Raw genomic sequence first — 71,940 nt, 5'->3', positions numbered from 1 at the left:
GACCCATCAGTGACCACAGCAGTTCATTGTTGCACTTTGCCTGTCCTGTAGGAAGCACATCAGACTGATCCAGCCACCCAGCCACCTTCCAGCAGCCCTGGCCTGACTTTGGAACAGCACTTGGTAGGACATGGAAGATACTACTCCTGGCCCTGAGGCAACTAAAAGCAATTAAGTAGGATTAAACAGGGACAAAACAGGAATGGGAGAACTGTTTCTGTTGCTTTTACCAGCAGTGGAGTGGAATCTGATTGTAATTGTGTCCTGTTTACTGTCCTGATCAGATCAGAGATGAATGTCCAGATAAAATAAAGACACTTTTAATAAACTGTTTCTGATTAAAAATAGCAGTGGGGGATGGAGGAGCAAGGCCTGAGTGCAGCACTGTGTGTAACTTGCTGATGAGTGCCTGGGCTTGCTCTGCAGAGTGTCCAGCCTTAGCTCAGTGGCAGTGCCCTCATCCTCAGCCATGCAGGTACAGAGCAGCTGAGAACGGGTCCTCTGTGCCACCTCAACAGCTCACACAGAGTAGTAAAGAACATAATCACCCCTCCCTAAATTTCTCCTTAAATTTGTTTTCCACACTTGGTATGCCCCTGCTCATGGCAGGAGGATAAAAACTAGATGATCTTTAAGGTCTCTTCCAACCCAAACCATTCTGTGATTCTGTGATCCTATGATTCCATGATTTTGCAAAACCACCCCAATACTTAAATAATTTCTGAGAACACTCACCAGGACCATATGACTGGTCTCTTTCTGAAATTACATTTTCTCTGCAGTACATTTAAAGAACAGGACCTTGGTGGTGGAGAAAAATCAGGAGACTTTCATGAGAGAGTTTTCAAAAAGCAACATAAAAATGGCATCTCCTTGTTAACCAGGAGACTCAGAGGGAGCATCAGTCAGACTGCAAGGTACAGGTAAAGAAATAACCCTCAGAGATATTTTCTTCAATATGAAGAAAATCCAGGATAAGGACAATAAATATGAAATGCAGTAACAAATGCATAGCATTACTGAAGCCTCAGCGCAGAATTTTAATAAAGAAAACTATTCTGCATTCATATTCAAACATAAGTCAGTTATTGTAACACACTATGATACTACCCTATGGGATGTTTGCCCAGATTTCATATCTGAAAGAGGAAAATGATTTAAACTTACTGTAGGGTTCAAAATGCTGCAAAATTCTCGACACCATTCTGGAAAGCCAGAGGTCAAAATTACACTGAACCAGAAAGTGGTTGCCACTTCAGCAGCAATCATTCAGAATAGTATCAGTACAGAGATGAAGAGAAGTCTAATTTCATTGCAATGTATTGTAGGACACAATAATTCTCCATACTGAGCATTCACAATATTCTTACAAGATAAGCTGCTCTGGGACTGTAATACTGGAGGAGTTAAAGGAATGACCTCATTATTTCTGTTTAAAATCAATAATTATTTAAGTGGTTGGTATGCTTGGAATAATCCAACAAAAATGGAGTAAATATATCAACAACAGCAAAGCTAATGACTGCAGGAGTCAGCAGAAGCAGAGAAGCCAAATGAGAGGGAAAACTGAAAATCCAATATTTGAGAAAAGTGACCAAGAAGGTGACATGGTCATCATCAAGGCTCTGGGCTGACAAAGTCTGCTGAAACCAGGAGTCTGTAATTGCTCTGCCAACAAACTGCAGCCTCAGCAGTGATGGTGCCAGAAGGAAAACCTCTGGCACAATGGGTACAGCGTTTCTGTAAATGATGGAAATAACCCAAACAAACTGAGACTGGTTCTAGCTATAAAATTACAGTTAAATTTAAGGAAACACACTCATTCTACTAGACTCTGGGCAGCTGGCATGTTACAGTGACTCCTGGAGCACTCTGATTTCTACAAGAACATGGACCAAAAATCCTAGTGTTTCAACTGAAGCAAGAGTGCTTTCAAAGACATTGACCTAACACTGAAGCTGCTAAAATGGCAATAAAAGTTCAACAGTATAAACAAACTAAGTATGTACAGAGCTTGATTAGGAACATCACCTTGAAACATCAAATATCTTTTCTCCTTTTTCCTGAATCCTTCCTAGGAATGAAGAAAAATCTGGCAAAAACAGCTGAGAAAAAGGGTGGTGCACATTCTGTTTTACATATATACCCAGACTACATTCTTCAGTAAAAAGGGAAGTTTTCTTCTAATCAAACCAAGTATGTCATTGGAAATGCCTCAGTCATAAAGTGAAAATAATCATGTTTTATAGATATGTAAAATCACAGCTGCTCACATTTTGCTATGAAATATCCGAAGATAATCTAGAACTTCTAAAGACTCATGAAATCTCACCAAAAAATAAGAGTGATCTGGACTTAGAAGCACTCCAGAAAAGATTAAACTAAGTCTTTGTTCATTTAGCAGATGAGCTGCATTTCAGTTAGAAACAAAACATAATTAAACAACTGAGAATGTCCTAATGTTATGCTTCAGCTGTATTAACTGGCAGAAATTGTACCTCCATTTCCAGTAAGCTATGTGAGTGCTGAAAGAATATTTTCAGAACTCAGATTTATCCCTTCACCACAGAGGTTCAATATTACAGAGCAAATATCAGAAAATGTTACTTCAGTTTCTAAAATAAATTTTAGGAGAAGCATATTTGTTTGACATTTGAGCATTAGCATACATTCTTCAAAATTACCATGCACAAATGAATGAACAAAAAGAGATTAAAATATCAAGCTCTTATTTATATTTCTATTAGGATTAAATCCAACCTGTTAGTACAAATTAATCCTAAGTTTTTATTTTGTTTTTCATACCAAAGCAAGAAAAGAAAACCAAAGGAAAGGCAGAATGAAATAAAACCTTGATGATTTCTGGATATATGGCCTCCCCAGACTTCCCAAATCCTGCAGTCCTGCACAGGGAGACCACAGACCTTTGCTGCATCTGTGATCATGATTCCCCACACTGGGAGGTTCCTGCAGACCAGCAGGGCTGAAGTTCACCTTTGCATGGATGAACCTGCTCACAAGCCAGGCAGAGCAGCTAGAAAGGCCCTCTCTTACACTCCATCTGGAAAAATAAGGTCTACAGTTCATCTCAGTAATTCTTTTAGTACTCAACACAATTACATTACACTAGAAAGCATCCAGAGAAGGAATGATAAACTAATAAGGATATTCTTTAGCTGGGAACCACTTCACAGTAATTAATTCCTGGTCTGTGTTTGACCAGTGTTACTTTGTGCATAGACTGAAAGTTAAAAGAGTATTTGCATCAAAGCACACAGGTCCCTTAGCACGCAGACCCCACTAAGCTCATTTCCTATCCAAGTGCAGTGCTCAGTTTAAAGTTAATTCCTCCCCTACAGAGCTTATGGGCTACAGCAATATTCCCTCCTTTAACGAGGGGGAATACTGCTGTGCTGGGAATATTTCCATGGCCAAATTAAGTTCTGGAAGTACTTACCCCCAGCCCAGAGCCCAGTTCTGCGACCTTTCCTTACCCCTCTTTATGGCCTGACCTCACCACAGCAGAGTGGAGCCCATGGCTGAGAACAAAGCCTGGGGCCCAGTGCTGCCCTCAGAGGTGCTTAAACAAATCTGCCTTCTTGAGCAGCCTGCTCAGGTACTGCTGAAGGTGTAGCTGGACCTCATTCTTTGCAGTCTACCAAAGGACACTAAAAATTATGTATGTTAAGGGAGTCTTTTACCTCAGAGTCTCTCTTTCTTTTTTTAACCTTCCAAGCCCTCAAGGAAGCCTTTTCAGAGTAACATAAAAAAATTAAATTAAAGGGAGAAGACAGAAAACCTTAGACATTTTTACTTGGATTGAATAAGTTTGACTATCCCTTCATGCTCATGATAAAATACTAAAAACTGATGATAAAAGAAAGTAAGGCTTTCTTAGCTGAGAGAAAGAATGCCAGTATATTTAGGAGAAGCAAGGGGTTCTATAAACAGATTAAATGATGTGCACTTTGAGAGCTTTCAACACAGTACACAAATTAAATATTTCCAGAAATTCTGTTGGGCCTATGTAACAGAGAAGTATTGTGGGCTCTTAAAATGACCTTTCAAATTTAGAAAAACAAAAAGGTCTGTATACATAATGGAAAATGTGCCTTGATAAACATAAGGTACTTTGTTGACTGTGGTTGAAAACTGACTATTGAAGGAATCTCACAGGGACACAAAATGCAGCCTTGTTTTACTTTTTTTTTTTTTTTTCTTATTTTTTACTTCTCTTGCAAGGTCATGGGTTTACAGACATCTGATGTGGAAAATGGAAACTTGTACCTCATCACACGGGCAGCGGATGCAGCACAGCTCTCGGGCACACTCACTCATGGATGCATCTGCAGAGCAATGAGCATTCTCTTCCAAAGGCTTCATTCACAGCATTACAGGGTTTTGGACCCACCTCATGGAGACTCTGCAAAGAAGATGCAGCCCAGTCCACCTTCAGTTCTTGCAGCTCTTGGGCAGCCCAGTCCATCAGCCTACCTTGTCCAAGCCCCGGCATTCATCCCAGATAGGCTAAAGAAATGCTCAGATTTTTCACTGTTCCAGCTTCTCCTGATAGAGGCAGAGACAGATTTCTGTATGCACAAAATATCCACTTCAGGGGACAGGTCTGGCCCTTAGCCACTTGAAAAGAGAGTAAGTCAGGAGTCACATAGATAGAGAAGGACACCTTGCATGACACCCCTAGTGCTGATCCATCCCCTCACTTTGAGACCCTTTTCATTTAGTCCTTGGCCTGCAAGGTAAATGTTTATCTTTCTCCACACAGCTCAGGGATGCTTCCTGATGGTTTCTCTGCTCAACCTTATGTTTTCCAAAACGCACTACATTTTAACTCATATTTCTTTCCTTGACTACAGTAGCCTTCCCCCTGCTCCTCTATGGCCCCAGTGTGCTGATGCCACTTTGACAAAAGAAGTGTAAGCGCAGCTCCACCACCTTGTTCTGCTGTAACCCCACAATCATTGGCTCTGACTCACTGTCACACTCAGGTTATGTCTTCTCCCAAAGCACAGGAGAAACCCTCTTGGTCCACAGTACCTTGTAGTGCAGGGCCTTGTATAAGTTGGAAACACAATGAGTGCTTTATGAGTAGCTTGCCTTGTTGTGTCTCCATGTCACTGTCTTTGAATGACCACTTTCATAAAACATATTGATGTCTGCCCACAAAAAGGATTCCAGGTAAGGGAGGAAGAACCACTGTCAACTTTCCTGCAGTTCTGGGAGGAGCAAGGAGCTATCTGAAGTGGGTTTATATTCCAAGGTGGGGGTTGGTTTCCCTCTGTGGCAGCAAAAATGCATATTCAACAAGATCAACCGTCCAACTCATGGTTTTATTATTAAATTACAGACCCTGAAGTACTCAATATAAAAACTGATTAGATCAAAAACTACTTGCTTTGTACATCACCATGGCAATTCCACTTTCTCCATCTAGTTATTTATGACGATGATGGCCTCTGCAATAAACCTTGAAATAGATACAAAGATATAACTGAGTCAAAATAAATTACAGAAAATGGACTTGCTGTCTTAACTGGCAGCAAGTCCATCATCCTCTGCCCCAGAATACCATCTAGGCTCCAAGAAGATAAAAGGTATGGCCTTGAGAACTAGCACATAAGCAGAATTCAAATGCATTCATAAATGCAATCTGCCAAATCCCCAGCCACTTGCTGTGTGGATACATAAGGATATTTTTGCTTTAAAGTTCTCCAGATACCCGAAGTCCACCCTAAATCATCAATGTTGGGAGCCAAAAAATCCCCAGGATCTGATCCCAGAGGTGTTGCAAAGCAGTGCTACTCTAGGTAGTCTCTCTCCATGAGCAGCTCTTACATGTACACCTTCCTTTGCAGAATTGTCCCTGGGTGACCACACCAGAGCTCCAGTCCACATTGAGTGGCAAGGTTTCCTGACCCAGTTCTCTTCTCTCTCTGATTCTCAGCCCCTGGCCAAGAGCAGCAGCCAGCCAAACATGGATGCTGACCTGCCTGACAAAGCACAAGCATCCTGGAAGGCAGCCTCCCACTATTTCAGCTCAGTGGGGAGCAAGACTGCTATCCTTGTTTCAGATGAGCTCCAATGGTAAATATCTCTCTATGTCTCCCTTTTTTCAATGACTTTTAATGTTGGCATCTCAGCTTTACCCAGGGATGTAGGTGCTAGGAAAGATCCATCCAAACAGACATCATTGTGTGTGCAAAAAGGAAGCAAGTAGAACAAAGCCTTGAATTTTAGAACAAGCAATGTTATTTGGCACTGTAAACATGAGATCTGCTAGATCCCATCCAGAATATATATATATGGCAGGTTCTATGCCCTGAAACACCTCTTCCCCATGCTGTGCTCCATCACATTCCCAGAGCTTTCCCCAAAGCCCAGATTTCTGTGTATTTGTACAGATGTACCCAGTTCCAGGCAGGGCTGCTCTTGGGACACATGCCCACATAGGCAGGCAAACAAGGATCTTCACTCTCAAAGAAAAGCATTCACAGTTTGTCTGCCTTTATTTCACTGTTTATAAATACCCAGTTAGGAATTAGGGGAAGACCACTGTGTGGTTTAAGTAGCCAGTCTCCTACCACAAAAGATGAATAGTGAATAGCTGAAGCAAATGATTCCCAGAAAACTCATAGTCTGAAAATGGTTTGACTGTGTACTTCAGCAAATGCTTACAAATAAGGAACAAGAAGTAAGGACATGACCAGAGGCTAGATTAAACTAAACAGGATTTTTTCACATTTAAATATTTATCGTGTACTATATATAAAAAATACATATGCATATTGAGGGGAATTTACACACCTCACACTCTTGTACAAGCATGCAGAAGCCAGAGCACTGACAGCAGTGTATCATCCATCAGATGGTCATGAGCAAAGCTGATGGAGGTGCAGGAAATGACTGTCCATGGCTGCTGGAGTGCAACGCTCCTATGTCAACATTTTACTTTCTTGTTTCATCTTTCCCATATGCTACAAGCAGGTTATGAGCCTGACCAGTACTCATGCTGGAAACTTGATGGGTATGCATCAGCAAGGCACACAGGTGTGAAAATGGGCAAACCCTGACAAACTTCTTCACAGTGTTCCTTGTGATACTGATGGTAACAGAATGGTATCAGGTGAGAGCTGAGACAGAGTCATTTTATGAGCACTGCCACTGAAATTTCCTGGCCAGAGACTGTCAGAGATGTTATCTACAAGGAATTCTGCCTCTCATCTTACAGATATTCTCCTCCTGATGCTGTGATTTATCAGCCCTCAAAGGCAATCTAGCAGGCATGGTCACCTGCGTAACATATGACAACAAATTGTCATAACAATTTCTTCAGAGGTACCATGCAAATTACAGGACCCCTGTTTGCAAAACCCTTTTTAACAGCCCTTGGTGAGAAACCATCACAGGGCCAAACACAAATAATACAAAAATATTTCTTTTATTAAGAAATAATAAAAGAATTAAGACATGTTTACTAGGTCACCAAACTCTGGCATAACTGGGTGAAAAGTAGCTTTTTTCTAACTGCTAACCAGAAAGAAGAATGTGGGGCTGATTTTTTTTTATTTTTAAATATAGATTGGTTTCAAAACAAAAACATATCAATATGCTTTCTAGACAGTCCCACCATTTTTAATCAAAATATCTTATCAAGTTTGACATTATTTGATTAAATTATTCTAATACTGCTGTGAATTTACATATTAACTAAATATATTTTCTGCTCAGCTCCATCCAAAACATGTATAACACTTGTAAGAACTGGTGGGGGAAACTGTGACTAGGATACAGAAATATTTGAACATCAAATAAAGTGTAAATGTAATGGACTCACTATTACAGAAATATCTTGGCATGCTTCCACCTGGAGCCAGCAAGATGATTAACTGGCCATATGCACTAATTATTTGAGGTTGATGTTTGCATCAGTGCTGTGTAAATTGGATGCTGTTCTGCTCACAAAATAACCCCAAACCAACCCACACAGCTGAGGCCAGGAGGCTGGATCTTCTGTGCCTGATGAAGCTTGAGATAGGTACAACAACAAGAGCCTCTGGGATTTCCAAGCACAGGTTTGGGCAAGCCTAAGTAGCCAACAGCTCAGTAAGGGAAAGCCCTCGCTGTGCTGGCTCCAACAGCACCCAGGGAGCTTCTCTGGAGCAGGAATCACTTGCACACAGACTCCCACCATTCCTGTTCTCCTGGAAATGCCTCTAACAATCTCCTCACCAAATTCTGCTCCAGAACTGAGTGCCTAAAACGTCTACTAAAGCAACTTCGGCTTCAAGACCTCCAATTCCTGGCCCTGCAACATAACCTAACCTTTGGTTAGAGCCCTGTGCCATGAGGAGTACTGCTAAGCAAACAAGGACAGTTCTCTCCTACATATTCTTTTCTATGTATGCCTTCAGACAGAATCTGAATTTGAATCCCCCCTCAGATGATAAAAAAAACCATGTTTGTTCTTTGCCCATACCTGGAGTAGTCTGAGCAGGATCAGGGCTGAGATTTTGCTGAAAGGTGCTTGTTGGCCTGGTTCTTCCATGTATACAGAGCAAAAATGGTGTTAAAGCTTAGTTGAAAGTTCATTTGTCTTCAGTGCAACCTATGAACCCAGTTCCAGCTACAGGAGCACTCGGAGGCCCCAGGTACTCTCGCTGCTCACAGCATCTTTTCATATATTCCTGTCAGCTGTGGCCAAGCTTTGTCTGTTCTCTGTTTAGGATTTGTGCATTTTAAAACAAAGGCGGAAACAACCACCAAGAAAATCCTGACACATTTTTGGAGTGTGACAGCCATGTTATAAATAATAGAAAATCAATGGGGTATTTTTTATTATTTTAGTTTGGGTTTGGAGGTTTGGAGGATTGTGGGGTGGTTTGGGGTGGAGGGGTCTTGTTTATTTTTAATATCTATTTAGAGCTGGCTTTCTCACGTTTTTCAGGCAGCAAAATTAGACCAGGAGCAGCTTTATCAAACTTTTCTTTTTCCTTACAACATATTCACTTTCTTTCAGAGTCTGTCAAGTTCCTGTGAAGGGCTGAGATGTTCTGGTGGTCCTCAGCAGCACTGTGCCTGCAAGGAGGTTCGTGTATCTGCGCATCACTTTGCGAAACGATGCCGGTAACGATGAATGGGGAAAAAGCACAGAGATCAAATGCAGATTTTCATCGCTGTTTGTTTAAAAAAAGGGGAGAGCATTCTGCTGAGCTGGCCTGGGGCCTGGCTGCCCACGAGATGGTGCTAGAAAGCTGCGGATGTGGGATGTGCCCGGAGCGCCCCTCTGCGCTCTGGGGACAGCAGGACCCGTCGGGGAAGGCACCCTGCAGGTTGAGGACATCAAGCACTTCAATGATCTCTCTCGTATTTTAATAAAAACACTTCAGGTTCATTTTCACTTGAAAAGTTTGATCATTGTGAAGGCATGCACTTAATACACAACAATTCTCACTTACATATAGTTAAAACCCAGGGCACTGCTTTCTCATGGGTACACAAGGAGATGAGCTCCCATTTCTAAATGTTACTTACTTATTTCCAGCTTTCTTTTAAAGTTGTTTTTTCCCTTGCACTGTTTTCAATTGTTTGCAGAAATTAGTCACTCTTGCTATTGGACATAACATGCTGGATTCAGATCTAGATAATCCAGAATCTAGATTCAGATAATCCAGAAGTACTTTTTCTAATGAAAGAGACCTTCCCTGACAGTACATGATTGACAGTGAGATCAACTTTTGTCTCTGTTTTTTTCACAGTCACAGGAAAATTACAAGACAAACAGACAAGACATGCTATAAAGTGAGGAATCCAGCCCCTAAAGCTGCAATCTTGTCTAGCCTGCAGAAGCTTTCTGGGTAGAAAGCACCACCACAGGTCAGATAAATTTTTGTAGCAATCACACAAAGGCCAGCTGAGGTCAGGTCATCCATAATAAGCAGATATTTCCATGCTGGAGCACTGGGCCCTGACACAGTTCTGTTCCAAACACAGCCAATATTTGCTATTACAGATAATTTATTAAATCTTGGCCAATCATAATAGGAAATTTTATGCATGTGAAAAGCTCTATATTTTGCCAAATGTAGTTCATGCATGAAAAATATTACATAAACTTTCTGAACATATATCAAAATAAATATTACAAACTACAGGAAATATGCTAATATGACTCCCATTGAAATTTCAGGATTTGTTTAGGATTACTCTGATGGTTATAAAAGTGTCTCCTCTCATATCCTTCAGCTGAAGGAACAGCTTTGCCTTGGTCATTTTCTCCTCTTAAAAGCATGCCAGATTATTCTTACATCCAGCAGAACTCCTAAAGGCACAGCACAAAGTCTAGACACCTGCACATGTCCAGACCAAGTACACTGCTGAGCTGGATCCCCCCAGGTCAGAAAAACCTTCTGAGCCAATTTTCCAGTGCTGATTGATGCTGCTCCTGCATAACTATGCATAGCTGAGCCTTCCAGCCACCATCTGCAGCGGGGTCACCATGTGTCTGCAAGTCGTGCCAGCCCTTTAGAGGCAGGTGTCAACACTCTTCACTGAGCACGATGACAGCAGGGCTTGAACTTCCACTGTATGTGGCAAAGAGGGATGAAGTCACATATTTGCTTCCCTTGATGTCTGTCAAGCTGGCCTTGCTCTGTTTCTGACTGTACTCATTTCACAGCATGATAGTGACTCCAGTATCATGGCATGCTCACAGGGTTTATGGTCCTTCAAGGGTTGGAACCTGACAGAATGTTCTTTGACTTCAAGGGGTTTGGGATTTTGCCCCAAGATGGATGAAAATGTCATGATATCACAGATAGAAACATCATCTACTACAAATAGTCATGGTTCACTCAAAATCAACAAGAAAGTGTTTGAAAATGTTCTGAGTCTTAAGTTTACCCTGGCAAGAAAATTTGCACAGCTCCATCAATCTTTCACAAAAAGTGATACAGAGATAGTGAGAGCTGAAAGATGGGAAATGAAAATTATGACAGAGGTAAAAAAAAGAGCAATGGGCACCTCTGGAACTGCATAACTCAATGAAACAGAAAAGTTACACATTTAAGAATTTTGTTAAAATGAACAAAAGGGTTTTTGTAACACCTTATCTCTGGCATTTAATGCCTCATTATTGCATTGAAGCCCAGTATACATCAGCTTTCCAAGAGGGCTTAGATATGGATAAACAAGATCCATATTAAGGCACAGATCATTAGAATGAGGGGAGAATATTTTTTTTTTAATAATAAATTCTTACATGATTCAAAGTATTCTATAACTGTGTGTTGTTGGACTTCCTGCACTTCCTATAAACTACTAATTATTTGGCATGGAAACACTTTCCTGTTGCCCCCATGGCCATTTTCTTGGAAAGAGGGCAGGAGAAGTAAGAAGTGAAGAAGCCTGCCTCCAAGTGATGCGGAACTGGGTCAAGCTGACTTTGTGGGATCCATCTCAGCAAGATCCTGTGGAAAACAGCCTTGAGGAATCCCAGCTCAACACAGGCAAAAGCTCAGCTAGAACTGGCTACTGCTGTGAAAGATAATGGAAGTGTTTTTATGTTTACATTAACACCAAAAGGAGGGCCAAGGAAAATCTCCATCCTTTATTGGAGTGATGAACATTGTCACCAAGACTGCTCCCTTTCTCTCAGTCTTTAACAGAAAGACTCTTTATTCTCAGAGCAACAAGCCCCCTGAGCTGGTGGACAGAGACCAGGAGCAGAATAGATCCCCTGCAACCCAGGAGGAAACAATTTGTGTCCTGCTGAGCTGCTTAGACCCTCACAAGTCTATGAGGCTGGGTGCGATTCCCTTGAAGGGGCTGAAGGGGTTGGTCAAAGAGCAGAAGAGCTTGCCAAGCCACTCTCCATCATTTATCATGGGTCCTGGTTAACTGTGAAGGTTCCAAACAGCTGGAGGTCACCCAGCATGATGTTCACGTACCAGAAGAGTTGGAAGGAGGATATGGAGAATTACAGGCCTGTCAGCCTGACCTCAGTGCCAGGCAAGGTTATGGAACAGGTTATCTTGAGTGCCATCACATGGCACATACAGGACAACCAGGGTTTAGGAAAGGCAGATCCTGCTTGACTGTCCTGATCTCCTTTTATGACCAAGAGACCTGGTCATAAAAGGGCTAGTGGGTAGTGTCCGGTTTGGCTGTCTGTCTCTGCCCGGACACGGGTAGGGTGGTTCTTGGGTGGCACGCGTTTCAAAGCACGAGTCTGGACTCTTCAGTTTTTCGATCTTCAGATTGTTTATTATTTCTTATCTACAGAATTTTCTGTCTGCCCAACAGAGGTCTGACCTGCAAGGCAGCCAAAGGCACTCTGACCACCCACAGGGCGGTCGTGTCTTTTTATACTAAAATCTACGTATATCATATTTACCTTTATTTCCCAATACCTTTCACCTAAATTAGCAAGTGCACCTTTACCATGAACCAATCCCCAAGTGCCAACATCACCACAGAAAATGGATGACAAGAAGAAGAAAGAAGAAGGACGAGACATGCCCTGATCCCTCCATCTTGTCTCCATAACCCCCCTGTACCAAAAACCCCAAAATCTATATTTCACCTATAAATGTGTCTTTCTTGCACCCTTCACTCCCAAGTGATTCTCACGTCCTCAAACAGGTGTCACTTCCGTAGAAGGATCAAAATCAAGCCACCAAACACTCCTGGCAACATTCCAGGGTTTCCGAGCCCCCCAAGGGTTCTCTCAGTAATTCTGGACATCGGGAATGATGTGCTGAGTTCCCACAGGGCAGGGAAAAGGCTGTGGATCTACCTGGACTTCAGTAAAGCTTTCTATACTGTCTCCTACAGCATTCTCCTAGAGAAGCTGGCAGCCCTTGGCCTGGACAGTGCCCTTTGTGGTGGATTAAAAACTGCCTGGGTGGCAAGGCCCTGGGAGTGTTGGTGAATAGTGCCACATCCAGTTGGGCAGCTGGTCACCAGTGATGTTCCCCAGGGCTTGGTGTTGGGGCAAGGGCAAGGAGGTCAAGGGCACCCTCAGCCAGTTTGTGAAGGATGATTAGTTGAGTGGGAGTGTTGATCTGCAGGAGGGCAGGAAGGCTATGCAGAGGGATCTGGACAGGCTGGATCCATGGAGTGAGGCCAGTGCTATGAGGTTCAACAAGGCCAAGTGCTGGACCCTACACTTGGGTTGCAACAACCCCTGCAGTGCTACAGGCTGGGGGAAGAGTGGCTGAAAATTGGCCAGTGGAAAAAGACCTGGGGGTGCTAGTTGACAGATGGCTGAATATGAGCTGCCACTGTGTCCAGGTGGCCAGATGGCACCCTGGCTTGTGTTAGAAATACAGCATGGCCAGCAGGACTAGGGAAGTGATTGTCCCTCTGTGCTTGGCACTGGTGAGATGCCCAAGTGCTGTGATCACTTCTGGGCCTCCCAGCTCCTCTGTCCCTGGAGAAAACAACTTCCCTTTTCTGAACTTTCCCTGTTCAGAAAACAACTGGATGTGACACTCAATGCCATGGTCTGTTTGACAAGGTGGTGATCAAAGATTGGACCCAAGGATATTGGAGACCTTTTCCAACATTAGTGATTGTATGATTCTGGGATCCCATTGTCTGCAGTCTTTCACGGATGGGAAGTTACCACAGAAAATTCTAATGTGCACAAAGGACATAGCACAGAAAGCTTAAATATCTCCTCTAAGGTCACATATCAAATCAAGGAGAACCCCCTGGGCCCCAGGTGTATATTTTTGCCAGTGCTGCCTGTCTCCTGACATGGAAACACAGCTAAAAAAAACAAGGGTAGTGCCCTGTGGGGCTTTTTCTCCATCCATGCAATCAGATATGCCTTTTATCCCTCTCAGCCCACTTCAGACAGCACGTTAAGCACCCTCCTGTCTGGTGTCTGTCCTGCCTCACCCCCAGGCCCAGCCTGGGAGCCAGCAGAGAAAGGCTCCCCTGTCCTCAAAGCACTGCTTGGAAAAGTGACGGGCAGAGGGAGGGAGGCAGTGCTGGGGCAGAACAGAGACACAGCAATGCTCAGAAATCCCCAGGCAGAATGCAAAGGAGAGGATGATCCCTGGTGGGTGTGGGGACAGCGTGGTGGCACTCACAAAACAGAGGAAGAGCAGAGCTGGGCCTGCAGAGCTGGGCCTGCAGAGCTGGGCCTGGTCAGGGCTGAGGTGCGGCCGTCCAGGAGCCAGGCCTGCCTCCCCGCAGTGCCAGCACAGCCCAGAGAACACCACGATTCCCAAGGCAGGCAGGGCACAGTGGGGCAGCTTTGCAGCCTTTGGCAGCTCAAGGCACGCAAGCTTCGCAGCAGTGGTTGCATCTCACAGCCATCCGGACGAGACTGTTTTTAAATAAAAGCAAAATTTTCATAAGTATTTGTTGACTCCGGCAGTCATGAAGTGCAAAACCCCAAGCTATTGAAGAATTTGGGATAATTTGCAAGCTTTAGTGTTGCAAGAACATAAATAGAGAAGTGCTGTTATTGAAGGAGAAAGGAAAGTTGTATAAAATGTTTTAGAGGATGGTTTAAATGTCTTTAAATATGATAACTAATTTCACTGTCTGAGGATTTTCACTTTAGAGTCACACCAGACAGAAATTTTTTTTGCAGGTATGCATTGGATTATCAGATACTAAGGTTTCTTTTAGCATCAAAATAAATTATCTCATGCTAAAGATTCCGAAGCTTTCTAAGATTTTAATTTTTTAATGAAAGCATTATCACGCTTTAGTCTTGTAAATGCTTGTATGTAGAAGAGGCACACAAGCATCCTTGCAAAACCATTTCCCAAACCCAGATTCCCTGGCTGGTGAGCTTGCCTATGCAGAAAATGTCAATAGGTATTCCCACAAGATCCAGCATGAAATCCACCAGAGAATCTCCCAATGCCCCAGTGGCAGCTCTTCCCCACTTTAATCCCAAACAAAAATCTTAATGATAAATGTATTATTTTCACTTAGTCTTCAATAGAAATAACAATTTGTGCTCAAACGATGGAAAAAAACAGACCACCTTCCCCAGATCACAGAAAATATAGTGAAAAAGATTAATCAAGGTGAAGTTTGTGACAACTTTAATGGATTTAAGACCTGCCTCTAAAATCAGCTGCTAATAACAGACTTAGAGACGCCTAAACCAAGTTACAAAAAATATTAATAGTGAAAAAAAATCAGAAAATTACAAGTGACTGAGGACTCTTTGGTGGAAACCACTGAATGCTGAAGCTTTGCTAAGATGGCAATGATAAGTGGTTTGTGCACAAGTTTTATCAAGATACATGGTCCAGGCTCGTAGAAGACAGGACCAATGCTTGTACCCCAAGGAAATGACGTTGTACACTGATGATTATTTTTATATGTCTTGTTGTTGCTATTGGAACATGAAAGCACTTATCTTTATGTAGTTTCCTCTGTCTGTATCAACTAGTTGTAAACTCTGTTTGATTTTCCAGATCCTTTTAGAGTCAAATGTTGTTTTAAAAGGACTGTGGAGTATAGAGAGCAGAGCAGCCAAAGGGCAATTTTAAATTTGCAGGCTGAAAGAAGCGGTATCATAGGCAGGGAGGAACTCACTGGCCAGTTTTTTATAAACTAATAAAAATTTTGAGAGAAGGCAGCTGATCTTCTAGTTGCTGTATGATTTCTCTTCACCTGAATAGGCATCCTTTGCCAAGAACAAAGCAAAGCTATTTGCAGAAAACAGCTCTGCTTGGCCTTCCTGCTCCTGTCTGCAGAGGAAGGAGGGAGGCAGCAGGATATGTTGCACATGTGTTCAAGTCCTTGCATTGTTGTCAAGGAAGTGATATGAACTTCTGGGAAATCCATAGTTCCTCTTTAATATGTCAACAGGTTAACAGTGTTGTGCAGGCTGTATCTGGCTGTGCAAGCAAGATGATGTTTATATGGTTGGATAGTGATAACAACACCTGGATAAGTTCTGATTCCTTCTAGAAATATCATCTTTCCATGTGAGCATAGCACAGGTGTTGACTTAATTTATCCTTACTAGCATGCTTTTGTTACAGGGCACCAGTTCATTCAGCAAATTCAACCTGTAAGAGTGGAATGTCTTCATCTTTGCCCAAAACCCAGTACAGTACTTTTCCTGATTAACATATTTTGAGCTTGAGAACAAGTGCTCTTTTTAAAATCCTGTCCTCAACAAATGCTAGAGAAATCTTTGAAAGCTTAGAAGTCCTAAATGATGAAATATTTTTTCTCTTTTTCTCTACCTAGGAAGGGCCACTTGGCTGCAGCAGGGTTTTGAGGTGGGCCTCCAGGAAGTGTCCCTGGGTGCTGCCCTCCCTCCCAGCACCCACATGTGGAGTGGGTGGCCCACAGTGAATGTCAAGGACCTGCCGCAGGGCAGGTGCAGGTCAGGGACTGTGTGGGCCACTAGTGAGAGAGGTCAGAATAACTTCTTGTGCTGATTTTTGTCCTTGCAGTCCTCTCCTAGGACATATGCTCTAAAAAGCCATTATATTACAGCACAAGAAAGTGCTGCCACCCTGTGAGATGCCAGCAGAGCTCAGGCCTTCTTCAAGCAGAAGAATAATTAAATTATTTTTCATTGCCATGTGACAAGAGCCAGGGGCAACCCAGTGGTCTTACCAACAAGAATTGGATCAATACTCAAGAAAGACTTGAAAAAATATTTTTTCTAATTATAAAGTCTTCCGAAACAGCTGGAATTGACAAGGGAAAGGTATTTTCTCATATCTTGAGGTTATTTGCCAAATTTTGAAGGAGGGATCCTGTATAATATTCAGTCTGTAGGTTTTCTTCTGTGCCTTTTAGAATGAATACACCACACCCAAGGTTTCAATCCCTTTGGCCAAAACAGCAATAATCAACATTGTTGATTATTGTTTGATTGTTGATTTGTTTTTTGAGACATTTCAGTGATAAATGAGTTGGGGTTGGGGGTTGAAGCTACATTTTACATTGCTCCTGCACTGCTGGTGTCGAACACACAGGAAAACCTCTGCACCTGTTGGGCTTTTTTCTGGCCATGAACATATTTCCTAAGTACTATCTTGATGTGATGACACAAGCTAAGAATAATTCCAAAGTCCTTGCTTCATAGTTTTAACTAAGATTAAAGCATAAATCAATTAAACCCATCACTGTGAACTAGGAATGAACTTTTTTTACAATTCTGTAGCTCTCTGTAGCTCTCTGTAACTCTCCTTGTTTTCAAAGACCACTTCCTTCAGTTTATTTATTTTTATGCCAGCTTTTGTGGCTTTGTGCCTTGCACTGCACTCTGAGTGATCTCACTAGAAATTCCAGGTATGTCTCAACATAAAATTTGCAAATTCTCCCAAGTCTCCAAAAAACCTTCTCCCTGCCCTACTTCCCCAATTTCCATTTGGTGATAAAATGTGGTTCTGTCAGTGTTCTTTCCAGTGCTGTCCCCAGGCAGCAGAAACATGCTGTGGCCAGTCTGATGTCAGCCTACAAGAGCAAATATCTGCTTCCTCCTGTGCTGTGCAGAGAGAACCAATTGGGGCTGAGTCACATCTGGTGAAACTCTGGGCGGTGTTATTATAGGGGAAAAGTCATTTGGAGGAAAGTGAGACCAAAAACTCAAAGGAGAAGTAAACTGCTGTGTATCAGCAGAGGTGCAGAGAGCAGAAAGTGCTGGTTGGATTTGCACAGCAGTGCAGTGAATCAGCATCAGGGCTGTGCCTGGAAACCTCTCAGTGCCACCCAGCCAGCAGCACCAGTGAGAGCTCAGAGATACACTTGGGTACCCCATGGGGAAGTAGATGAAGGAAGAGACTGGAATTCAAGAAGAGAGGTTTCAAAAGAAAATGGAATTGGGCTCTAGAATGGGATGGAAAGCAAGCCACCGTTTTCAGGGTGTCCATCCACAGCACATTGAGCCTGCAGGGCTGGGGTTGGAAGCTCAGCAGCAGTGCAGCAGAAAGCTCTGCAGTTCCCTAACCTTGCTATTCACTCTCATATTCATTCAATTTTATTGTGATGGCATTTTAAAATCAGATCTAGTCCCAGGAAAGAGAGAGACACACTCTGCATGGGGATGGGAAAAAGTGCCAGGAGCAGGGCCAAGAGTTCCTTGTCTGAGCTTTGCAGCAGGGATGTGCTCACACTCATTGTGTGAACTGCACCAGGTGAGGTGGCATGGAAGGACATAGCAATGATGCTTTTATTGAAGGTTTTGTATATTTATTTTTTTCATCTTGTGAATCTAGATCCTCTTGCTCCTACTGCACAAATATCTTGGGTCATCTCTTAAGAGTTTTCTATTTAATGAAGTTCAGTTGTAGTGGATTAAATTTACATCACTGGTAAATTGAGAAGTGTTTGCCATTTTCTAATTAACAGCTTAAAGAGTTCTTTTTTGCATAGAGGATATTTATGTGCTTTGCAGCTCATCTTTCCTCTTTGCGTCACATTAATTCCTGCATCTGAAGTTTGTTCTCTATTTTGTGGCAGTAATGCACATAAAATGCTTGTAACACCAAATTGCCAGGATATTCATATTCCTAATTTAATCCATGAAACACAAAGGAGACCATGCAGCGCTTGGGGTTTAAACCGAGCACTCGGTAGCCCTCGGCAGGGGAGCTGTGATTCGTGTCCTCGGGCTGCCACAGCCGCAGCTCAGCCAGCAGAGCAAAGCACGACAGTGTCAGCTGCAGCTACCCCCTGGCAGCACCTGTGCTGTCCCTGTCACCTGTGCAGGCTCGGGCACAGTCTGGAGGCACAGTCTGCAGCATTCCCGGGGGGAAGCAGGCAGCTGGGCAGGGAGAAGCCTCCAAGCCCTCTTCCAGCTGCTCCCGGGGAAATCCCGGGCTCCGGGGCGGCGCTCCGGTCCCGATCGAGCGGCTCCCGCAAGGACATCACTAGATGGCGACAGAAGCTTGAAAACCGAGCCGGAGCCTCCCGAGGGCTCGCACAGGGCTGCGGGTCAGGCTTTAGCAGGACCCTAAAGGGGCAGGAGCTGCAGCCTGGGCTGCCGAGGGGTCTCCTTGGCTCTGGCCATCTCCCCTTTCCTTCCTAGGGAGCCGCGTTATGCTGTGCCTTTGTTCCCAGGTGTAATGTATGTTATGAAATGGTTCGTGCCTAAAGAGAGAATGTATTTTATAAGATTGTAAAATCCAAACGAGTCTCTGAGCACAAGCAGCCCAGAGGCAGATGTCTACTTCAGAATCTCGAGATTCCTGAAGGCGGCAGGAGAACAATACCCAGTTTACTCATGAAAAGACGCCCAAGAACGATCATCGCCCATCTGATACCATCGATCGAGATAGCAGAAGTCGCCAGAAAGATACATCTGAATATGCGACTTCCCCTGATACGATCAACACCGGCCACCGCTCAGGAAACAGCGATTGTCCAGCTCTGCACAGTGAAAGAAACTTTCGTGCATATGCAGTTACAAAAGAAATCGGGACTCCTCTGCCTCAGATATAAAAAACTGTATAAAACAGCCTCGCTGGAAGCGGCACTCGTGAACAGAGGGAGACCTGATGGGATCGAGGTTGGATCCAGGTTCACCCAGCGCCGATCCCGGGCTCGACACTGTCTCTTTGGCTGTGGGTTTTTCAGGACCCTATTTTGGTGGTAGAAAAAAATAAAATCTTTTTGCATTTTGATAATTTGGCTTTTCGATTGATCATTTATAACACAGGCAAGGATCCAGCACGCTGGGCTGGAGGTACAGAGGTACTGGAGGGCCTCTCATGAGCCAGCAAGGCAATGCAAGGTAATCACATCCCATTACAGCTGCTGCTGCTCTGAACTTGGCTGAGTAACCTGGGCTTGGTCAGCGGACCAGAATAATAATGCTGAGGTGCCCAGAGTGGCATCTGCTGTGTCATTGGGGAATATCAGTCGTGGGGCTCACCAATCAGCCTTCTCCATTCTGTGCTCAGGCTTAGGCTTAGTTTAATTCCATGCAAAAAGGGTGAGGAGAAAAATAAAATAGGTCAAAACAGGAGAAGATAAGAAAAATTAAATTTAACTTTATACAAAATAAAAACCATCTTCAGGGAAGTCTCTTGCCATTCTGGGTGTTAAACTACTCTCTGAGGAAGCTGTGGGAAGCATATCTCCTTATTATATGCTGTAAACAGGATTAATTTGCTTTTCTGTGTAAATGAACCCCATGATTCATTGCTGTCAGACAACCTGCTGAGAGTTTCAGTTCCAACTGAATTTTAAAATAATGGGCTGAGCAAATTGTTGGTGTTTTCTGGCCCATGAGGCAAAACTGTAAAGTCACAAAAAGGTTAATTTTTGAAACAGCTTTGGAATATTACAGAGATTGTTACATTACTGCTGCTTGCTGTGCTCTGCTGTGGGAGCAGAAGTGACATCTGTAAGTGATAATCAGGTCACCACCTCACAGCAGGGACAGCAGGACCTGTTGAGGCACTGGAACTTGACCCCTGCTGCTCCAGTCTCCATGGCACATCAGCTTCAACATGATATTCACAGACCTGCAGGGACATATTTTGTCAGCCTGTATATGTGCCCTTGCTCCAGATTTCTCCAGGAACCTCAGGAAATAACTGCCCCCCTCAAGAGCAGCTTGTCTCTTCCTGGGAGTCCAGGTGCAATGTAGGCACAGGGAGGCTCTGGAGGTCTCTACTGCATGGAAATCTGTCATTTCAGTGCCAGGGTGAAACCAAGGACAAAAGCAATTTCCCAGGGGCTTCATATTCTTGTACCACCTTCTAAGTGCCCTGTCTCTTTTATATACCCTGAATCCCCACATCACACAGGTGGGTCTGGATGAAATTGGTCCCAGTGAGCCAGACAGAAAGAAGAGACCATGGTCTAGATGTCAGTATTTTGGTTTATAAGTTTCAGGTCTCAGCCAGAGAGTGTCTGCTTAGACTTCCAAGTTTTTATCTTCTCAACAGTTTTATGAGCAGGAAAGTGCAGATGGATACCAAGGTATTGGGAGAAGTGACCCATCAGAGTCCTGAGAACCTGCTGCAGAGGAGGGAGTTGCACCAGCTGCTGAACCACCCTTTCAGCCATGGCTGGGACATTTTCAGGAGAAAGAGGCTTTGGTGGCACTGAGAACAGAGAAGATAATTGCCCCTGCCAAAGTGGCTCAGCCACTGCAAGGCCCGGTAGGCAGGGCACTGGCCTGCAGGAATGCATCAGTGAGCATCTGCTGTGCTGGGGCAGACAGCCTGCCATGTGCCCCATCACCAGGCTGGTATCAGCATGGCTTTTTTTCATCAGGATGGTGCTCACAGGTGACAGCCCAAATAGTTGCTCTGTTTTTCCCCAGAAGTGGAAACCCAAACCACATACTCCCCCACCCTCAGTCACTCTTCATAAGCCAGGTGTTTCTTTAGAAAACATGTTGTTGGACTGTTTGAGAGAATTTTATGGGCTTTTCTGGTACTGTTTCTCACCTCTTGTGGTAATCCAGGTTTGTTAGTACCCACCAAACATCTAACTGTGACATAGTTAAATGCTGGAAATCTTGGAATATCCCAGAAGCCATTAAAAACACATTTCTGTGTTTCTATGGTGGTTTATGAAAAGAGAATGCAATCATGTTGTGTTATTCCTGACCTGTTCCTCAAACTGGTAATGGGAGCTGAAACAACCTGAGAACAGGAGCAGGAACAACCTGAGAGGGGAGTGAGGAGAGGCACAGCCCAGTGGTGGGAGGGCTGGGTGCAGCAGAGGAGCCCTTGGTGGGGAGTACTGAGGAGACAGAGGGCAGAACCCTCAGGGCCCATCTGGTGTGGGTGAAAGGGCAGAATGTTACCTCAAAAGGCAGGGACTGGTGCACCAAAACCTCACCCACTGTCTGGGGTGGGTCCCTGCCTGGGTCAAGGGTGTGCATTCCATGGTTCTAGAGGGTTCTCTGAGGGAAGGTTGGAATTGCACCACCTGCTTTTCATACCAGTGGAAACCTCTCAGAAACCCCTGCTTACCCTGGCAGGACTCAGGCTGACCTAGCAAGCAGTGTTCTGCCAAAACCAGGGCCTTGGGACCAAGGCAGGATCCTGAGAATTCCTCTCTGAAGGACATGTGTACCTGGGAAAAAGGGAAAAGGAAACTCCCTCAAGCTCCAAAGCTGTGTTTTTGCCATTCACAGTCAATGTCAGTCACTCCGATCATCCCTGCATCTAGGTGGGCAGTCCCCAGCCAGAGCGGAGGCAAATAACCTGTCTCTGACCCCATACAGAGGCAGAAATAACTGCAGTGACACCAGCCTCCTCCCGTCAGGCTCCACCGAAAGCTCAGGCCAATGCAGGAAGTTTCAGGGTATTTTTTTCCATTGGTAGTTCAAAGGAAGGAACGTAATTCTCTTTCTCCCGTCACTGCCATTTTCGTGTGTGCCGGAGCTTCTGGTTTCCAGTTACCACTGAAAGCAGAAGTGAAAAACAGAAAGAAAAGCTCTTCTCAGGGTATTTTAGGTTCAAGCAAAGTCAGGAGGTTTTAGAAGCAAAACAGGGGCACTATGAGATAATTTGGTTTGTGCTTAGCTAAAGGCAAATCAAACTTTGACGCTCGCCTATCCTGTGAACTAGCCACAAATTCTCCTCCCTCTCAAATACCTGCTCTGTATCAGCATCCACAGCTCAGTCCCAGTTTTGCCTAGCAGGTGTTTATGAATAATAATATTCTGCTCTTCAGCCAGAATTTCTGTCTGAAGGTCTCAAAATTTACGTTTTTGCAAATTTTACATTTTCCCAAAGTAAGAGCTGAGTAACAACAGAGTCACTCTTGTACAGATTTATTTTTGCCTCCCAGAGCTGCAATGGCAGAGGTGAAAACAATGCTGAAGTGCCTCAGCTAGAGGCACAGCTGTGCTTCAGCAGTTCCCCAGCTGTCCTCCCTGTTGTCCTCCTATTACAGACCAAAGATGCACAGGGGGACCAAGTCTTGATACAGCCTCTGGTAACTTCAGTCACTCAAATATCATGGGAAGTGTTGGAAAAGATCAGACAGAAAAACTCTGATTTTTGCTGTTACTCTAAATCAGTCCTGTGTAAAATGCTGCCATGCAGTGATGATGGCCTGGACCCAGAAATCAAAGATGAACAAAGAGGTTTCAGGAAAAAAAAGTCCAAAAGAACAACTGGTCAGGATGGAGACATGGTACCCAGGCCCATTTATCTGCCTGTACACTTCTTATGAGGGAGGATGACAAGTTTCTGTGCAGAGGAAACATGTTTGGCAAGAGGAATGACACCAAGAGAAGATTTGAAAGTGCAAAGATCATCAAAGAGCAGTGAAAGCCTGAGGGTTTTCTTTGTTAGACCAAATGACTGTTCATACTGGAGTAGGTCAGCACAACTAGAGCAGACTCCCAGCAAAGAAGTCTAGGTGATGTCCAGTGGAGTTTTCTGGCCACAGAAAGGAGTGTGAAGCCCTGACTGCAAAGTGAAAACAAAGAGATATTTCAATACTTCATGCTGTAATGACATTTTGGCCATGTGAGAACTTTAAAGACATTCACAATATGAAATCTGTGCAGCTGACTAAATGTTAGGGGCTGTATCTGTCCTAGCTGATCCTAGTTGATACTTCAAGTTAAAAAAAAAAAAAAAAAAAAAAAGATAGAAAACTTGGAAACTTAGATCTGGACAGGAAATTATTCTTTCAGCCTCTGACATGTCATCAGAGAAACTTTCCATTCAGCTCCAAATTTCAATTGCTGAAAAACTTAATTTGCTATGCCCACTCTTTTTAGACAGGAAGAGATAGTAAGATAGAGGGGTTGGATATACAAGAAGTATAGAGGGTGAGAGAATGCGCATCAAGGAGAAAGGAAGTAGTCATGCTGATAAGGAGAACTATTAAGGAAATGTTACAGTAAATGAGAGAATTGTGCCTGTTTCTATTAAGAAATATGGTGATGAATGAAAGAAAAAAGAGAGCAAAAGAGAAAGAGAAAGAGAGAGAAATAAAGTGAGAAAGAGAAAAAGAAAGAGAGAAAGAGAAAAGGAAAGAGAGAGAGAGAGAAAGAAAGAAAGAAGGAAAGAAAGAAGGAAAGAAAGAAAGAAAGAAAGAAAGAAAGAAAGAAAGAAAGAAAGAAAGAAAGAAAGAAAGAAAGAAAGAAAGAAAGAAAGAAAGAAAGAAAGAAAGAAAGAAAGAAAGAAAGAAAGAAAGAAAGAAAGAAAGAAAGAAAGAAAGAAAGAAAGAAAGAAAGAAAGAAAGAAAGAAAGAAAGAAAGAAAGAAAGAAAGAAAGAAAAGAATCAATCATACAATCATACATACATGCAGTCAGCCCAGGTAATAAAACAGGAGTAGCTTGATCTTCCAGTGAAAGGCATGAAATCAGCTAGTACAGAGATAACAGCAGCAGAAATCTGACCTGAAGCTGTAGGATCAGTGTTGAGCAGGGAAGAGAATAGTACAGGGGAGGGGATGGAAAGATTTGCTCACTTTGGGAATGAGAAAGAAAGTTATTTTGACGTGTATAAAAATCAGTTTGTTGCACTGGTCATAAAGAGTTCTAGCAGGGCACTATTAGGAATCTGTTATCAATTTCTAAAGGTTAAATTTGCTTTGTGATAGAACTCTCCTGAGAAGGGGCAACGATGACAATTTTGGAGACCAGCGGGTTTTTTTCCCTTGTGTGCTGGATGTGCCAAGGTGCAGAGCCAGTGTGTGACATCCATCCCTGCTGTGGAACCAGACATGTTCACCCCTTCTTCAAGGGGGAAGCTGTTCCATGCCCAAGAGGTGTCTCTTTGGTTTCATGACAGATGCTCATAGATCATGTAGGAGAGAAAAAACACAGAGCCCTTGGTAGCCAGAGCAGCCGAGAATGGGCTGTGGGCTGGCAGGGCAATTCCCTGTGCAGGTGGAAGTGTTGATGCAGGCTATATGCTATCCAAACCTCCAGCAGGCAGAACATGCAGAAGCTGTTGGAGAAGCACCTCTTCAGAGAAATAAGAAGGTGTGGAAAGATTCCAACACTAATGGGATGAGTTGGTAGCTGAGTGAGAGTTTCAGGTGTAAGCAGGAGCCTACAGAGGCAAGGAAAAGGCTCTGAGCAGACGAGTTCATGCCTTGGGCACCTCACAGTGCAAAGGGAAAGTGAGAGAGGTTGTGAGGCATGCAAGATCAGTCAAAGGGTATCAAAACAAACAGCAAAGTATGGGTTAAATGAAGTGGAGAAAGAACTCCCTGGTGGGAACTCTTCCTCTTTTGTGCAAGGGCTGCTGTGTGGTGTAGCAGTGCTGGGGGTGTTGCACAAAACCAGCATTGCTGCACAGACATTTTCTCTGTCAGTATTTTCACTACATCCTCTTAGTTTCTCTGTAGTTCTAGATTTCCTCCAGTTTCTAGGGAAGTCTGGGCATAAAGAAAAAATATACATCATTAAGACATGATCAAGGGCTGGCATCAGCTGATCAGGTGCTGGACATCAGTTCCTATGTCCAGGATCTGGCTTCAGACACCTTCCTCCTTTGAGCTGTCAGGAAATCCCCAGGCTGTAAGGGTTGAAAATAAAACTAGCCTAGATTTACCAGAGTACAGAAGGACACTTGAAAATATAACACGAAAAAAACCAAACTTTTCTCTGCATTCAGCTAAGTCTGAAAGCGGTTTTTAAAGCAAATTTTCCTCATTGCCACCTCATTTCTGAAGTCATCTCACGCATAAGAAAACATCAGCCTGAAAGAGACTTTTCCAAGAAAATTGTCAAGAAGGTGCAAAATGAAAGAAGCCCCTTGCTGAAGGGTCACCTCCCTTTCTTCCGTCATGTGGGCTCACATTGTCCAAGAAAGGTTGGTGGTCAGGGTGGGCAAGTCACAGGGTGGGAAGGTGGGCAGGGGAGTACTTACACTTTGGAGCCCATGGGTGTTCACTCCAGCTGCTGCAAGTACACCAAAACCATTGGGGCATCAAGCAGCAGCCTGGGAGAGAAGGCAAAGCCTGGATCTCACTGCTCCATACAGGGCAAGGATGAGAGCAGATGGGATCTGGGACTCCAAAGCCATGGAGACAGGAGGCAGATGCAGCCATAGACGGGGATGTGGTTCCTAGAGTGGCCAGCACCATGCTGGGAGGAGCATGGAGTGGACCTGACACAGGCAGCTCCTGAGTCCTTCCCAACACAGCACTTCCCACTGCCCATCAGCAGAGGCAGGAGAGGACCTTCTGCTGCTCCTGCCCCTGCCAGGGCTGCTCACAGTGCCCACACTGCCCAGCCCTGCTCAGTGCAGTCCTCCTGCCTTCCTGTGCCTCAGCAGAAATCCACAAAGCTCATGTCCATGAGGTCAGTTCTTACAGCTGGGATCCCTCAGCTGTGGCATTTGGGTCTTCTTGTGTTCCTGAAGTATTTCAGCCACTGCTCTCCATCCCTCTGCTCCGGGGGCAGGGAGCTGAAGGAGTTTCTACAAGGAGTCTTTTATCTTGTCTTATGCAACAGACAAAATGATAATTATTAGACAAATTATTAGACAAAATGATAATTATTCATTTCATCTTTTAGGGTTCTGGACCATTTCTTGTCTATCTCACACATCTGTTCCATTCATTTTGCCCCACGCTAGAGCTTTCTCTTCTGTCCAAGCTGCAGCAAGGCCTGATCCCCAGGACATCTCCACCAATCCTCAGGGACTCCCCAAAACCTGACTGTGGAAAGCCCCTCAGGGGCTGGGGATCCACACTGGGCAGCTGCAAGGAAAGGGACATGAAAGGATCACCCTAGCAAAGGTACAAGTGTCAGGGTACCTGAGGGCAGGGTGGCACAAACTGCACTGTTCCTTTCCTTAGAGAAGACGAGGGCTTTGAGGTGAGGAACACCAGCCTGCTCAGCATGGCACAGAGACCTGCTAGCTGGTGTCCTGAAAAGTGGGCACTGCTAACTAAAGGCCTGAAAAGGTCTTATTTCAAATAAAAAAGAAACGTATATGGATATTATTAGTAAATGCACCAGGCAAATAAACAGACTCAGACTGCATCCTGTCTCTGGTCAGCCTCTGCATCCCCATTTCCTTTTGGTGCATGCATCACCCGATGGCTCTGACTCACATGCTGGCACTGGAACAGCTTTGGATGTACTGTCTCGTGTCCTGAGAGGAAATGAGACACTGACATGGCTTGGAAAGTGGAAATAATCTTTAATCATTCTACTCTGTATTGCAGCCAAGTGCTGGTGCCCCCACAGGAGACACGCTGGGAGCCACACTCAGCACCAGCTGGAGGGTAGCACAGGACTGATCCCAAAACCATTGAATTCCCAAAGTATCTGGCACCCCAGCCAGACCAGCACTGTCAGAGCATGTGCCTCAGGGCAAGCACAGGGCACAGGTCACTTCTGCTCTTCTGTTTTGGTACACAGTGCACCTATGCCAAGGACTGTACCTCTACCAAAGGCTTGTATCCTTCCAGGCTTTCTGCCTGCCTCCTCTCCCAGGAAAACCCTACAGAGAGAGGAGAGTGGCTTTCATACCACAGAGCTATGATGTGGGCTTTACTACTCAGAAAGGCACTGAGGTCCTGGCTGTGCCTCTCCCAATGACTTTAGGGGAGAGGGGACAGAAGGTGACAGAGGAGCAATGCCCCACAGCATGTCAAAACTTTCCTGAGTGGGGGAAACAAGTATCCTTCTGAAGCTTCATCCAGGCACAAGGAAAATCCTGGGAGAATTGCAGGGACAGAGAATAAAAAACACCGTGTCTTGAGAAGGTGAAATTTATAAAATCCATTCCTGAGATCTTGCAAGATGGGTAGGAAGCTGAGGTAATCAAGCACAGAAGAGGAAGGGACATGAGACAGAGGCAAGTTTGCAGGCAAATGCTGAAGGGAGAAAAGGTTTGTCTTTTTGTGCTTGCTTGTTTTGTGTGCCAGCCTCTACTCTGTCTCCAAAACATGGGTCAGTAGGCAACAGTGTGTGGGGTGGCCCAGCTTTCTTGTTCTTCCCCTCAGGGTTCAGGTCCACATGGATCAGGAAGTGTCTCTAGTCCAAGCTCTGCTCCACATGGGGCAGACTGCAAGGTCACACTCAGTTATTTGGGCTATTCCATTCAAGCTTTGAAAATATATCCCCATGTCTGTAAAAATAAAGATTTCCAAACTTAAAGTGACCTTATAAATTAGGCTTGAATTTGTTTCTGCAATCTTATGCACCCAGTTGTTTGTTTGTATTTTCAAAACTCTGGTCTGAAACTGTTATGTCACTGTCAGTGCATGACTTCAGCTGAATAATCCCTCAAGGGACTTGGGAAAGGAGCACCTGGGAATGTTCAGGAGAGGAATCATCCTCAGCAGGCCCATATTTAAGAGCTGGCCATGTTTCCCTGGTGTCTAACCTCTGCCTCATTGCTTCATCTTTCAGGGCCAGAGGTGTTCGTGCTGGGACAACATTTACAAACACAACACCAAGAGTACCATTTCAGAGAAGGTGATCTACCTTCAGGGCTTCTGGTACTAATTACTCCTGTGAGAAGCTTGACTCTGACATGATGACTTTTCCTATAGCAGCCCTATCCAGCCCAGTAAAATGTTTCCTAAATATGAATAAGAGCCTTTCTGATAAAAAAAAGGCACAACGAAGTCCTGTAACCAGAACTATTGCAAAATCTGGAATAGTATCTACTGACATGCAAAGGCTGGGCATGCAAAACATTAGAGTCTAAAGGAAGGCCAAATTCCAGCACACAACAGCTGGAGTTAGCTGAAGTTTGCAAGGAGCTGAAGTTTAGAAGGAGCATTGTATTTCCTTGCATAAATACAAAGTTTTCCTCCTTTCTCCAGGGAGCTAAATGATTAAAGGTCTCTGTTGCTGCCCATCTCCTGAAGCCTTCCTAACATGCTGGTTTGGCTCCCCATGTGTCCTAACAAGTGATCTAGAGGAAAAAAAATAAAAGTGGCTCTGGCCCAAGACCTGCCTATGGAGGGGTTTGCTGGGTGTCCCTCCTGTCCTCTGGTATGCCAGAACAAGGAGTGTGCAGGGACAGGCACGTGCACTAATTCTGGCTTCAGGGCTCTGAATGTGCAGTGCTGCCCCAGCAACACCTGAGGAATTGGCTTTGGAAGTCATTCCCCATTCACCATGGAAGAGGGAATGCTTCTTGCCCCATTTACAAATTTCATGGGTGCAGAAAGAAATACCACACCTCTTTTTGAGATACGTGTGCTCAGAGACACACCTTGAGGCCTCCTCCTTCCAGGTAATTGCTGACTTCTTATCAAACCTGCACTTACCCACACATACTACCGAGAAGGCCAAGAGAAGATGCCACAGTTAATACTAAAGTCTTGCTGCTGGAAAGTAAAACCTAACTGAGGTACTGCTTGCCTAAAATAGTACAGAAAGGGAGACAGATCTTCCTGAACATTTTTGACATTATTTGGCTTATTTCCCTTCCTGGAAATGTTGCTCTTTTGGCAAAATGAGTTGCTGATATGTTGTAGCCAAATATGCTTTCATATTTCTAAGGAAGAACAAACTTAACCTCAAATGGTACTTGTTGCTTGCTTTAAAACAACCTTTCTTATGCAGAAAATGGTCTGATTTTCCCTGAGACAACCCAGTGTGTACTTGGAAATGCCATGGTGTTTGGCCAGCCCTGCCTGAGACAGTGATATCTGCTCTTCTGGTCTTTCAAAACCACCTACACTCAAACCCACAAGGATGCAGCATATGTGTCCCTCCTCAGAGGGTCTGCAGGGTGGGCAGGGAGCCAGTTAGACCAGGCATCCCATGGGATGGGAAAAGTGCTTTAGAGTACTTTTCAAGCACATCCCTCAGTGGAAGCCTTTGCTGGCTTCTCACCATCTCTGTATGCCAGCAAGTACAGCCATGGTCCTCACGGTGCCCAGCCCAGGGTCCCAGTGCTCCCACGGGTGCAGATTGTCCTTGGGCCACCAGCATCTGGGGGATGGCAGCACAGTGTCACTGGTCATCCTTGGGGCATGGCTGTGCTTCTGGCTCTGCTCAGGACACCAGCTGGAACCAGCCACCTCCAGGGTCTGTGGCAGGAGCTCAGTGGGAGAAGGAGCCAGGGGTCCCTAAACACCCTGACCTGTGCCACTTCTGGCAGATGCCATCTGAGGGGCTGGTGGCCCAGTGCAGAGGCAGATCCATGTGCCAGCCTCCCACAAGCCCCTCTGCATCTGTGCCAGAGGGCCACCAGGCTGGCTGGCAGTGCAGGATGTGCAGTGCACACAGTGACTTGTGGGGACCAGGCAGGCTGCAGACACTGTGAGACGGGAGGGAAGCTGCATGGCTGATGGGGACACCACCTCAGGCTTGGAAATGATCATTATGCACAAAACTAAGGAGAAACAGTTAATTTGTTTGAGGGGATCTCTGTCCCACCTTGTGAATACAGGTTTGTGAAGGAACATCTGCAGGGATGGTGGGATACGGGCACAGGCTCTGCTCAGGGTCAGCACTGCCATCAGCTTAACTGTACCAGGGCCACATGAGGCAGCTCCTGCTCATTTGCCATTTGAATAGGCAAGAGAGGAGTTGACAAAGGGAAAAGACCCACACTGGAAATTCACACAGGTTTTGTAGACTTCCTCTTTGGGCAAACTATGTTTGCTCTTTTCTTCTTCTTTTTTTTTTTTTTTTAATGGGGGAGGTGTTCTTGTTTCAGCTGGAATAAAACTATTTTTATTCTTAGCAGAAGAAAACTGGTACTGCTAAGTTCTTCTTAGTGCCATATTTTGGATTTAAAATGAAACTCATGTTGATAACACACTGATGTTTTGGCTGTTGCTAAGTAGTGCCTACACAGAGTCAAGGACTTTCCAGTGTCTCATGCTCTGCCAGTGAGGAGGAGCACAAAAAGCTGGGAGGGAGCACAGTCAGGAGAGCTGACCCAAAGTGGGCCAAGGGATGTGCCACATCACATAAAATCATGCTTAGTGTATAAACTGGGGGGAGCTGGTCAGAAGGTGTCAATTGCTGCTCAGGGGTGGGCTGGGCATTGGCCACCATGTGATCAGCAATTGAATTGTACATCACTCATTTTTTTCATCATTTTATATTTTCTTTTTTTTTTAATTACAATTGTTATTAATATCACATTTTTCTTTGCTTCAATTATTAAACTGTTCTTGTCTCAACCCACAAGTTTTGTTTTCTTTTCCTTTTTCTTTTCTGAGTCCCTTGTGTTTTTCCTTTCCCCGCAGGGATGGGGAGGGGTTGAGTAAGCAGCTGCACAATACTTGGGTGCCAGCTGTGCTTAAACAGTTAGGGAAGGGGGAGAAAAGTTGACCTTGGCTTGGCTTACTGTGAGAGGCAGAGAAGAAGGCAACCCTTTGCACTGCCAGCAGCCTTGATAAGGCCCTGGGCTGAGCACTGACTCTGTGGCACTTCACCTCTGGAGGTTTAATGGATACCTTCCTGCCTCCCTGGGCTGCACATACACCTCGTGGAGTCCTCCCTGCCTTCCCTCATCTCCATCTTTCACCCTTCTTTGGCTGCATATGACTTGCTGTGAGCACCAGGAAGGATTTAAACTCTGCAAACATCACTAATTATTTGACTTTTTCATAGTGACAAAGCTATGCTTAATGCCACAGCCTGCAAGTAAGGCCTGGTCTCTGTGCATGCACACCATGGTAGCATCCCTCCTCTGACAATGGCTCCTATTGGAACAGGGTTCACACTCGAGACCAGATCTGAGGCTGCCATTGCATGTGGCTTTGATGAGGATCAGATACAGCCATGTTCTCTCGCACACCTCACTCTGGGAGCATCCTCCCCCTCACAGCCCCTTCTGGACCAACCCACCTGCCCCTGGACAGGCTCAGGCTGCCCCTGTGGCCATGCTGCCTCCGTGCTCAGATGCCACGTGCTGCTGCCTTGCCAGGAGCTGTGGGTGCAGGTGAGCAAAGCTGTCACAGCAGCTCACCTCCTTCCTGGTGAGTCACCACGCCCCAGTATCTGTCAGTATGGCTGTGTCTGGTGACCAGCCTGAAGCAGCACGGGTGTACCCATGGCACTGGAACCAGCCACTCCCAAAGTCTGGCTGGAATTTTTTTTGGGCGTTGCTGATTTCGGTCAGCACACAATTTATAAAGACTTGTTTTCACCTTGCCTGAATTGTTAGTTTTGGATGGTAACAGTTTTAGAAATGGATGTTGCTGGGCCCTTCCTGTAAGAAAAGAAAAGGCTGCTTGGGCTCCAAACAGTGATTTGGTGCCCTTGTGTTGGGAATTTGCAAAGACCCTGGGCATGGGATGCAAAGCAAAGCATAGGAAGCAAAGAAAGCCTTCATGGTGTCTGAGCCTGTCTTGGAAGCTGCTAGTACAGCCCCAAGGGAAGCTATTCCCAGCCATGCCAATATTCCCAGTTTTGGGCATGCACAGCACCAGGCATCTCCCTCCATCCCAGTCCTTTCCAGACAGCCAATCTGGCCTTCCCAGCTGTGGCAGGGTCACACCACCAGTGACTCTTCCCCAGCTGCTTCTTTGCTTCTGCCAATTAGCCAGAGCAATGCACTGTTTTCCCCAAGGTCCCAGCTTGGAAAACTGGGCACTGTTTTCCCCATTAGTCCCCAAAGGGACTAATCCTTGGCCAGGGGCCTCCTTCCCCATTCCCATCAGCTCTGCACACAGGGAGTGCTGGCAAACTGCTCTGTACTGCTCCTGCAGCTTCTGTCAAACTTCCAAACATCAGGAAGCCTTGCTGAGGAGCATCACAGTGATCTCAGTCCCAGGGTCACATCTGAGATAAGAAACCTGCTAAGCCCAGGAGAATAAAAGGCACATTTGGCTCCCTAATTTCATCGCTGTTGTGATTTACCCTCAGCAGGCAACCAAATCCTGCACAGCCACTCACTCATTCCCTTCTGGTAGGATGAGGAAGAGAACTGAAATGGTACAAGTGAGAAAACTCAAGGATTAGATAAACACAGTCCAAAGGGTAAAACAAATGCTGCGCACATGAGCAAAGAAAAACGAGGAATTAATTTACCACTTTCCATGGGCTGAAAGGTGTTCAGCCATCTCCAGGACAACAGAGCTCCCCTGTATACACTATGGTGACTTGGGAAGACAAACACCATCTCACAGAATGTTTCCCCTCCTTCCCCCAGCTTTATCCACTGAGCATGACATTGTATGGCCTGGAATATCCCTTGGGGCAGGAGGGATGTCCCAGCTGTGTCCCCTCCCAGCTCCTGCTGCACCCCCAGCCTCCTCCCTGGCACAACACTGAGAGAAGCAGAAAAGGCCTTGACACTGTGAGCCCCACTCAGCAACAACAGAAACATCCCTTGTTATCAACACAGTTCCCAGCACAATGCTGAAACAGCCCTGAGCTGGTTACTGTGAAGAAAATTATCTCTACCCCAGCCAAAACCAGCACAATCAGTTATTTTGAGTAGTGGGTTTCCCCTTGCACTTGTGTTTTCCTTTGCAGTTTAGCATGAGTCTCAGTATTCCCTCAAGAGAAAATGAAACTACACACCCAAAATCAACAAAAACAGAGGCAAACCCTTTGCAAAATCCCATGGCTCAGCACTGACCAGCCAAACCCTGGGACTTGTGCTACTAGCACAGGGTTTTCCCACCATCCATTTTCATTCCCTCCCCCTCACCTCCAGCCTCCGTTGCTGGGAGTACACAGCAGCTCAGGCAACCAGATTAGAGGAGTAATCTTCCCCCTCCCAGGATATTTCTAACCCAGTTCACTTCCCTGACCTCATTCCCCAGGTGCTGGTGTAAACAAGTGGACCTACACAACACAGGGATCACTACTGTGGGATATGCTTGAGGGATGTGGGATGTTTGGGATGTGATGTATTGCTCCAGAGAGAAATTCCTGCTATGCTGCAGCCTAAGGCTCACCTGAGAAATAGTCTCCAGCAATTAGAAAGCTGACAGAGCTGGAAGTAATGCTTGGTGTTCAGCATACCTGAACAGCTGCTTGTTGGTTGTGTACCAGTCCTCTGAAGTGATAATTATCCTGAAGCCCTTGCACTGTTCAGCCATGTGGATGTACTTATAAAGAGCTATTGGTTCACCCAGCCAAACCTTATTACTTATGTCTGGCAGTCCATACACTGTAATTATTTTGGGTATCCTGGTCACTTACTACTTTCTTAGTAAGAAGATATATAACAGCCATAACTAAACCCAAATATGAAATAGTGAACCTACATTAAATAGTGTCTCCATATGCAGATTTCCATGCTGAAACATTTAACTGGGTGGGGGAAAGGAGAATGGCATTACAAAAAAAAAATAAAAAAAGAAGAAAAGTCAGTGTAAGTTTTTTTAAAGCAAAGTTAAAAGACCCCTAGCAGGCTGCAATTTTGACATGATCTCATTGTTGAAGTATACAGGCATTTGATAAGCACTTGCATAACCCCTAGCCATTGTCTGGTGAGAATAAAAACCTTAATTTTATCGAAGGGAAACTGGGGGAGAGATTATAAACCCACCTCTAGTTATGTGAAAAGCTGCTTCCTACTAATTCTATAAATCTCCTTAAAGATCAAAAGCTATCAGTAAAAGAGCATAAAATTGAACACAGGTCTCTGAAACCAAAGGTGACCATCCAAACCATTAGGTCATGTTTTCTTTAAGTCAGCCACACTGGAAGTCTGATCCCTGAATATCCTGATCACTACAGTCAGTATAAATACTAAGAGGGCTCCCTCACACAGCTCTTCTCCAAGCAACTTGTTATCTAGAGATTTTGCACTAAGCTTTAGAGCAAGTGGGTTATTCCCAACAGCATTTTTGGCAGCAATTAACATCAGGACTGAAGTGCTCCATGTTGTACACAACTACTGTGTATCATCCAGGCAGTCCATAAGCAATGCTGGGGTGTGAGAAGGAGATTCTGCCAGAAATACTTACCATCTATTACCAGAGTCCAAAATCCATCAGCAATCATCCTCACCCTACTTCCCAACAAGTGGGGTGATGCCTGAAGTGTACCTGGGCCATAGTAGGGGTCTTGGCCCAAATGCAGCTGCAGCCCCATGCTGTGCTTGAGGATGAAGGAAGAATGGACACGTCTTAAGGCACTGAGCTGGATTTATTCACTTGACCATATCAGTATCAAACTAGAAATCATGTGTTTAAGACCACGTGTTAGAGAGGAGCAGCATTAAATAACAGACATGAAAAAGAGACTGTGCTTCAGAAAAGATTCAGTGTACAACATACACAGTATGCCATTTAACACAAATGCTTATAAAGAGTCATCCTAAGCATCAGAAAGAGTTTTATAAAAGTTTACGTTCTCATCCCATGGGATGTACAGAACTATGCAGTTTACATAGTTTTACTATCATCCAAAACATCATGTTTCAAATGTATGAGGCACAGCAAGAACAATATAATTCCATTTCCATAGGAACATAAACACTGCTTGTCACTAATGACACGCTTTCCAAACCATAGCACTCAGAGCAATTATACACGTGTACAATTTTAAAGTATTAAAAAGCAAGAGTTTGGAGCCTGCCCACTGTTATCAATAGAGCATTAACATTTGATCTACCCTTTAAAACTATCATAGATACCCTTGCAGTAGTTGTAACATAGTAAGGAAGTCACTGTCATACTTTGCCAGGGCCAACTTATTGTGCAAATCCCAAAGGTGACTGACACTGCCATTGAAAGATTCCCTTGACCCACAGAGAAGGGGACAGCCTCCTTCTTAGCTCCCACTGCCCCAGGAAGATGCAAAGTTAAAACACATCTGCAAACAAGTGACAATCTGACTCCACAGACATTCTTAATTTTCATTAAGAATGGCTAGAGGCTGACCAAATCTTAAAGACCAAGAATGACCACGTCTTAAAGACAGAAAAAGACTGAACCAGTATTAACTGGTCAAAACAAGGACTTCTTTTTTCCTTTTTTTTGGGGGGGGGGGTGGGGGGTGGCAGGAATGTTTTTTCTAAAGACAGCTCAGAGAGACTGAATCTTACAACCCACATGCTAAATTATATTATATTTTTTCCTGACATTATTTGCAAGCATATAATACAAGTTTTATAAAAGTGCAAGGCCCAGCACAGGAAGATATCCTGGATTAAGACATTCCCAGCAGCAGTGTTCTTTTTGACATCTTCTTGTTGGTCAACCAGCAGACACACAAACATCACTGCTTGGGATCAGCTTATCAGACCCCCTAAGGGTTTAGCTTTATCATCTGTGCAATTAAACACTATTCACATTTGACAGCCTATAATGGCAATAGTTTTATGTACAAATTGGAAAATCAAGTCTTAAAATCAAGTTTTAAGAGGTAGAGGTCCATTTCTGACTCATCAACATAAAACGTTACTGAGTCAGTCATATTCTAAGGCTGGTGGTCCTCTAACAATATTGAAGTAACCAGCTAGAGCTCCTAGGTCTATGTAGAGAGATCTTTGTCTCTTTAGCAGGTCTGACTCTTCCATGCTCCCATTACACAATGAGGAATCTAAAAAGAAAACAAAGAAACCATGTAATTTCTGAACAAATAGCTGTGTCAGTTCATTTTCATATTTGTCAGTATTAATGGAATATTTTGCCTATTTGATCTTATCAGTCTGTGGTTTAGAAAATTTTTCAGTACAACATAAGTCAAACCTCAAAGAAAATAATATCTAACAAACCAACCCACAGCTCTAGGACAAAGAAAGGGAAGCAGTTTGCAACTGCAAACAGCAAGTGTGTTTGACTACTTAAAAAAAAGTCTCCATCAGCTGGGACAGTTAGGCAGAGCTTTTTCATCCTCTGAGCTATAGTGCTAAAGGAGAGTTTGGTGCAATAAAAAACCTGATAAAGTTCTGCCATCTGAGAATTCTGCTTCCTCAGAATTTTCAGCTAAACACGGGACATCATCTTTGTCTGGGTTTGACCATAGAGAACAAATACAGGACCATCTGTTTCAGATTTTTTATTCCTTTTAAATCAATGTCTGAAAAGACAGATTGGGTTTGCAATGGCAGAATTCCCCTGAATACTTGTATAATGAGTGTCTTGGAAACTCAAGCACCTATAATAAAGTCAAAGTTTAATGGTCCAGCATTCTCTTCATTTTCAAAAAAACTGATTCAGATGGTCTGAGCTGGTCAAAGGATTATGCAAGCCCAAGGCAAAATCCAGAAGGTACAATGCCATTCTAAATTCAGAAACTGTGACTGATTTTTTCAGTGAATTTCTTGCAACAATTATGCATTACAGTACCCAAAACTTTGCACAGATATCTTTTGAAATATTTATTCTAATTATATGAACCACTTGTCTGGGAAGAGTCTTTCAATGCCTTTTGTCAGAACCCTCCTAATGTATTAAGTAAGTAGAAGAAAAGCATTTTGAAGCCTGTTGGCAGGTTGTTGGCACTAAATCTCACTTGGCCTTGAAAGGGCTGTTTCCTACCTAGTTTGTGTATTATCCTTCATTAAGCACTGGCTAATGCACAAGGGCAACAGCATTCTATCCCACAGTCATTTTTAGTTTCAAAACTAAAGGCTTGTACTGCTGACACTCAGTAACATTAGTTATGGTTTTGTGTGTGTGTTTTTCCTTAAAAAGGCAAAAAGTGTTGGATTTGCTGGTGGTTGTTGGACTTTGTCGTTATTTACAAATCAAGAGCGTCTATAAAACCTCTCTAGTACAGTGGCAAATTGAGTCCATTTGGGACAGCAATCTATACTTCATGAAGTGCCCTGAGTGATTGCCATGGCTTTTCCAAGAACCAATCCTTCAGGAGCTCACAGAAGTCAGGCTAGGTTCCTCCCCACTGGTCAATGGGAATTTTACAGATCACTTCATGACCTCAGGCTCTGATCTCATCTGATTGGGATTTTCACTGGTCACTTTCCAGATGTGCTGCGAGTTTCGTTGGTTCCTTACCACTCACTCAAATCAAGATTTGACACAAAGTAAAGTCTACAAAGTCCAAGGCAGGTGATCCCGTTACCTGTGATATTTTCTGGCAGCTGCAGATCCTTCCTGGCGAGCAGCCTTTTCCTTTCAAACAGCGCCGAGTCCAGGCTCTGGCACCGCGGCTGCTCCTCCGGGGGTGGGTGCAGGGCCTCGTGCTTCAGTAGGTCTGCTGCAGACAGCCTGTGATTGGGGTTCCTGTCCAGAGCTGCTTCTAGCAACTCTCTCATGGAAGTGCTGCAGTCCTCAGCAATATCCTCTAAGGGAGGAGCTTGCTTGTGTATCTGTTGGAATGAAAAAAGACCATGGAAACAGTTATTCCAAAAACAGTGAAAGAGGAAGTAATGGATAACCACATGAGTGGTCTGGGAATTCCCCAGTTAGGACTCATCACCTCCCTAAGTAGGGCTGATCAACTAGAACAGAACATGCAACTACACAACATGCACTTGTTAAAAATCAGATTTTATAATAAATTTAAAAACTCAAAGAAACTTCAAGTAAGCCTAAAATCCAGTGCAAGGCAAATTCACCAGATTTCTATACCATACTGGAAGAGTCAGAGAATTAAATCTGCCAAGCTCCAGTTTTTATCTGCAACTTCTAAGGAAAACAGACAAGTAGAAGTCAGATGGGCTTGTTTCAATCAAGTCTCACACTGATCTAACCCTGTCCTTCCAGTAAACCCAAGGCCTGTAAATTGAAACACAAATCACAGAGACAACTCCAGCTCAGTCTCTGTCTTCCCCTAAGAGATCAAAACCCACTTCTCTCCCTCCCTCCCACCCCCGAAGCAAAAAGGATGATATCATCTCTCTGACAAATATTTTGATAGTTCTTATACAACTGGAGCTTTCTCAACAAGAGTACAGGAAACCCTGCAGCTGATACTGAGCTGGCTCTGCTAAGGACACTCACGATGTAGAGGTAGGAGGGGTATGCAGAACGAGGGTATCTGTTCACCCAGGGTGGGATGCCCGTTTGCATATGAATAATAGTAGCTCCCATGCTGTAGATGTCTGCTTTTGTTGTGTGGCCTCTGCAAAGGATAACTTCAGGGCTCATGTAAATCTGTGAAAAACAGTTAAAAAAAAAGATTACTCAACAGGGGAAAACAACAACCAAAGATGACTCAATGGCATTTTGTGATCCTGGAAACCCCACTCTGAAGGGATGCATAGTAGTGAACCTGCAAGCATCATTTAGGAAATAAGATTGTTCTGCTCTGTATATGAGTACAGCCAAAGAGACAGCACCTGGACAAACTCATATTTCAGGTTTGCCCTCCTCAGACAGGCCATAGGTCAGTGGCAATGGGCCTTAGCTGAGCTGTGAGAGGCTGAGGTTCAAGCCATGGCTCTGCTTTGTTCAGATGAGTAGCAGAAGCCTCATCCCTCCCCAGCAAAAGGAGGTGCCTGAATTGCCAGTTTGTTTTGTGGGGCACTGCTGGGACTGCTCCATCCTGCTCAAACAATGGCTGGGCATGAGCTAAAGAGAGAGGATGAACTGTACTGAGAGCCACCCAGATGGGGGTAGGAGTCCTCCCCTCAGATCCCTGTTACACAGAATACTACACAACCCTTCTGAGCAGAACTGACAGATATATACCTTCCTGTCTTCTTTACTCCTCCTTCTTATCCACTAACCTGCATGATGGAGCATTATCCTGAGACATGGGATGATGAGGAACAAGCCAGGTCTAGGCAATGCATAAATTAAAAGTTAGGTGCTCTTTGCACCAGATTACCCCAGAGCAGCTATGAAGACAAGAATCCCTCTTCGAACCTTTTCCCAACCAAAAAATTCTAATCTTTCTTGATGGAAACCGAAATAGTTTCCATCCAAACATTTCACTGAACATTTGAATTTGGCAAGAGTCTAAAGAAGGATCTTGGAAGCTCCTGCCAGCAACAGGCAGCTCAGAGTGCAGCTGGAGGAGAACCAGACAGGCAGGATGCAGGAGGCACACCCTGCACAGCTCTGCCACTGGCCAGGGGAGCAGGTTTCAACACCACATGGGCACAGCCCACAGCACACTGGGTTAGCAAGATACCACATTTGCTTCTGGTTCCTACTTTTCCCTCACCCAATTTCCCTCTAAAGGATTCAAACAAACTTTAATTAGTTCAAGTCATCCTGACACAAAGAATCACATTAAAAGCCATTAACTGACACAAGGGCAGGAAGTTAAGTCATCACCACATGGTTTGACTGCTTATTACCACAGATTGAGAACGGCTGTAGGGCTCACCAAAATCCAAGGAAAAATTCCCAGTAAATTACATTCCCTATCTGCAAATAGAACTTGTGATTGGAAGTGTGTGCAAAGCCTCAGCAAGTGTCTGCAGCTGCTACTGACTTATCCATTGCTTTTCTCAGGGCTACGAGACAATCAGTGCATCTGCACCCTTCACCTCTAAGTCTCATAAGGAGAAAAGAACAGAAATTCTTATTTTGTAAAAAGAAGCCTTTGGCAAATACAGTGCAACTTGAGTGAAATCTACATAAGCAAGAAGCAGCTGCCTTCAAAAAAGAATGCTGGTACAAGATCCTGTCTGCAGTTAAGGTGAGAAAATGGTCAAGATGCACCTTGACTGCACAATGACAAAAATCAAAAATGAGCTCCAAAACTCTGATTTCAGACTGGTCTTAAGTCTGCTGTCACCAAAGCAGACAGCTCAAGCCATTAATAATTTCCCATTCTCATTCCTTCTGACTGGTGGGCTGGCACTTGCCTGCCAGTCAGACCAGTCACAGTCTAGCTAAAAACTAGTCCTTTCTTCATGCTGCACTAGTTTTAGTTTAGCATTCCTGAAAATGAATCATACCTTCCACACTCAATAAACTTTAGCAGACAACTTTTTACCCTCAAATGGTTATAAGTGAAGCTTACATATTTTAACAAAGTGACAGAAGCATAACAGAAAGTGTAGCAACTGCCTAGGAAAAGTATTTCCTGCAGAGAAGTTTCATAACAACCACAGTTTAATGTTCTGCATGACTTGTACACAAAAGCAGGAACACCATTTTTTTTCACACTACACCATCTAAACAAAATTTAACTATCTTTCAATCCCATTGCCCAGAATTGTAACTACTCATTTCTTTATAAACCCAAAGAAGATTCTCTACATTCAGACTTCCTGTGCTATAGAAGTGAATAGAAATCCTAACTCCCAGAGAACATGCACAGGACAAAGGTTACTCCACCTGCCACTTCCCTCAAGGACACAAGTCCCTGTCAATAGCAGATGTAAGAGAAACCAGCCAGCCCACTGGCACAATGCTGCTTGGCAGTGACAGAGCCCCAGCCAGGGGTTGCACAATTACATGCAGGAACAGCAGAACAACTGCACCACTTCTTAAGGCTGCATAATACAGGGTGCAAAACTCAAGAGGACTTTGCAGAGTTAGATCTCTGAAAAAAAAAAATCATCAAGAAAGCCAGACTACAGAGGGCATTTGTGGGTGACAGGATTAGGCACTGTGGAGAGGAAGATGCCTAGAATGAAGACTGTGAACAGAAAAACCTAGAGAAGCACTAGAAACATTAGCTGAAAGTCTTTCACTGGTATCTGAAAATCTCCTTTCCCAGTGCTGTCGTTCCAACCTAATTTCTGGCTGTAATGCTGCAGCAGGACTGCTGCTCCCCTGAGACAGCAAACACCAAACATGGCTGTATTTCAGGGCTGGGGGGATTATCAGCTCTCTGAGAACAGGACTGCAGGTGGTAAAGTGCATGGAATTCTCCTCCTATTAAATGAAAAACACTTGGCAAACACTGAAATGTTTTCACTTTTCACTTGTTCTTACTAACACAACCTTGACCTGTCCTTCAAGACCCAGAAGTGGATCCTCACTAGTCTGTTCCACAATCATGGAAATGTCCTGTTTACACACATCTCCATCACTGGGAAATACCCTACCAACTCATACCCACCACTGTTCTTATTAACAGCACACAAAACCCCCTTGAACAAACAAAAAGCCCCAAACCAAAGTAAAAACCCCACAAAGCTCATGCATGAAGTGCCAGAAAGCACACTGCTTCCAGTTCAGCAAGCATTTTAAGCTCTTAACTGCTCTGACAAGAAAGACAGTGAAAACAAATATTCAAGTGCTTTCTCAAGCATCTTGAAAAAAAATAAACAAACAAACCTGACCTTCTGTGAAATCTTGATTTATCCTCCCCTTCTAAAAAGTGAAATGCTTTTTGTCAGTTACACAGGGATTTCCTCTTCACACATGTGGAAGACTATTAAAAGGGTAAGTGCAAACATCTCAGCTAAAGCATTTCCTGTAAACAATCTCCTCCAGCAACAGAGAGCACAAACGCCACATCTGCAGCAGCTATCCAAGCTAATTGTTGCTGCTTGGTTGTTTGCTAAAACTCCAACCCTGGAAATACCTCTGCAGGAATGCAGCCTAAGTGGTGTGCAGAATCTCAAAGTCACTGAGACCATTTAAAAGGACCCCACCTCCATCACTGTAATGTCTAAGCAATTTTACCAGATAATCATGAACCTTGCCATGCACAACCTCTGCAGAACCAAAGCTTACATGTAGATGGGGAACAGAGCTTAGAAGGGCTAAGAGATGAAACCCAGACATCTGTAAGTTCTGTGGTTTTGAAGGAGGAGGAATCCAAGTACGGTGCGGAGTACAGGTCACCCCAGTCCATAGTGAGTATCTCAGAAGAAATCTTTGCTAGAGCAAAGAACAAATTCCTGTTTGAAGTGTCTCTGATCAGCAGCTGAACCACTGCAAACAACCCTCCTCAGAGTACTGTTTGACTTCAGTGAACAATTGCTAACAATTGAAACTGCAGAGAAAGTGACATGGCTTTCAAAGCATTTCATTCAGCACGTTGAAAATAAAAATATAATTGAGACTCTATTAATATCAGTAAGTTTCTTATAGGTTTTATAGTAACTATTTTACTAATAGTAAACCCTCCAGCTTCAAATTTGAGCCTAAACACCACAACCATAGGACTAATGCAATATAAGGGCTTTTGTCCCTTCAGCTTCTTACCTCTGTTCCTCTAAGATCTTTGGGATAGTAAATGTCTTCAGTCATTTGAACACTTAGGCCAAAATCCACCAAAACAGCCTTAGTTGACATAAAGACAATGTTGCTTGCTAAAAGAAAACCAAAAATTACATCATTTAAGCATCTGGCATGCTTGGTATTTATTTTACAACACCCCTGTTTCATTCAGATGCCTGCCTGAAAAGGGAGAGAAATTAGTACAACCACTCTCTACAGCCAATATCCCTCTAGCCAAAATAGGTCTGGTAATGATTTGGTTCAATTTTAAATCATATCTTAAAAAACAAACTGATCTAGTTTATGTAAAAGAGCCAATGTTTTGTCATTTTTTTTAGCTTAAAATTTAAAAAAAGACAAAGAGAGAAAATAGCTGAGGGTAGAGGAGAAAGGCAGAAGACTGGTAGGCACCACAGCACAGTGCTCTGAAGATGTTTAAGGGTCTCCAAGAGAGAGATCATGCTGTGTAGCTCTGGCTAGAAACAGGACAACTGTTGCTCACCAAGAGGTTTTTCTAGAGTAGCAATTTAAATGAAGACAGAAACAGAATAACCAGAGCCCCTCCACAGCAGCCACACCAGTCACCTGCACTGGTCCGTGAGAGCAGCTCAGCATGACAACAGAGGACAGACAATGGCTGTAAAATTAATAGAAGACTGAGCATTTCAAACTCCCTCAGAACTGCAGCAGTATCTAGGAGCTTAATTTACTTTCCTTCATAAAATTCTGCCTAAGGCACAACTTTGTACTCAGAGGCTTTGTTTGCAGCTGTATTTCTGATCAAATATTTAAGAATGTAGTGCTCAGTGTGAGCCTTGAGAAATTCTTGTTTGCTGTTTCAGAAGATGTGGTAAAATGAAGTCTCCAAGTTACACAACAGAAACACATTTCCCTTACAGGAAACTGTGGGCCATTTTCTGTCTTGATAGTGCCTACCATGACCACCCAGAGGGAGGGCAGACTTGATTTCAGTAGTACTGATTCCTGGAGCAATGCTTCACACAGCTGCCTCCTTACCATCACTATACACTACGTAAATACGTCATTTTAGGGATAACTTTGAAGATATGGATTCGAAACACCCCATAATAGATCATCCAAAGGGCCATACTGCCACAGTGCAGCAGGACCTGCTCACTGCCTGGGACCATACCCAGCCCCAGCTGCAGCTGATTTTGGACTGAAGCTCCCCCAGCCAAACAGCCTGATGGTTTAACTGCTCTCCAACCAAGGGTTAAAAGGAGAGGCAGCACTGAACACCTCCCAAGAACCAGAATGTCTTCCTCCCCTTCCTTGTTCAGGGCATTTTTTACTCTCAGTAAAATCCTCACCTTCTGTATCAGCAGAACAGACTCAATTGCAGCTCAAAAGCAGCAGATGGAGTGAGGAAAAAATCAGAGGTTTTGGGAAAGAGTCTTTTCTATTCATTCCACCTGGGGAGGGAAAACACACACTGCTCCCTGCATGGATGCTGCCTTGCCAGGCAGTGGGCATGGCTCCACCTCAGGCCTGGTGTACCCAGCTCACCCTGGCACTAAACAGGCAGGAGCATGGCCAGGGCTCACCCCAGGCACCCCTGGGCAACCACATCTGCCCCAGGCAACCTCTGCCTCATCATCTGCCCTGGATCCACCAACACAGGAAAAGGCTGGAAAAAGTGAAGCACACTCATATCCACCACATTCACAATGGGCTGGTTCTCCTATTCACTACCTAGATGTAGTAGGCTTTGGGCTGGTTTGGTTTTTAGATTAATTAATGTCTTTGTTACTGCCAATTAAAATAAACCCATTGGAAAGACTCTTACTACAAATGAGAAAGAAAAATAAAGGGAAAAAATAAGCAATTTTGTAGCTGTCAGAATCTCAAAGGCTTACATCTAAAGTACTGACCCATACTACATTAAAAAAACCCAAAACCAAAAATGCAAAACTGAGATAAAAATTTAGCAATTCCTAATAGTTCACTTCTGTGAACTATTGTAATGCTTCAGTCAGAATATTTCTACTTTAAACCCACAAGTTTAGCTAAATAAACTCACAGAGATGCATCTATCTGCAGGCCAAGATGGTACTGGGAGAAACAGCATTTAATACTAATTTAAATGCAACACATTAAAATTGAATTTTAAATCATTTCAATACCAGTGTTTTTAATTTGGACTTAATATCAATATGTTTGATTATTTATAGATGTAATATCCGGAGATTTTTAAAAGCAAACATATATTAAAATTTGCTGTACTTGTTGAAAGAAAAAGAACAGTACAAATTATGTATTTACTTCTAAAGTGTCCCAAACTGAGGAACAGCAGTGTAGAAATGCAAAACCTAAAAGAAGGTGCAAGATGAAGGTGAGCATGGAAACATTCAGGATGAATTTATATTAAGAGCAGGAAACTTCCAGCTGAACACAGACTGATAACTTCACTCTTTAGGTTTTTATTTAAATTGAGTTCCTCATCAATGGCATAGGATCTATGACTTTCTAATTACCCTCTCTGCTGGAGTGAATTAATAAATAGTGTCAGTAACTATCACCTCCAGAACCTGACCTTGCCATTTGTTAGGCATTATCCATCCCTCCCACTCAGAGATGTAAGGCTGTGTGCCCCAGCTCAGTCCCAGGGACTCTACCAGGACCTCAGCCCAGCCAGGACCAGAAAGCACCCCAAGGAACCCCACAGACGTACGTTTGATATCATGGTGGATAATCCTCTTAGAGTGGAGAAAGTCAAGTCCTTTCAGAATATGCTTTGTCACCCAAATTATTTCAAACTCTCTCATAGGCCCACAGCTCTCCAGCTTTTCCATGACAGATCCTCCCTCTCCAGCTTCCATGAAGAGATGGATTGTCTCATCCCACAAAATAGCGCCGTATAATTCAGCAATGTTTTCATGACGGAAACATGCCTGTATTTCAACATCTGATGGTTTGAACTGCTCCACTGGGACCTAGGACATTGGAACAAAACCACAGTTATCCATAACAAAAACAAGCTATCCATGTGGGCCCTAATTATCCTATAGATTAACAGAAAAGAAGGAAGTATAGCACCTGTATCCACTTGTTAAAATACTGAGCTTTACTTTGCTCCTGTGACTTTTCTTCCTTTGCAGCTGAGAGAAATCCTGTTAAAAGTTGAGAGACATTTTGGAATCATGCCCAAATAAAAAGTGCAATCTTCCAGAAAAAGCAGTGTAGCAAGAGTTATTCCCGTCAAAATCCAGTGATTACGCAAAAGCTTTATGCAAACTTCCTGGTGAAAGAGATAAAATTCCCACTGCTTTTTCCATTAGCTTTGTGCACTCATCTGCGCTACCAGAACTACACACCCACCTGACAGGTGGATCAGTGCTTGCAGCGCTCAGGCCCATTGCTGACCTCCTTATCAGCACTGGTTTATGGCTTACAAGAAATGAAAGCTGCTTTGAAGGGAGTGCCAGCAGCACGATATTTCTTTAAAAAGTACTGACAGCAGATTGCTGAGACAATAAAAGCAGTGTTTGCTTACACACAGAAAAGCTACTACTGCTCTGTTTAGTTTTCTTCCCTTGGACTTGTGTCTGTGAACCAAATAAGAGGCTCATTTATTTCAAGGAGAAATACTGTTTGTATTTTCAGAAATATTAGGATGCTTTAATTCTGCTGTGGGCTATGCAGGAGCAGCTAACAATCTGTCCCCACATGGACATACAGGCTGCAGGGGAAGGACACACAGCTGGCCTGCCCAACTCTTAGACACACAGAATTAATACAGGTACTTATTCATGAGTGGGGGGATATAGAGCAGTGTCCCAGCTGAGCTTTTACTGGCTCTGAATATTTAATGCTCAATTCCAAATAGTATGTTAAAAGACACAGCTGAAAGAAAATGTTGGCTTGCATAAAAGTAGGACAGTGCTCAGCAGTTCTTTTGAGGCATCTCACAACCTTAACCCTGTCAGTGCCCAAAACACAGTAAGAGTTGCACATACTGAGTTCTCAGGGACTTTAATGGCACTGGAGTAAAGAAAAGTAAAGTCTGAGCACCTCAGTTAAAGGACAAGAGCCTAAAACTTCTGCAGCAGCAGGGTTTTGCTACCCCCTTCAGCAGGGACAGGATCTCACTCTGATATTTCACACCAGCAGGACAAGTAGAAAATCCACTCTGCACAACAGGCTATGTGCCAGTTCCACACACTTCTAGATATTTCCAAAATGCTGAAACATTTGCAGCTTTTTAAACAAGCTAACAGAAGTGTACATTTTCCCCACCTTGTTTAGGCCAACAAAACCAAGATGATCATCAGCCAACAGTGGAATTTGATGCAGACATATTTAAAAATAGACCATAAGTAGTATGTTATACAATATTTGCTCAGAGATAAAACCACTGAGCTAACATACCAATTTGCATGCCATTCGTTTCTTGGTTTCTCTGTCTTGGGCTAAGTACACTTTCCCAAAAGCTCCCCGAGGAATAAAGTCAGAACCAATATTCCTGTAAGTCAACTTCCATGGAAACAGGAGCACATCTGAGTCAATTTGATAGCGCCCGTTCTTGGGTGTGATCTGGGAAGTTAAATAAATAACAAAAAACCACAGTGAAGTTAAAACCACTACAAATCTAATTAATTTTATATATATAGTGGGAAAAGCCCCATATCACTTATGTGTATGATGCACATGATCTGCTTAGCAGTCTTTATTTAGTAACACTAAATGGGAACAGCATGTGAGGCGTGGCATTCATTCACAGCCCAGGCATCCACGTTTCTCTCCAGTGACTAACTTATGAAGTGTAAGTTGCAATTAATTGTCTTGAAACAACAACAACAGCAGCTGGGTTAATGAAATTACCCACCTCTTGTTATTAGATTTACCTGCACATGTTTGTCCTTCCTGTAATCTGTTAACTTGTTATGCCACATACCTGTTACTCATAGGTTATCTTATACAATGTGAGCAAGAGTTTCAGCATTTCCTAATATCACATGTACTGCTAGGAGTTTAATTTCCCATCTTGTACTGGAGTTTCTGCTGCTTAGTAAAAGGTCAAAGAAGTCTGCCTTGATTTTACCAGCCACTTTCCTCTAGTTTTATACCATAGTTTAAAAAAGAAGAGTGGGAGTAACAATGCCTCCTTTAGGTGGGTAATGTTGGGAGCTTTGCATCTTGTGTATCACCAGCTAGGCAAGGAGGGGATTCAGGGCACCTAGGTCAGTATCTTGCTCTAAATCTGTTTCCCAAACAGTTCCCTCCCTCTGCACGTGACAGAGAGAGTCCAAACGCCCAACTACAGCCATGTGAGTACTGCTTGATCTCTCATGCTGCTTCTTCAGTCTCTCAGCTACAAAATTAATATTATTTCCTATGAATATGCTTGTAATTATTTCAGCCAGTATCTGGAATATCATTAATCTCCTTAATGCTACTTTATTAAGATTCTTGAAGAGATGTAAAATCACATCAAGGATATTTATCATTTCATGTCTGTCACACGGCCTCCAATACTCAGCTCTTCAGCTGCTCTTTTTAAGATAACAGCATATCAGGAAGATTATTTGTTTTAGATTTCTATTTAAGGTATAACATATTATCTTTCACTCTTAATCTACCTGCATGCTTTTCAATAAGGAAAGTACCTTATTGACTGCTAAAATTGTCATTTGTGATTTGTGCTACATGAAATAAATTAATTCTTCTAAGTTCCTAAATCTGGGGAGGATAAGTTCTTAACCTTTGACCAAGGGGGCATGGAGGGCTGTCCTTCAATAAAAAGTATTCTGCTTAGGATAGAGAGAACAAGCCTTCCCTCTAATTATTAGAGCCAGGGTAAGGCAATCTGTACATGTCTAGCATCTTGCTTGCCTACTTCTGCACTTCAAAGGGTTGAGACTAATCCATATGGGTTACACCTTATCCTGGAAAGGAAGAGACGCCGAGCAGAGCTGATCTGGAGAGCAAGACAGTGAGAACCACCACACTACTCATGTTTTCAGGAGGCTTTTAGGACTAGTTCCTAGCCTGACCCTGTGAACATTTGTCTGTGGCTGCAATGCATCTTTCAGCTCAGTTCTAACTAGAAGAAATCCAGCTTGTGCACTTCAAGACAGCCATGGTGCAGCCAGTGAGGATCACCAGACAATCAGAAACACTCCTGACCCCAACCAAAATGCTGTATGAATTTCCAGAGCAGTGCCCCTGCTGAAATGCATGTACAGGTAATACCCTGCCTCCAACCCTCAGTTGCATAATGGGATCACGTGCACCTAATAGTACTGGGTTCATACCAATTGTATGCATCTGTAGAAACAATGCAAGCAAAACAACCACAGTATGTAGAACAGTGTCTACCCTAAGCATAGGAAACATTTAATATTACTAAGTGTCATTTCAATGTTACAGAGTTGAAAAGTGATTGTTTTGCAATACTGCAACGCTCCCTCCAAATCAGAATAAAGCAATACCCTGTGGTATTTTGCACCTAAGTAACCAGTAAGCCTCAAGCAACCAGTGTTCACATATAAAATATATGATATGCAGGATATTTAAGAAAATAGATGTAGAGTATCTTAGGAAAATACAGCAGCAACACTAACATGCATGAACAGAATTCCATTGCTACACTGATTGATTCCAGAGCAACTGATCTTAAACAAAAGTTTAATGACACTAATATCCAGAAATGCTTGTAGAACACAAACAATTTTAGGGAAAAAAATAACATCTCAAAACAACACATCTATGTACTTGAATTTAGCACTGTGAGATATTACATAATATTTTGACTCTTAAAATCACACTTGATAGTATGTGCTTTTTCTCCTTACATTACTACTATTGACATTTTGTGCAGATAGAGTAAATTTAGGAACTATATTGTCAGATCCTAGATCTTTATTTTTGGGAGTTTGCATAATGAACATTTTACTGCATGAATATAAGGCATTAGAAGACACTTACTGTCTCCCAGACCTATAAACCATCATAGTCCATAGAATCATAGGTAGGCTTTGGTTGGAAGGGATCTTAAAGATCATCCAGCTGTAACTCCCCTACTATGGGAAGAGATGTCACCCATGAGGTCAGGTTGCTCAGGGCCCCATCCAGCCTTGCCTTGAACACTTCCAGGGATGGGGTATCCACAATTTCTCTGAACAGTCTGTTCCAGAGCCTTGCCACCCTCAGAGTAAAGAAATCTCTACACTTTTAGTTTAAAATCATTCCTCCTTGTCTAATCACTACACAAACTTTTAAAAAGTCATTCTCCCTCTTTTTTGCACAAGTTATGGATTTTATAAGCCCCATTTAAGTACTGAAAGAACAAAATGAGCTGTAGATTTTGCTTTTTTACTGCTTGTCTCAAGTTTGTATTCAACACTGGGAAATGTTTTCTGACCTCCAGGGATACTAGGAGATAACAGAGTGGATCCTTCTGAACAACAGACCTTGCTCCATAGCTGCCCGAGACTGCAGGGGCTAGACTTAATACGCTCAGAGACCCCTTCCAGTCCCAGGGTTGCACCTGGAGCTGACCTTTATTTAGAATCATTAAAAACTTCTAATTCCTACAGTCTATGAAATGCCAAGTAAAAGGAAAACAGATGTACATACCATATTCAAGAGGATTCCAGATTCCTGTTGTCTGCATCCTTTAAATTGCTTTGCAGTGTTAGACACCTGATTGGCAAAAGCAAGCAGGTCTTCCACAGTCCCGTATTTGACAGAGGACATCAAAGAGACCTCCCCTTCACAAAACAGTAATGATTCTGCACGTTCATCATTTTGATTTGCCTCTTCACACATGGTAATTAAGCTGTCCTCATAGACTGCAATGTCTTCACCTGGATAATGGTTTTCCATGATGGCTATCACCTCAGACATATTTAGATCAGCTAGCAACAAGTCAATCTCCTCTTTGCTATCACTACCCGTGCTCATATACTCCATTACTGTCCACTTTGCAAAATCACTCCTGGAAAAAAAAGAAACAAACTTGAAAACACTTTTCACCTAAATTTATTTTGGCAAAGTAAGAATGAAAAGGAGTTATCAGAAGTGACCAGCAGCTCATCATTATACAGATTTAATATTAATAACTTGTATTATGAAGAAAATCATAATTAGGATCCTGGGTGAAGACAAAACAGAGACCTATTTGCTAGCCAAATTTATTTAGAAGTTACTAGTTAACCTCCCCTGTCACTCACTCCCAGAATTTTTTATGATAAAGCTTTCCCTAAGAGGAACAGGTTCAGTAAGAATACACCACTGTGATAGATATGCAAAAATGAAGGAGCACCCTCAATACAAACAAAGGAATTAATTGTTTAGAAAAGAATGACAAAGAGAGATATCAACATTCTCATTTAGTTATGTCTAAGTTTGTATTGACAATTTATGTGATGTATCCAGAAAGAAGGAAAGGTCACAAAGAAGGTCATTCCACTAGTAATAAGCATCTGTTAGTATCATTGTACAGTGCACAACTGTCACCACCTGAGATACAAGATCCATATTTTTTTTGCAATTAACTTGTCAGAACTAGACTTGAACTGAAATTTTCACCCTGACTTTCAGAAGAAAGTCAGAAACTGAGCTATCATAAAAGCAATGAGCTTTAGAAGTGGTTTCCAACACTAATTATTCTGTTCCCACTAATCCTAACAATAACTTTTTAGGTTACTATTGCAACTATTTTGCTGGAATGGATTTACAGCAAGCTGGGTTCAACTTCCCAAAAAGTCCCTTTCTATTCCAGAGAGTTGCATATTCAAGTTTAAAACGTATGCATGGTCAGTCATTAAAATACTGACACAAATAGTTTCCAACTCATAAATATCAAGAGCACTTACCTTGTATTTAACCTGATTACATCACTCAAAACCATTTAAAAACGTCTCAATAGAATCCCTGAAGTCATCACGTTTTTCTGAACCCGTATTTACCACTGATGATAATTTCACAGTGTTCTGTGGCAGTCTATTAAAAAAAGCAAAACAAATAAAGCCATTGCATACCAGCTCAAGCAGAAGGACTGGTTTGTACTCATATAGATCATTTGCTTCACGGAAAGAAGAGCTAGTAATCACAAGGCTGAGATAACAGGGGATTTTTCTGCAGAAAACAATGACAACTCAAGAAAGAATCAAGCTACTGTATCATCCAGATTTCCAAGTAGTAGTGAAAAATAGTTTTTCCATGGTTAGGTCCTGAGTTTTAGCCTCTCTGTCTCATGCTTGCTTAAGCAAAGAGTAGGACCTCCTTTTCCTTTAGCAGAACTGACTACAGCATGCCTTCTTTAGAGAGCTCTCACTTCCCTTTTTCGTAATCCACTGCACCATCTATTTTGGGCAAAAGATAACAACTAGGCAAAAAGACACTTTGAAAAAAAAAAGGAAAAAATGAAAAACATCAAACAAAACCTTATCTCAAGGACAAGCAGCAGACTCGGTCCCCTGAGGCCATGGAGCAATGTGTTTACCCAGGTACAGTTTCTGATTATGATCACTATCTTTCTTACCCCCACCACAAGGACGTAGAAGCTTTGTGGCACATATTTCTCATGGGTTAGAGTATTTACGTCAGCTCTAATGTGAAGAAAACCAAGTAAAATGACGTGTCTGAGTTGGCAAAGAAGTCAGACCACGTGAATTTGAGAATTCAAAAGGCAGGACAGGACAGCAGATGCAGCATCAGAAAAGGGAAACGGACTGCCTGTTCCTTTACAAACTCAGACCCAAACCCTGAGAGTGATGGTGGCAGAGCAGTGCTCTGCCAGCCCCCATTCCCCAAGATGGGCACAGTGACTTTCACCAGCCCTCTGCACCAGTTCACCCAGCCCTGATCAACCCACACCCCCAGCACTAGGGCAGCCAGGTTGGAAACTTTGTGGTCACTAGCACTACTTGATTGGGGAGGCCCCAGGCTTCGTATCCTGGGTGCTCAGAGAGATCACAAAAAGGAAAAGACGCTGAGGGTGTTTTCTAGCCCCTATCACCTCAATTTGCTCCATGACCAAGCTATAGGCTGTTAACAAAGCCTGAATGTGGTTATTTTTCAATAGAAATGAGATTTCTATTTTTCCCCAGAGCAAGACTTCTATTCACTGATTTGTTGGTTTTTAGGGTTCTTTTTTTTGCCTGGTTTGTTTTTTTGTTTTTTGTTTTTTGGGGTTTTTTTAATGCTGAATTAGTGGGGTTCAAATGAAAAGAAACAGTGCTGTCATAAAAGGAACCAAGAGACCTCATGTGTAAAGTCAGGTAAAGTTACAAACTAGTCCTGAGGGACTTTCTGAAGAAAAACATGAGCCTCTAGATGCTGTGGTCTTTTGTGGATAAAGACAAATATGTGCCACAGTTAAACTAATTTACCCTCTGACAGCATTTTCATGCACAAAGCATCTGTACAGATTAGACCAAATGTAGCTTTCTGGAAGTGCCAGCTCTGCTTCATTCCTCAAAATGTTCCCAAACTGGAGCACAATACTAATAATACTCTTGGCAGTTTCATGATTACTCAAAAAGTTCTGAATAACATGAAGAAGTGACTATAACCTGCGTAGTCTCAGTTCTTTTACTGCTTGAGAAAAGCTTCAAACCCTTCACCTTTACAACTACCTGAAAGGAAGAGGTAGTCAGGTGGGAGCTGGTCTCTTATCTCAAATAACAAATGAAGGAACAAGGGGAAATGGCTTCAAGTTGTGCTAGGAGAGGTTGGATATTAGGAAAAATTTCTTCACTGAAAGAGTTGTCAAACCCTGGAACAGGCTGCCCGGGGAAGTGGTGGAATCAGCATCCCAGGGGGGATTTAAAAGACATATATGTAGACATGACTCTGTTTAGTGGTGGGCTTGACAGTTGGACTTGATAATTTTACAGATCTTTTCCAACCTAAATGATTTTATTTTTCCCTATATCTAGCAAATTCTAATCACTAACTGTTTACACAATAAAAGCAGTGTTTAGACTATAAAAGCTGATTTTATAAATTATGCAGCAATTTAGTACTATATTTTCCCTACAGACAAAAAAAAGGGTCCATTTTCCAATGGGGAATTCACTCCACCTATTTATCTCTAAAATCCTGTACTAGTATCAGTGGTGGGCACTCATGTAGTATTCTAAATCATCCTATATAATCTAGATTAATGAAGAAATGACATCACTAAGTATGCTTTACTTAGATTCTCAGCTAAAAAAATGGGTTTACCTGCAGTGGAAAAATAAAACTGCATGCAAGCACTTAAGTCAGTTGCTAAAGCACAAGACTCTTTCTCCAGTTTTGCCAATATTTCAACATCATCACATGAGTAATTTGTAAGTCAAAGGTTTATTTCTCTATCCTCTGCGTAGCTTTTCAACCCCTTTTGCCTAGGAAGTGTGCTGCCAGAGACCACTCTTATATCCATCATATTAAATAAGAGTAACTGGATACCAGACTTCTGAGCCCCTGTGAGACTTTTTGTGTGCCAAAGGTCAATGATGGAAAAAATTGAACAAAATCTACAATAAAAATAAAATTCAAAAACCAAGACCACACAGACAAAAAACCTCAACACTCCTTGTCTCCCCCAAAGTTAAACACTAACTGCATAGACTGGCTCAATACAATCATACACTCATAATAAAGATCTCTTGTGCTGCTTTTAGAGAATAATTTTCTGGTCTAAGTGACAAGTGACTGCCCACTAGAAATGAAAAAGTCCTTATTTACTTTTAAGAAAACTTATCGACAGAACTTGAAAAACACAATCCCTCTGAAAAGAAACTTCTACTGTTAAGGAACAAGAAATATAAACAATTTCAATTTCAACAACATTTCACATATTCATTTGGAATAAGAAAACCCGCGACTCTCCCAGCGCTGGCAGCAGCAGCAGCAGCAGAGCCCAGCCCCAGCCCCTTCCTGCCCTGCAGCCCCCGGGGACAGCGCAGGTGCCGCAGCCCCGCCGGCTCCCCCGGCACACGACGCGGCTCGGGAGGCCGAGGGCAGCCGGGAGGGAGCCCGAACCCGGCAGCGCAGCGCAGCCCCGTCCCGTCCCGTCCCGTCCCGTCCCGTCCCGTCCCGTCCCGCTCCGCTCCGCTCCATCCCGCCAGGGCTCCCCTTGCCCTGCCGGCCTCGTCCCCGCTCACCCCGGCGCTCCGGGAGGGCCGCGCCGCCGTCTGCCCGCAGCCCGCGCCGCTCCGCCGGTGCCGCGGCAGCTCCGGGGGCGGGCAGGGGCGCAGGTAGCACCGCCCGCCCCTCCGAGGGCGGGGGACCGGGCCGGCCCGGAGCCGCTTTCTATTTCGGTTTCCCGGCAGGAGAAGCGCTGCGCTGTCCCAGCCCGGCCTCAAGCCCGGCCAGCGACCGCCTCCTGCTCCAGCCCCGGCATCGGCAATGGCCTGTCCCCGGCGGTGGCATCGGGAAAACCCTTCCGTACCGCCTCATGTTTCCGTGCGCACCTAGAGGGCGTCACCAGCGTCCCACGAGTTTAAACATTATCTGAATTAAACTTCAGCCGACACGCGGGTGGAATTTAGGACAACAACGTGAAGAATTTGTTAGTAGCAGTAGTATTAAAATATTCCGGGACATACTAGTGTGAGTTGGGTAATTACTAAAATTGGGTACGACTACTTTTTATTTCTTATCCATAAGGAAGAAATTCTTGCAAAACTGTGCTGCCCAATAGCTCCTCTTCAGCCAGTTCGTTTTCAAGGAGACAAGTAGCACCTTTGACAAAACCAGCTACCACAGCACTAGGAACTGATGAGTTGAATCTGTCTTAAGGTGTCAGAAGACCCAAGATGGATTTTTGGTTCATTATCTGCAGTGTAATGACTACTTGCTTACTGAAGTCAAGGGCAAAACCATCATTATAGAGCTTCAGGACAAACATTCACCTTAGGCTTCAGTGTTTCTTAGTAGTTCATACAACTCCTTTTCTCTTTATATTATCAAGATACCCTGACTCCCTTGTTAAAATGGTTTATGTTTGCAACCTCTCCTGGGACATTCACAATTGTCCAAAGTATGTCACAAATGACATTCTGGAATGTGCAAGAGTTTAGACTCACTATAGGATTTTCTTTTCCTTAGCATCATAACTATGTATATGGAACCCTGCTAGCAGGGTTAACCTTTGCTCATACACGGTTTCTTTTCCAGACTATACAGATGTTAAATACATTGGCAAGCCTCCATAAGGAAAGAGGTCTCTTCTTTATTGAGTTTGACTTTGTTCAATTGCACCACCCAGTGCATTTGCTAAAAAAAAAAAAAAAAAAAAACCAAACCAAAACAAAACAAAACTGTGGGGGAAAAAAGGCAAGAAAGCTGAAGATGATTATAGGAAGACAAAAGAGAGGAAGGACTGAGGAATAAATGAGGCTGTAGGAGAGGCCAGACCAAGGAGAGGGCGGAATTGGCAGCACCTTGAAAGTGGGAGGTTAAGGAGGCTGAGTAATACATCCTTAACGTGCAGCAGCTCTCACGCTAGGGTACTTTGGGTATCCTCTTTCAGGAACTTGCTTGTGGTATTGGTTTTTCCAAACCCACAATTAATTTTAATGAAACCCTTTTCTATTTTTAGACCAACTTCAAAGAGGGAAAGAGGAGGAGGTCCTCTCTCCACATCTCCAATTTAAGCAGGACAAGTCTTAGGATTCCAGAGGAAACTCGCCATGGAGAGATGGAGGAAACACAAGTTTGTACTCCATGGCATGCATAAATAGGATATAAATTGAAATGCTCTATTTTAAAAGCAATATACTCTCTGTCTTAATGATCATCCTAGAATACAAAACCAAAATAATTAGGTCATAGCAATTACTTACAGACCCTGACATACTGGGAGGCTGCCACAAATATATACAGCACTGCACTGAAGACCTACTAACACACAAAGTGCCCTAACATACACTACAGATGTGCCCACAAGTATTACATAGATGTTTTTAAAAACCAAAGAAAATGACATTTTCTTCAGTACATGCCTGGGGAACCATGCTGCAGACCAATGACTGCTTGCTGGGTGCCCTGCAGCTCTCTGCCCCAGCCACCACATTTCTGATCCCACAGGCTGCCTTCACTGCAGTATTTCTGCCTTCACAGCCCTGGCCCAGGACCAGACAAACAGAATCACAAATTCAGTTAGGTTGGAAAACACCTCTGAGATCATCAAGTCCAACCTATAACCAAGCACTACCAGGTTGACTAGACCACGGCACTGACTGCCATGTCCAGATTTTCCTTAAATACCTCCAGGGACAGTGACTCCACCTGGGCAGCCTATCACAATGTCTAATCCCTCCTTCTGTGAAGAAATTCTTCCTAGTGTCCAATCTAAAACTATCCTGGCCCATCTTAAGACTATATCCTCTTATCCTGTCACTGATTACCTGAGAGAAGAGGCTGGCCCCCACCTGCTTACAACCTCCTTTTCTTCAAGCTAAACAACCCAGCTCCCTCACCCAATCCTCAAATGGCTCATTCTCCAGACCCTTCCTCAGCTCTGTTGCCCTTCTCTGGACTCACTCCAGCACCTCAATGTCCTTCCTGAATTGAGGGGCCCAGAACTGGACACACTGAGGCACACTCAAGGTGTGGCCTCACCAGTGCCAAGTACACTTCCCTAGCCCCACTGGACAACATCGCTGATACAGGCCAAAGGTTTTACTTCCCTTTTTTAAGTCAGTCTGCCAAAACCTACATTAGACCCCCACCACCTTGGCCATCTGACCCTTCATGTTCCCCCCATGCCCACCCTCACCCTCCTGCCCTTGGCTGGCAGGGTTCACGCAGGCGTTGACAGCCAGCCCTGGCCTGGGCTGCTGGTGCTTCCTCACACAGGGCAGGCAGCTGCTCACACCCACGCCTCAAGCCTGACCTGGGAACCTCACAAAATCACAGAATCTGCTGAGTTTAAAGGGACCCACAAGGATCACTGAAGTCCAGCTCCTGGCCCTCTGCACAGGACAACACCAAGAATCACACCATGAGCCTGAAAGCATTGTCCAAAAGTTTTTTGAACTCTCAGGTTTCCTGCTGTGACCACTGCCCTGGAGAGCTTGTTCCAGTGCCCAACCACCCTCCGGGTGAAGAATCTTTTCCTAATATTCAACCCAAACCTCCCCTGACACAACTTCAGGCCATTCCCTCGGGTTCTGTCACTGGACACCACAGGCATCAGTGCCCACCTCTCCTTCTCATGAGGAAGCTGATGACTTCCATGAGGTCTCCCCTCCATCTCCTCTAGGCTGAGACAACCAGGCAAAGTGACCTCCAATTCTCCTTTTAAGTTGTCCCCTCAAGGCCCTTCATCCTCTTCGTTGCCCTCCTTTGGATGCTCACTAAAAGCCTTATATCCTTCTTACGCTGTGATACCCAAAGCTGCACAGAGGCCTCAAGGTGAGGCGGCCCCAGGGCATAGCAGAGCAGGACAATCCCCTCCCTCGCCCGGCTGGCCATGCTGTGCCTGATGCCCCCCAGGACGGGGTTGGCCCTCCTGGCCGCCAGGGCACACTGCTGGCAGCTGTTTGTCCCGTCTGCCCGGAGGAGGCACTGCCCGCACCCTGGGCTGCCCGCTCAGCTTTGCTCCCTCCCAGCAGAGCGCCCAAACGCGCCAGGCACCCTCAGCCCTTCCCGGCGCGCACGGAGCGGGCTGAGCCCCGCCGGCCGCCGTGGAACGCGGCGCCTGCGCAGAGCGGGCGCGGCCGTGCCGGCCATGGCGCTCCGCGCGGGAGGCCCGGCGCTGGCGCTGCTGCGGGGCCGCCTGCGCCTCCCCGTGCCCGGCTCCCGCGGGCACGCCCGGCTCGGCCGCTCCGGTGCCGCCGCGCAGCTGGCTGCCGAGGAGCCGGGGGAAGGTAGGGACGGTTCGCCAGGCCTCGCTGCGTTCGCCGCGGGCCTCGGTGCGGCGCAGCCGGCTGTGCCGGAGGGCGTGGGGAGGGGAGCGGCCGCCTGACCCGCTCGGCCCCACCGGAGGCGCCGGGGCAGCGGCCGCGTCCTGGGCGTGAGGAGCCCCGCAGGGCCCGGGCAGCCCGGCCGGGTGGTGAGGTCGGCCTGTGCCGTGTGGGGCGGCAGCCCAGGAGGCCGGAGTCCGCTGTCAGTGCCCGGGACGGGGATTGTTGATTGTAGATACCAGCTAGAGGTGAATCAAGTGACGGGCTCACCCCGAGAGACCCCTCAAAAGGGCATAGGAAATGCGTGACTGGCACTTTAGTGTCTTTAGGACAAGCAGAGAACTAGTGAGCATCAGTGCCATGCTCAAGACTCTACAAAGGACAGCAGAGCCAGAAGTTGTGAGATCATATAATCTCCGTAGCGTGTAAGCATGTACAGGTAGTAAATCAGGCAAAAATCACAGCCGTTCCGGCCTAATGCAGGTCCCTGTCACCCATCCATGGGACTTGTCTTTTTTACATCTTGGTCACTTCATCCTTCTCAGTTTCCATGGAAACTGTGATATTTATCATCTTCATAAAGTGTTTCCTTAGTTTTCTGATAAAAAATACTAGTATAAAACTTGGCTGTTGAAAGAGCTACTGTGATTATTATTTACAACAGTAAATAATACTGTGAGAGCTCAGTAAAGTTATAAAATGAAAGATTTTTTTAAAATAAATAGTATCAAGTAATACTAACAACTATCATGTAATGATACTTAAAGGTTTTCTTGAGGCCACGATATCCCATGGGCTCTTCAAAACCAAAAGCAGAATAAAGTGCTCTCTGCTGAATATCCCTGTGGCACATGGTAGCTGCTGGGAAATGCTCCCCAGCTTCCCAATCCAAATGACAGAAGGGAAGCAACAGCGTCACAGGCACTGCTGATGTGATGTGGTCAGTGGATTAGTTTGAAAGCTATGCAGGGAAGTGATCATGACTTCAGATTTGGGAGATGGCCCCTTTGTATGCAAAGAGGAAAAAGTTCCATGTTTCTGGATGTTCAGCATGTGTTGATTCTGTGTGAATTCTGGAGGCTGTCAGCAGCAGTACAGATTGCCAGTGGTGTGATGAGATATGACTGCTCTATGGGTTTATTGTACTGGAGTAGATGAAAGTGTATTATTAAGTGAAAATTTTGAGTGGGAGTTTACCGTAAAGGAAGGTGCTGAGTTGTAAAAATAGCAAGTGTTGAATTGTTCCAAAGTGCTGGTTTTGTGGTATTTAAGAGAGACTGCCATTTCAGTGAAGCTTGCCAAAGGTCTAGACCTGCCTCACTGCCTAGCTGGCATTTCCTATCTCTTAGGGGTGTGCTAAGTTTTTTGATGGTGAGCAGCAAATTAAAGAACAAAAGATTCCTTGTATTATGAAGCTTCCTGTGCACCAAAGGAAGTCAGTTTTGTTTTCTTCCTACCTTTCCTACTCCTTGTTATTACAATTGTATGCATTATATTTCTTTCATTCATTCTTCATTGTCCTTCGTTCATTCTTCATTCTTTTCATTTTTGCTGTCATGATCTTGTAGAGTCAAACAAACCTTTGTTTAGTTGTTCAATCCATAAGAAAGAATTAAGTGTGCTAAAACCAGCCACACATCTTTCTGTTTACTTGGAAAAGCCTTGATGCTTGTTTCTTCTCACAGATGCTGAAGTCAGTACCAGAAAGAAGACATTTGCTGAAGTCCAGACAGAACGACTGGATCAAGCTGAACGGACTGTTTTAATTAAGTGCCCATCAAAACTTAATGAAAAAAAATTATTGCAGTACTTAGCCAGTCATGGGAATGTTAAGAGTCATTTCTTTTTTGAAAATCGTGTAAGTAATTAATGATGTCAAATAAAATCTAGACTCAAATGAAAAGAAATACCAGAAAGAAAATTTGGTTAAGGCCTCATACATAAGTTAAGCAAATTATACACACTTAGCATATTAGATTTGTATTTATCTGTGCTAATGTTCACAAGTTGCTGAGCAGTTGATTTTTATTCATAAGTCAGCTAAGCAACACCTCTAAGGAATAGCCAGCAACCTGTTTTGCACTAAATCTTTGAAACTTTCACATAGCACCATTCATTGTTTTGACAATAGAGGTAGCTCTTTTTTATGTGTTTTTTGAGTATTTCAGTTGTGAAGATGGATATAGTTCTGAACTTTGATGTTTAGTGCTTGCTTCCAAGAATAGCGCATCTTAAATACTTTTAATCTCTTGTGGAAAAGCATCTAAAGTGTTTTGAGATATGGAACCTAGCATTTGGCTTCAAGGCTGTCATAGTAATCTGTCTCAGGAGCCCCAGTAACATATGAGTAATATCAGTACAATGAGTTCAAGCATTGTATGCATTTATCTCACCCTGTATTTCCATTCTTAATGTTTTAGGGCATCAGTGCTTTAATAGAGTTTTCAGAAAAGAGCAGTATAGCCTCGTTGCAGGATGCTGTTGGGATCCCAAGTGCTTCAGAGCATCATGTTGTCCCATTTAAATCAAGACTTTTTACTTTCACACTGAAGAACCCAGCTAGTCAACATGTAGAAGAGACACCACTTCACCTCTCTCCTCAGAGTCACATTCCAGTGAAAGACCTTATTGAAAAGCTTTGTCTTGCAGACAGCGTAAGTAGAGGTTTCTAGATCTCTCTTAATTAAAAATAAGGCACATTCATTTCAGATTTGCAAGTGGTCATGTGAAACTTAAAAAGCTATTTATTTTTATTAAAACGGTAACATATTAACATTTTTATTAAAATGGTAACATATTAACATTTATTTCTCCTACATTGAAGTAAATAAATGAAATTATTCATTTTAATTATGAAAATAATTTTTCTGTATGAAAGAAACCTTTTTGAAGTTTTGAAAAATAACCTTCTAATTGCATTGATATTAAATAGATGAAAATATATGTTAATAGAAGATGGGTCATTGTATATTTATGGTGTTTATTTTCTGAACTAGATAAGCAGTCAGATGTACATTCTACTGAATGAGTATCAGCTGACAGAAGAAAACATCAGGCTGCGATTTCTGGCCTGTTCTTTGGTTCGGGATTTTGCACGTGCCTATTTCCCTGACAGCACAGTAAAGCCATTTGGCTCTTCAGTCAACACATTTGGCAAACTGGGATCTGATGTGGACATGTTTTTGGACTTCCGTGACACAGGAAAGCATGCTACAAAAATGGTGAGATTGTGCTGTGCATCTTCAGTTTGTTGGATTTCTTCAACAGAGCAGCTCATTTGCTGTTTCACACACAGGAATGAGATTATTTTTATTTAGATTTTTATATGGGTTCATACTATAGAGTGTGAACAAGTTTATTTGAATGTTTGGATCTGAAGACTTTCAGAAGCTGATTGTGACATGGATGAGATGTTCTTTGCAATAGGAAGAAAATGATTTGGTGTTTATGTAAACTTTGCACTATTAGGGTGAATTTCACTATGAAAAAAACCCTCCAAACTTGTTTCAGCAGAATCAGACCTTCCCATTCTATTGTCGTGTTTTCTTCTCTGTAGCTTCTGTGCTTCAGCCATGCTCTCTTAAAGCTTGGCTTTGTTTTTTAGGGTCCTCTATGTCCTAAAGCAAAGTAAGTTTGTGCATGTGCACATCTGTGTTTTGGGAGGATTGTCACGTTCTTTTCCTTACCTTAAAGAGATGACTTTGTGCTCCAGGAAAGTTACTGGATTATGTACTGGGCTGTATATATATCTATAGGCACATATTGAGTGTGTGCAGGTGTGAGAGCTCAGGATGTGGAATAGTCATGGTGAATACTTACAGTTCACAGATTCTGAATGAATAATCAAGTAAGTGGTTCTCGTGAAAACTTTTCTTTTTACTTGTGTGGTGACAGATAGTTTGGAAAAAACTGTTGGGAAAAGCTGTTGGGAAAAACTGTTGAAGTTTTGGAAAAAAGTTTAAGCCTATTGTCTTTTAAGTTTTTCCTTAGAAGAAAATGGGCTTAAACTTTTTAAGATTGAAAATTCTCTCAGCTTTTCTGTACAATTTGTATATTGCTGTATAAGTTACTTTTAAAGAAATAATCCTTTAAATGTATATAGTTTTTAGTATTACTGCAGTGATAAATCACAACGAAAACAAATATGTCAGAAGAGAAGGGTTGTCATGTGTGTGTGAAGTGCTAAAATCTTTATGTTTAATCAGTGAAGTTGCCTCTTAAATTTTGAAGGAATAACTTTTAAGTATAAAATGTCTATTTTAACAGTATCTTTAGTAACTTAACTGTTTTCTTTTTTGTGTATCCTCTGTGGAGATAGAAGTTCTGTTGTGAAATGTAGAGTATTTGATGATGAGTGAGCAGCTGTGATTACCTGTGAATAGCTCAGAGACTTATTACTCTGGGGAGACAAAGGGGACGTAGCTTTAGTTACAAGGTGATTTATTTAGCAGCAGTGGAAAAGTTATGTTCTGATTTCTCCACTTCTGTAGCCTTTCAGGAGGTGCCAACAATGGGGAGGATCAGGCATTTCAGCACTTATTTACATGAAATAACTGGTTTTGAGCCTTATGGCAAGCTGACTGCTAATTGTAATTTAAGAAAAGGGCAGAAGTGGGAACATTCTTTACCAAGAGTGAATGCTAGACCACAAACAGGGCGTTTTTAACCCCTGGGCAGTTTGGGAGATTAGTGAATGACTTTAAACAGTGCTCTGTGATATTTTAGGATAGCAGTTTTTGTTAAACTGTTGTGCTTCTTGCTTAGGTTACTGTATCAGTTTACCAAAAAGTAACTGTTTACTCTTAATAGTAATAGTTTCATATTTGCTGTTTCCATCTACATGACAAGAATTGGGGAGGAACCACAGGGTTGAGGCAAGTGTATCAGTACTTCCTAGCCCCTAGGTAGCACCAAAGCTGTATATGAATGTTCATTTAATTGCTAAGAATATCTACTTTATCATTATAAAACAGTCTTCATTCAGTTTTTGAGAAATAGTGAGGGGCTGTCTGGAAAGGCCCATTGTGGTTTTTGTCACAAATATAAATATCAACACCTGCCCACGTACAGGTCAGCTGAGTACCCATCTTTATCTTTCCTGTTAACTGCCTCAATGTTGATAGTTACAGGCTTCTTTCACTAAGAGCCAGCCCTACTGTAGCATGCAGCCTCACAGCCAGATGGGATTAGGGATTGCTGTCCTGGCATGTTCCACCACACGTGGTGCTGACTGGAGAGCCACTCCTCTCGGGAACAGTCACCTCGGTGATTGCCAGAGACACTCAGAAATTCAGCTTCTGAACTGACCTTATGGGAAAGGTTGCAAGGTCCATAACTTCTGAATTGTTTCACCTGTTTGAGGTCACTAATTTGTGGACAACAAAAGTAATGCACTTGGTATCTCAGTTACTGTTACATCACTGTAATTTTATTTGTACAGTATGCATTCACCCATGACATGTTCCAAGGGGGTGGATAAGTCAGTGTAAAATATAAGATTAGCAAATAAAACTAGCTGATGTGTTAAAAACACAAGACTATAAAAAAACCCAGAGATTTCACAGGTGTTTTATTGAGGTAAAAACTACAAATATGGCAAATCAAAATACAAAGACCTACAGAGAAGTTAATTTCTGATGTTAGAATATATCTTCACAATATTTTTCTCTTTCATGGAAACTGTATATGACATGAAGTAATTTTTTAAGTCTTCCAGAATTGTATCTTAATTTTGAACAATTTAAGTAATTTGCATGCTAAGTTTTAAAGTTTTTTAAATGAAAAAGACGCTTTTCCTTACATTGCTACTTGATTTACTAATAATGCATTGCTCTTTGAGGATTTGACATGGAATTACTGATAGCTTGAAATTATTGGTAGTTTGGTTGTGTTGCCCCTCTGTAATTGTGTGCTCCTCTTTGCAGTCAGAGCGTTTATGCTCTCTGGGTAATTCCACAATAACCTTTTTGAGCCAGTAATGAGATGTAGTACTATTACACTTCTGTTTGAACATGTAGATTTATAGTAAGTTGATCACTAATTAGCCTGGAAAAATTGAATCACCAGAAAAGAATGTAAAAGAGAGAGCAATATGTTTTTACCTATTTTAAGTTCTGTGGACTGCTTTGAATAATTCTTGTCTTTCAGTTCTAGTTGTACAAACTCCTTTGCAAATTGCGATGATCTTTCAGAAGTATTTTTAAATGTCTCTTTTGTTTGAGAGCTAACAGCTTGCTTTTAAAATTCTGTGTTAGAAAAAAGGTCCCTTTGAAATGGAGTATCAGATGAAAAGATTACCATCAGAAAGATTAGCAACTCAGAGGATTCTTTCTGTGATTGGTGACTGCCTTGATAATTTTGGTCCTGGCTGTGGGAATGTACAGAAGATCCTCAATGCCCGCTGCCCTCTGGTGAAGTTTTCCCATCAGCCAACAGGATTCCAGTGTGATCTGTCAGTGAGCAACAGGTGAGACCTGGTTTTGAAAAGTTTGCAGAGAATTCTGATGTACTTATTGTGTTCAGAAAACCTGTAATATCAACTGTTTTCTCTTTTCTGGGTTCTTAACAAATGTGAATGTTGGCTCTGAAAGTAAAAAGGATATTTTTTGACTTCTAGAGTTTAGAGTTTGATGGCCTTAAGTTGTCTTTCTCCAGCATAGGAAATACTTGGTAGCTGAAGCCTCAAAAACCAGTCTATGGAAGAAGGTTGGCTTATAAAACAGGGAAGAAGGCAGTCAGTGTTCATTAGTCATTACTTCCCCATGGCATATGTGCAGCCTTTCTTGATTACTTTTCAGATTAAGCAGCTCCAGAATGTTAATTTTTAGGGATTTCGCTTCTAGTTATTTTGGTGTCCTTCCCTTTTTCTTACGGCCTGCGTACAGCTGTTTGCTGGGAAGAAGCCCTGACGCCAAGGGAATTCCCGCGGGGAAGGGGGGCCCGCGGCGTTCCCGGGCCGCTCGCAGCACTGCCCGCTAGGGGGCGCCGGCTTCCCAGGAATCCCCCCAGGGCCGCCGGCGACACAGGAATGGCCGCGCCGCCCCTTTGTGCTTCTGCTGTGCTGGGTTTCTGTCAGAAACACCCCCTCAGGGCAGTAAACAGCTCTGGCATAAGCGTACATAGCCCAAAATGAGTTACTGACCCTTTTCATTGTTGTTGGGGAATAGAAAAATATGAGTGATTATTCTTCAGGATAAAAATGACAGGACCCAAGGGAATGGCCTGAAGTTCAGTCTGGGAGATGCAGGTTGGATATTAGGAAAAGGTTTTTCAGAGCGTGGTTGAGCCCTGGAACAGGCGCTCCAAGGAAGTGGTCACAGCACCAAGCCTGACAGAGTGGAAGAAGCTTTTTGACAATGCTCTCAGCACAGGGTGTGACTCTTAGGGCTGTCCTGTGCAGGGCCAGGAGTTGGACTTTGATGATCCTTGTGGGTCCCTTCCAGCTCAGATTATTTTGTGTTTCTGTGATACGTGCTTTAGTGCGGTTTTGTGACTTCTCTGCATCAGATGCAATCAGATCAGATACACTACTGAATTACCCAAAGTTCTGTTTCAGGATATGCAGGAGCTGTTAAGGCAATATTGAACAAGTTTCTTACAATGAAATCACTTCTCTATATGCAGCCACAGTGAAAGTTAGCATGTAGTTCTGTACAAGGTTCCTTGTAACTCACTGCTGATAGTTTGGCTGGTTGGGACTGTATGTCTTGTCTTGTTATAATTTTTACTAGAAACACATCTCTCTGGACACCCTACAGCATCTCACAGCTGAAATTTAAGAAGTCCAGGTGGTACAAAATTTTGACCTAGTAAATGTCCTCAAAAGTCTATGCTGAATTTTTAGAACATCTTTTAGCACTTCTGGCTAAAACTGAATCAAAGTAAGTTTTGCTCTCATACTGCCATTTTTTTTTCTACTTTTTCTTGCCCTCCCATTTGTACAATACATGAATGGTTGTGTAACAGCGTGATAAAAGAGATCAAAAACTGATCCATATGAAAACCTTTACCCTTCCAGATTAGTTGTTTTTTTCAGCTTGACTAAGCACTAATCATTTGAAAATTACCAAACTGACTTGTTTTGTGGATTTCTTTGTGTCTCTGCACTTAGATTATTTTTCAGTGCAGCATTTTACTACCTTTTAGATAATAGCAGTAATAGAAGTTCTAGTTGAATTTTATTATATGTTAGGATAGAGATATCTAACGTACCAAAGGTAATTGTGGCTGAATATTGTTTTTTCACCTCAGTTCTGCATAGTTTGACTCCACAGCACATGATGGTGTTTTCTTTATTTTGGGTTTATTTTCCTCCCACTGTGATGTGGATTGAGGAAACAGGAAACAGTGCAAATGCATATTATTTATCCAGAACTGTATTATGCTTGCTGTGAAAAACTACCAGGTATTTAATCCTGGATAATTCCAGGCATTCCTACCCAAACCATTGTACTATTCTGTGATTCTCTTCTATTATTTAAAATGTATAAAAGTTAATTTCTTTTTCCATGAAAGCCCCCTTAATGAACAATGAATACTGCACCTGATACTTTATAATTTTCTCATCATTGACATTTCCTCTTCAGCATTGCAATAAGAAGTTCAGAGCTCCTGTACATCTATGGCTGCCTGGATTCCCGTGTACGAGCGTTGGTGTTCACTATCCGGTGCTGGGCCCGTGTCCATGGGCTCACTAACAGCGCTCCTGGCACCTGGATCACAAACTTCTCCCTGACCATGATGGTCATGTTTTTTCTGCAGAGGAGATCGCCACCTATCATTCCAACACTAGACCAGCTGAAGGAACTGGCAGGTAAGCACAGCTGTTTGTGTTTATTGCAGCTGATTGTTTGTTTTATCTAAAGTGATAAACCCAAGCAATTTCTTTAGGCTCTCGAATACTAATGAATATTATTTGTGTTTTAAGTTTGAGGGAATACACAAGTTTTACATGGATTTTTTTAGTGAAAATAATGCATCTTTAAAAGCAAAATAAATCCCTTTTCAATACAATACTAATTCGATTTAGAGGGGTTAGAATTATTCTGTCTCTTAGATAATTAAATGTAATTTACTTGTTCAATGCTCCTGAATTTTTAAAAATTTTGTTAGTTAGAATTCTTTTAGGGTCTTGAACATTTCTGGAGTTAAGGATTTTGTGCAGACTTAACTGCACAAAATATGATGATATGATATGTATTGTTTTATAGCTACCAAATGCTTAAAAGAAAGGCTATGTTTTCTCCTCCTAATTTTTAATATCCTTGAGACTGTTCAGGCCCTTTGCAAATAGTTCTTGTATCTCCACAAACAAGCTGTTCTAGAGGTTTCTTACACAGCATTCAGGGTGTGTTATCTTCAGTGAATTGTATGAAAGCATTGAGAATGATACCCCAAGTTCTTGATTCCTTACTCATGTGTTCTGCTTATTGACATGATTCCTTGGAAGCTTTGTGTGCTTGAAGTGGAGGAAAAGATCTGTGTTCATTTACTTTAAAATAATTTTAAACATTTCCATCAGAATTCTGTAGAAATGTTTATACATAAAACATGTGTTCTGATATTTACAAGACTGTTCCTAATTCTGTGAAGTTTTTCAGAGGAAGACAGTGAATGCTCTGGGGCTGATCTTTTTGTAAACCCTCATGTAGGCAGTAATCTCAGAGAATTGTGCTCTTAAGTGTGTAATACAGCCTTCTATGCAGAGATACCCTGTTTGTTACTTACAAGAAGTTTTAAGAGATATGATGTCATTTATCTTAGTCCTGTAGGATTTTAAAAATGTGCCATTTGCTCATGATGCTTTTCCTTTGCCCATCTGTGGACTTTTTTCTTTTAAATCTTTTACCACTTAATTTGAATCTTAACCTTAAAGTTCACTTGTGAATTCCTAATTTGATTTGTGTAGTATGGTAGCATTGCTTTCAGCTTGTTATCTGAATTTTATAAATACAATGGCATTTTAGTGTTTATTACTTCAAAATATACCCACAATTTTTCTTTCAGGTGAAAGAGACAAGCATATAATTGGAGGATATGATTGCTCATTTGTTAGTGATTTAAGGAAGATTAAACCTACAAAAAACACAGAAACACTTGGTAGGTAGATCTTCATAACTTTTGTTTATTTTATGACCATATTGAATACAAACTTTTCCTTAATGTTACTGATGGCTCTTGTTTTTCTTTCCCCTTAGATGTATTGTTGGGTGAGTTTTTTGAATATTTTGGAAACTTTGACTTCAGAAAGAATTCCATAAATCTTCGAAAGGTAAATGGATTTTAATTGCTTATCATTAACAATTGAGTCTCTTTGTCTGCCATTTGACAAACTGCATACGCTAAGCAACAATTTCTATCATCTTTAATTATATATAAAGAAACATTTATATGGAAACAGAGTTCTTTCTGTGAAGGAGGAGTGTTTTCCTCTTGGAGCCCAGTAATTTACAATACCATTAAGAACGTTTACAGTGTCATTGCTTGGATATGCTGGAAAGCAGAAACTGATGCAAAGCTGATGTGATTTTTGTGAAAAGCCCTGTAATAAAAGTGGCAGTTGTAAAAAAGTCAAAGCTCTTTTGCTTCTGTGGGAGGAAAACTTTTAAAATGTCAGGATGTCTGTCATAGCAAAAGTCTGTGACAAACCCTGTGAGCTGACAAGATTCGCATTTAAAGTTGGGAGTCCAGACCCGACCAGAGCCTACATTAAAACTTACAGCTGAGTTTTGGGTATGCTTTTGACACTGCAATTTTCTCCTGCAGTTTGTATCAGCCTACAGTAACTGTGCTGCAGCTCAGTAGGCATGCCATAGCATGATAACTCTGTGCTAGCACTTCACTTTGCTTTATATGTTTTAGTCATCCTATTGATCTGTGTGTGCATGCAGGTGTAGTAGGAATACATGAAAATGTAACCTCCATAACTCACTCCTGCTCCTGCTGGGCTGCTTCCAGAGTGGGGTTTCAGTGCCACATTGCTGTGTGGATGCTCATTTGTTCTCTTTCCTATTCGGGCATTGTGGATCACTGGCTAAAGAGCCCTTTTTGCAGATCGATCCTAGAAACTGATTTATTTAGGTTGAGAACTTCAGTTTGCTGTTCAACCTGAAAAAGGCAGGCAAAAGCACATTTGGAGCCTGAGCTAGTCAGGGGAGGTATCTGGGCTGCTGCTCTTCCTCTGACAGTGCTCTTGGCCCTGGGGCAAGAGTGTGTAAGGTGTACACAGACACTTCCTGGACCAGCAGGAGCTGGTAGATTCCTGCTAGAGCTTGGGAAGAGGTTCTGCTATACAGAACCAGTCAGCTAAGAAACACTGATAAGCACTGAGATGGAAGTGCATTTAAATAACAAACTACATAGTTGTCAGCTATTTGTGTTGTACTATACCAGGTGCCTAACAGGGGACCATGACCTGAATAGCTCTGTGCTTAAAAGCAGACCAAACTGGGAGGAATTTCAGCCAACAAAGCAATCTTGTCCACTTACACCAGCACTGTGATGTCTCTGAACAGTGTAGGAGGAATGGTTTGAACAGTTTAAGTGCATGCAGTATTTTATCAAACTGAGCTGTGCAGGTTAATATGACACCCTGATGCTGCCCATACACAAGTGGAATTAAGAGTAGGAGGTTGCAGTAGTGAGGTCTGAGGTTTGTTGGACAGCAAATGGGAGAATGGCCAGAAAGATAGGTTAAGCTGTAGTTGTGTGTTCTTTACCTTGAAGGATATCTAAGTTTCATGTGGCAAAGAAAACCACCACTGAGAGGATTCAGAGAACAGGAATAATACAGTCAAGTTGACAAGAAAATTAACTTGATTAATAATGACTGGGTGTTTTGCAAAATGTTCTCTAATAGGTCAAAACACTTTTAATTCTAATGTAATAACTCAAGTGATTTGTTATTTGCTCAGCCTATAATGTACATATGCAACTTTGGCTTTTTCTTTATGCTGTCTGCAGGGAAAGGAAGTAAATAAGCCTGAGTCGTCTCCTCTTTATATCTGGAATCCCTTTGAACAAGACCTTAATATCAGCAAGAATGTTAATCAGCCACAGCTGGAGAAATTTATAGCTATGGCCAGAGAAAGTGCCTGGATTTTACAGAAGGAAGATAAAACTCCGCAAATGATCAATAAAGAACCTTGGGGACTGGCAGCTCTACTGATACCATTTGGAAAAAATAATTCCAGCAAGATGAAGAATAGGATGAAAGGAATAGGAAGTGAAACAATCAGAAGCCTCTTGGACTCTTTAAAGTTAAATAATGCAAGCAGTCAACAAAAAGCAGTGGGAAAATGACTTTAAGCACAGAAACACAATAGCTAATATTCTGTTTTAGGAATTGAATGTGACACGCAGCCCAAAGAACATTAATTTTAATATTTCTATTATGGGGAATGGAGAATCAAGCAATCTCTGGTTTTCATTGTAATGATTTTTGTACAGGTCTACATTCTTTCTGTACATTTTTCTTCTCCTTACTCCTCACTTTTCCATCTGTTTTATGAATGAAGAGTATTCAAATGTAAGTTTTACAGATGCATTTTGGAAGTAGCCTTTGCTTGGGCACTCTTCTGTAAAAAAGGCTGACAGGAGCAGTATGGGGAAAAGCCTTTGGGAATTCTCTTGGCTAGCGTACAAATGATATGCTAATTAAAAGCTCAAGAAACAACCACCTTTCCATGAAACCACAGTCTGAAAGAAGATGAATGTGTTGGAACCATTGTTTCCAGTCCAGTCGTGTTTTGGAAGCCAGTAAAACCCAAGTACATGTATCTATATTTGCAGTTGTTTTCCATTCATGTAGATAGTGCCAAGACAAAATAAAGAGAATGGAATTAGATAGTTGGGTGTGCAGTTTCATAAAGCATTGCACCACCACAGCTCTCCAAGGATCCAAGGATAGTGCCACTGTTTTGTGTTGGACAAGTGGGTTTGCTCTTGTGTTTACCACCTGATTTAAAATGTCTTTAGTTAACTCTCCTTTGTTTTCTCTACCCAGGACTGGTCTCCACCCACACTTGTTTCTTATTTTGCCTTCAGCTTCACTTTAAACCTGTATTTCAGGTTCAGGCAGGGGTTCTTGAATGCCCTTCTTACTTCATCACTCTCCCCAAAGCTGCTGCCTACCAGGTGACATGAAAGCATTCCTGCAGAGGGATCTGTCCTGTGCAGAGATCCAGAAATCACCCC

General features: G+C 43.0%; 2 protein-coding genes across 2 annotated transcripts; one reads left to right on the top strand and one right to left on the bottom strand.

Moving 5' to 3' along the window:
* Positions 1 to 34,966: 34,966 nt before the first annotated feature.
* On the bottom strand, positions 34,967 to 55,106 carry MAP3K8 (mitogen-activated protein kinase kinase kinase 8). Its single transcript, XM_066559425.1, has 9 exons — positions 55,000 to 55,106; positions 51,721 to 51,847; positions 50,480 to 50,840; positions 47,270 to 47,434; positions 45,573 to 45,834; positions 42,866 to 42,972; positions 38,750 to 38,902; positions 37,869 to 38,115; positions 34,967 to 36,383 (listed from the first exon to the last, which is right to left on the bottom strand). The coding sequence occupies exons 2-9, from the start codon at positions 51,753 to 51,755 to the stop codon at positions 36,250 to 36,252; spliced, it is 1,464 nt and encodes a 487-aa protein (XP_066415522.1). The 5' UTR covers positions 51,756 to 51,847; positions 55,000 to 55,106; the 3' UTR covers positions 34,967 to 36,249.
* A 3,465-nt stretch (positions 55,107 to 58,571) lies between these two features.
* Positions 58,572 to 71,590, top strand: MTPAP (mitochondrial poly(A) polymerase). The gene is given in 10 exon segments (XM_066559299.1): positions 58,572 to 58,710; positions 60,432 to 60,604; positions 61,167 to 61,400; positions 61,743 to 61,967; positions 65,001 to 65,212; positions 67,332 to 67,558; positions 68,752 to 68,844; positions 68,943 to 69,016; positions 70,708 to 71,020; positions 71,023 to 71,590. Coding segments are annotated over 10 exon segments (1,737 nt in total). The 3' UTR covers positions 71,070 to 71,590.
* The last annotated feature ends 350 nt before the right edge of the window (positions 71,591 to 71,940 follow it).

This window comes from Molothrus aeneus, chromosome 1, assembly GCF_037042795.1.
Source record: "Molothrus aeneus isolate 106 chromosome 1, BPBGC_Maene_1.0, whole genome shotgun sequence".
In the NCBI taxonomy this organism is placed as follows: Eukaryota; Metazoa; Chordata; class Aves; order Passeriformes; family Icteridae; genus Molothrus; species Molothrus aeneus.
The sequence above is the reverse complement of the archived record's forward strand: the minus strand, read 5'-3'. Positions and strand labels throughout refer to the sequence as shown.

Bases quoted from the DNA above. Each gene is read 5' to 3' on its own strand.
- MAP3K8 (XM_066559425.1), bottom strand. From the start codon at position 51,755: ATGGTTTTGAGTGATGTAATCAGGTTAAATACAAG. The intron at 50,841-51,720 runs GTAAGTGCTCTT...TTTTTTTTCCAG, and splicing joins GTAATCAGGTTAAATACAAG to GAGTGATTTTGCAAAGTGGA. The intron at 38,116-38,749 runs GTGAGTGTCCTT...TCATTCCAACAG, and splicing joins ACCCCTCCTACCTCTACATC to ATACACAAGCAAGCTCCTCC.